The following is a 72089-nucleotide window of genomic DNA, read 5'->3' as shown; positions in this document are numbered from 1 at the left end:
TCTAGTCCCTTTGCTCACATGCTGTTTCACATCATCACATTACCTGAAACTTGACGTTCTATAGTTCAATGAGGAGACTTTAAAGTGTTCAGAGGCATTGACCGATTGTTCAGTGGGCAGATTGCACATGATTTGATTTCACATACACATGCCATCATTGTAAAGCCTATTTGGCTATTTTTCGGCAGTGTGCACATTATTTCAAGCCTTGTAAAGACTCTTTTCTACTCTCGGTATCATTTGCCACAAGCCTTGTAATAGATTTGATTATATATTGCAGTCTTATCTTCACTGACAGTTTAGATTTGCAATTGATTCAGAAAGTGATTTCACAGACACTTTTGAGTACATTTCTTGCACCATGTCTATGACTAGCAACCTCAATTTGGAGGCAACAAGAACCTCTTGTCAGTAGGTCAAATGATGGAACATAAGTACCGAGTCATCTTCAAAGGAGATGAATGCATTATCAGAGACACAAATCCAAAAGATTTCAACTAGTAGGAAAAGGTGTCAAGGAGGGATGCTTGTATAGAATGCTAGCTATAGTACCGGATTTACATGCCATGTCAGCTCAACCGCAACACATGCCACTATCTGCAAAATGGCACAAGAGATATGGTCATGTCAATTTAAAGAGCTTGCTAGATCTCAAGGATCAAAATATGGATATCGAGATTCCTAAGCTATAATTTCTTAAAAAAGTTTGCGAAGTATGCTACTTCAGCAAACAAAAGCGAACCAACTTTGGTAGAAGCACTTCTCGAGCACAAGGTATTCTTGATTTGATACATACAGATGTATAGGGTTATGCCCATACCCGTAGCATCAAAGGTTCTCTTTACTACTTGACTTTCATCGACGACTACAATAGATATTGTTGGGTCTACTTTCTGAAAGAGAAATCTAAATTTTTTCCTAGATTTCAAGAATTCAAAGACATGGTAGAAAACCAGATAGGTAGAAAGATTAAAGCCATGAGATCAGATGTCTTTAGCATTCATGAACTTTTACAAAACAGTCACAACATTTGAAGACAATTCACATGTGCAGATACTCCTCAGTAGAATGCAAGAACTAAAAGGAAGAATGGTACTTTAGCAGACATTGCTAGAGCAATGCTTAGTGAGAAGCATCTTCTGAATCAGTATTGGGTAGATGCAATAGCCACTGCAAACTACTTGCTTAATTGGCTTCCTACCAAACAATTTCACCATATGACACCTCATGAAGAATTCACTGGACACAAGCCACGCATTGGGCATCTCTGCATATTTGGTTGCATAGCATATGCCTACATACATGATGATCATCATACGAAATTGGATGCAAAGTCATGCAAATGCATCATGGTTGGCTATAGTGAAGAAAGCAAAGCATTCAAATTGTATGATCCCATCAACTACAAGGTCATTATCTTTGGAGATGTAATCTTTGATGAGGAATCAGAATGGAAAACCTCAACCACACAGGAGATAGATGCACCGATTTCATAGTCATCTACAAAAAAGGCTGATGAAGAAGAGAAAGAATTGCCAAAAACACCCCGAGAAGAACCACAGCAACTCAAACGATCTACTACAGAAAGTAGACCTCCAACCAGATTGACATATGCTCAGAAAGGCAAAGCAATTTAGGTTGAAACCACCAACTATGCTCTTATGAAAACCATCATGGCTACAGAAGAGCCAGTGCACTTTGAAGATGCAGTTGACAAGCCAGAATGGCAAACTGCTATGAATGAAGAAATGGATGCTTTGCACAAGAATAATACTTGGGAATTATGTGACCTTCCACCATGAAAGAAGGCCATAGCAAACAAATGGGTATACAAAGTGAAGTACAATCCAGATGGAAGTATTCAATGATACAAAGCGAGACTAGTTTCAAAAGGATTTGCACAGCAATATGGTTAAGATTATGATAAGACTTATGCTCCAGTAGCAAAGATGGATTCCATACAGTTCTTGATATCACTAATGACACTTAGCAGATGAAATGTGTACCAGCTCGATCTCAGGAATGTATTTCTGAATGGTTACGTAGACGAAGGAAAGGAGAATCAGGTTTGCCATCTCAAGAAAAGTCTCTATGGTTTGAAGCACCCAGAAGTTGGTACAGCAGAATCGATAAGTATTTTGCTGATCTAGGATACATGAAGTCCAATGCAGATCATACTCTCTACTACAAAGTTCAAGGGAAAGACATTACTATTGCACTTTTGTATGTAGATGATCTGATTGTGACAGGAAGCAAGGATAGCTTCATCAAGAAATTGAAACAAGACTTAACTGCTGCAGAGTTCAACATGAACGATCTTGGACTTATGCAATATTGTCTTGGAATTGAGTTCTGAAGAGATTAAGATAGCACCTTTATGAGTCAGCTCAAATATGTTGACAGTCTTCTGAAGAAGTTTCATAGGGTAGATTGCAAGATTGCAGCCACTCCCATGGAACAGAGTTTGAAACTTACAAAAGATTCAGAAAGCCTATAGTCAATGATAGGTACTACAGGTAGTTCATTCGATCTCTTATATATCTAACTATCACACAGCTAGATATTTGTTATGCAATAAGCTCACTAGCACAGTTTATGGCACATCCAAAATAGTCTCACTAGAATGCAGCCAAAAGAGTCTTGAGATACATCAGAGGTACAAGATAGTTTGGAATAGAATACAGAGAAAGTCATCCAAGGTTGCATGGATACTGTGACAGTACTATGCCAGAGATCATGAGACCAAGAGATCCACACAGGGATATGCATTTTTCCTTGGTCAAGGTGCTATATCATGGTTGTTAAACAACCAACTATCTCTTTGTCTTTAACTGAGGCAGAATATAGAGCATTCACAATAGGTGCATGTGAGGATATATGGCTCAGAACACTATTGTCAAAAACAGATTACTTTGATGAATCAAAGCCAACAACAATATACTGTGATAATCAATCAGCTCAAGCATTGGCCAAGAATCCAATATATCACTCCAGGACAAAGCACATTGATGTTAGAGAGCACTTCATCAGAGAAAGAGTGTTACTTGGTGACATCACACTACATCTTTGTGATAGCAAAGGGAATGTTGCAGACATCTTTACCAAACCACTTGGTAAAGAGCTTTTTGAGAAACACCGACAAGCTCTTGGTTTGACCCAGAGGAAGGACATTCCCATTAAAGGGGTGTGATGGAATGTAATGCTCATTCCTTCTTCGATTCCCTAGAATCATCATCTTGGGGGAAGGCCTACTTCATGATGTTGATCTTGAGGGAAGGTGTTGAGAGACCACGCTTAACATCATGTGATTAGATGTGCATAGCACTAACACATATAGAGTGCTATAAAGGAAAGGGTTAGATGCCCTAACCCTAACCCTAAATGGGTTTGTATATATTCTACATTTTCAACTAAATCTAGTGTAAAGTTAGTTATTTGTGGTGTGCTCTCTAGCTGTGCCCTCTCTCCTCATCTCCACTCTTCTCCTCTCCCCTCTTCATATTTTGTCAATTCCTTCTACCGAGATGACATGACCTAGAAGTTACCTGCTCCACACTGTGAATGCACATTTCATGGGATTCAAACTGAAAGACACTTCTCCACAACACTAGAAACACTTCCGCAGATGCTCCAAGTCCTTAGTGAATGTCCCAAACAAACTGAGGTCATCGTCAAAAAGATCCACATGAACTTCATCAAATAGGGGCCAAAATTTCCTGCATGGCTTGTTGAAAAGTGGAGGGAGCGTTTCGAAGTCCAAACCACATGACTGTGCACACATATACTCCCCACGATGTTATGAATGCTGTCTTTGGATGATCTTCTAGGGCCATCCGGATTTGGTTGTACCCATTGTACCTGTCCAAAAATGAGTACACCTCATGACCCACCACTTCATCAAGCAGTGAGTCCATGTAAGGCAGAGGGAAGGGATCCGGTACAGTTGTCGCATTTAGCTTGCAGTAGTCCACACAAATCCGTAGCTTTTTATTTTTCTTGGGCACAATAACAATTAGTGAGATCCACTTTGGATTCTCAATTGGTGCTATGAATCCCACCCTCAAGAGGCACTCCAACTCCTCCTGCACTTCTTTAGCCACATGCAAATTCATTCGATACCTCTGTGTCTTGGTCAGAGATGCACCTGGCTTCAAGTTCACCCAATGTTGATAGAACTTTGGACCCAAGCCCTTCATATCGGCATAGTCCCAAGTGAACACGTTGGAGAAGTCAGTCCGCAGTGCCACCATCACGGTTTGGAATTATGCTACCCGAAGAGTGTTGATTTTCACCAATTTTGATGTGCCATTTTCCCCCAAAAAGATTGTGTCAAGTGCATCTTCCTACACCCTTGTGATTTGACTCATCTGTTGCTCGAATTCCCGCTCCTACTACAGAAGATCCCATAGATCCATGTTGGTTGCCGCTTGTGCTATTCGGCCACCTCATCCGAGACTGCACTGATGGAGCCCGCAAAATTAATCTGGTGAAGATATGCTCCATAATTTCTTCCACATTGACCATCCATGAATAGCGGTTGGCTTTAAGGAACGTCTCTTTTTCCTCATCATCCAGGCCATCTACCACATTCACACTTTCTACCAGTATCGGTCACATTGCATCTGCTGCCAAGGGTGCTGCTATGCCCATTGTAACTTGCACCTTCTTCTTGCCTCTTCGCACAATGGAGATGACATTGTGCTCCCAATTTTGTTTGGCCTTCGCTTGGCACAGCTAGGGCCTACCCAAGAGCACACTGTATTCTGGTGTCGGAGCCTCCATAGTTAGCACCACAAAGGAGACTACGAATGAAATACTGGCCACCTCCAAGACTATCACTCATAAGATCCCTAGTGGTGGCCAATTGATCCACCATGTGGACTAGGAACAGTGACGGTTCCCATGACATCCATCCCATCTTGTGGCATGTCTTCACGGTGACGATGTTGACTCTAGAACCTTGGTCCACTAGAACTTTCTCAAAAGTCCAGCCTTGTGCTTTTTCCGTAATCACAAGAATCCATAGATCCATGAGAGGGACTACCGACACCACCGGAGAAGAATCAGCTTGGCATATAACAACCTCAATCTAGAGGCAGCTCTATTGAGTTAGACAACTCCAATTATGGCACATGGAAATATCGGATGGAGACCATTCTTGTACTTCAAGGAAAATGAGAGTATGTCGATGGATCTACACCTAGACCATTGGACAATCTAGCCAGTAGTAGCTCTACTCCACTTGTTGTCATAGCACCAACGTGGGATCTATAGTACGATCTCCAATTACATGACAGTTTCCACACCTATAGAGCAGATTTTGCCATTGCCCAAGGACAGGCAAAATGGGACAAGAAAGACAAGTATGCATATAATCTGATCAAGCAGAATGTACAAGATGTCATGCTAGGATAGCTCAACACCGTCAAGACATCAAAAGAAGCATGGAATATGTTCGCAACTCTCTACGAGTCCAAGAACACTTCCAAGAATAAGAAATGGTGTGTGATCTGCTTGACCAACGCCCCCAACACAACGGGCTGCCACTATAATGGTCGTGGCCAACAAGCAATTGGTCCACCGTCACAATGGCCAGCTTCTCTAGTGAGCAGGATCCGAGCACATCCTACATGCAAGAGGAACATCCCCAATCGTTGTTCCAATGTGGCGGTGGCGAAGGAGGTCGCGGTGGCGGACGCGATGGTGGCAGTCGTGGCCAAAATCGATCGAAAACATGTTTGTTATGCTTGGGAGAAGGCCATTGGCGGAATGAATGCCTAGATGCTCAAGAATGGGATCGGCACAACGAGCAAAAATTTGGTGGGAAAGATGTCGAGTATCTCCATGGCGCACATTGTGGAGGATGACCCATTAGGGACCTGTCGGTATGCCTGAAAATTAATATAATCACCCTTGCAAGTACAAAGCTACAGGTGCCTACCACAAACAAAGGCAGCAAGATGTTGAATTGGCCAGTACAGGAGCACATGCGACAATAGGTCCGAGATTTGGTGGTGGAGGAGGCACCCTTGATGAAGTCAGCCGAGCTCGAAAAGGTGCCCAAAGGATCACGCAAGGTGCAGTTTGTGGAGTCAATTGTTCAACCTGGAGCCAGAGATTGCACAAGGGAAGTTCAAACTTCATTTACTAGGAAACGATCCAAAGGTTGTCGAAGTAGCTCCACTGTTGGTGGCTAATCAAGCCAGGAAGCTGCCAACTTCTCTACAAAGGGAGCCAGGAATGGAATGCATTCTGGAAGCACCGATCCAGATTTTTCTGGATAGATTGCTCAACTTGGTACTCGGATTCCATCGTCAATTTTTGCACTCCCTCCATAAGGAGTCGAAGCCGGAAGAGGTGGATTTGTGCCAAGCTGATTCTTCTCCAGTACCGGTAGTTCCTCTCACGGATATGAGAATTTTGGTGATAACAGTAAAGCACAAGGCCGGACATTCAAACAAGTTCTAGTGGAGGGAGGTTTGGGAGTCGACATAGTCACCTTGAAGACATGCCAGAAAATGGGGTGGATGTCATGGGAACCGGCGCCATCTTAGTCTACATGGTGGATCAATGCCGAGTTAGACCACTCGGAATCATACGAGTAATAGTCTTGGAGGTGGCTGGCATTTCATTCGTGGTCTCATTTGTGGTGCTAAATATGGAAGCCCCGACACCGGAATAGAGTGTACTCTTGGGTAGGCCCTAGCTGCAGCGGCAAGCAAAGGTCAAGTAGAACTAGGAGCATAATGTCATCTCCATGCGAAGAGGCAAGAAGAAGGTGTGGGTCACAATGGGAGTGGCAGCACCCTTGGCAGATGCGATGCGACCAGTGTTAGTAGAGCCTATGAACATGGCACATGGTGGTCTAGAGGATGATGAGGAAGAAGCATTCCTCAAAGCTAACCTAGAGTTGGTCCTGATATTCACAGTTGATGTGGAAGGCATTACGGAGCATCACCTGCATCAGAATCTTTTTACAAGTTCCATCAGCATAGTCTAAGAGGAGGTGGTTGAGCTGCAACAAGTGACAACCAACATGGATTTGTGGGATCTCCTGCAATAGGAGCGGGAATTTGAAGAACAAATGATGCGAATCACACGAGTGCAAGAAGATGCATTGGATATGGTTTTTTTGGGGGATGATGGAACATGACCAATCAAAATTAGCACTTTGCTGACAGCCGAATTCCAAAGCGAACTGATAGCACTACTAAAGGATTTCTTTGATGTGTTCACTTGGGACTATGCTGACATGAAGGGATTGGATCTAAAATTTTACCAACATCGGGTCAATTCGAAGCCGAATGCGACTTTGACAAAGACACGGTGGTATCGCATGAATCCGCATGTGGCTGAACAAGTGCGAGAGGAGATGGAGCACTTACTGAGGGTGGGATTTATAGCACTGACAGAGTGGATCTCACCTATTTTCATTGTGCCAAAGAAAAATAAAAAGTTACAAATGTGGCCATGGTACGAGATCCCTTTTCTCTACCATACATGGATTCCATGCTGGATGAAGTGGTGGGTCACAAGGTATACTCATTTATGGATGGGTATAGTGGATACAATCACATCAGGATGGCTCTAAAAGACAAACCAAAGACAGCCTTCATCACATCATGGGGAGTCTATGTGTGTACAGTCATGTGGTTCAGATTGCGGAATGCTCCCTCCACTTTTCAAAGAGCAATGCAGGAAATTTTCGGCTCATACTTGATGGAGTTCATGTGGATCTTTCTAGGTGGCCTCAGCACGTTTGGAACCTTCACCGAGCACCTGGAGCATTTGTGAAAGTGTCTCCAATGATCTAGGGAGGTGTCCTTTATTTTGAACCCCATGAAATGTGCATTTGCGGTACGTAGAGGGCAACTCCTAGGTCACGCCATCTCGACAGAGGGAATTGCAATGGATCCAAACAAGGTGGCCATGATCATGCAAGCGCCTGCACCAACAATGCCTAAAGAGTGCTTGCGGTTCTTGGGGTAGATCCGATGGCATGGCAGACATTTGTGGTTCCTAGCTCATATGGCAATTCCCTTGAATGCACTCCCTCATGTGGAATCGAAGGCATTTTTGTGGACCACAGAGTGCGACAAAGCATACCGGCAACTCAAAATCCAACTCTCACGAGCATTGGTGTTGATGTCTCCCAATTAGAAGAAGAATTTTGATGTGTTTATTGATGCTTTGGATAGGGCTATTGGCAATGTCTTGATGCAGGAAGATGTGGACAAATGGTATCGCCTAGTCTACTATGCAAGACAATGAATTTCAACTGCTGAAAAGAATTATTCCATCATGAAAAGAGAAGGACTAGGAATGATTTATTCATTCAAAAAATTCCAACATTACCTATTGGGCCGACCTATTGTGTTTCATGTTGACCATTCTGCATTGCTGTCCTTAGTTCAATAGCAAAATCTTACGGGTCGATTGGCACGCCGAGTGTTGTTGTTGCAAGAATATGACTTTGATGTCATTCATTGGCCTGGCTCGCAACATTCGGTAGCAGACTACTTATCTCGATTGGAGTTTGGGAAGCTGCCAACGGGAATGGAAGATGAGTTCCTTGATGTAGAGTTGGTGGCTATCTTTCGGGTGGATCCAATCAATGTGGAGCTTGTCGGAAGGCCCGTGGTCATGGCATGATGAGATGCTCTCATTCCTAACTACAAGAATAATACCCAAGTACCTAAATCTCAAGACAAGTCAATCTTTTGAAGCAGTGTTGGACCAACTGTATCAACGGCATCTGACGGAGGCCTTGGTACAATGTGTCCAGCCTCATGAGCCGAAGGCAATAATGTTGAATGAAGGCCCATTGTAGGGTTTCGGGTAGTCATTTTGCGGGGTGAAAACTGCAAATGAAATTTTACAAGCAGGCCTATGGTGGCCAATCATGTAGAAGAATGCTAGGTGGTTTACAAAGAATTGCGATCTCTATTAACGGTTGGGTCAACCCACAGGTCGCGATCTGTTATCTATGTGCCAACATGGACTTAGGTAGTACAGAATGTGAGTGTAGAGTAGCGGCAAAGCTCCGCTTGTACTTGCATAAGGCTAAGAATAATCTCTTAGGAATCCTCAACAAGCAAGTTCTACTTGCGATTCCTACATGCGAGTTCTACATGCAACTCCTACATGTGATTCCTACATGCATGTTCTAGTTGCAACTTCTACTTGCAACTCCTACATGCAAGTCCTACATGTGATTCCTACATGCATGTTCTACATGCGAGTGCTACAAGCAACTCCTACATGCAACATGCAACCTGCAAGTTCTACATGCAACTCCAAAATGGAACATGCAACTCCTACATGCAACTTCTATATGCAAGTTCTACATGTAGAGAGAGAATGTCTTACAATTCCTACATGCAAAGAGAGAAGCTCTCCAACTTGTATAAATACCCCATAATTATATGAAGCTCACACTCTTTGGAACATTGTGTTGAGTTCTACTTTGGTATTCCAAGCAATTGTCTCAAGTGTTCATGCTTCCTTGCACTCCACGTCCAAAAGCATATCCTAACCTTGCAACTCCTCCTCCCCTCTCCTCCAACCTTGCAACCCATCCTCTCCCTCTCCTCCTCCCCCTCCTCCTCCTCCTCCTCCCTCCTCCTCCCTTCTCCTCCTCCTCCTCCCTTCTCCTCCTCCTCCTCCTCCTCCTCCCTTCTCCCCTCTCTTCTTTCCCCCCATGCTCTTACACCTTCTTCCTCTCCCACTCCTATGCTCCCCCTAACCCTTAGTTTCTCAACCCTTAACCTTCATGAACTACGAGGGAGACGAGTTCTCCACCATGTACTCTACCTTGAACCTTGGATCCTCCTTCTTGTTGAGAGTTCACGCTCAACATCATGTGATCATGTGTGCATAGCACCATCACGTGATCATATGTGCATAGAACTAAGCTTATAGAGTGCTATAAAGGAAAGGGTTAGATCCCCTAACCCTAACCCTAAAAGGGTTTTTATATATTCTATTTTTTCAACTAAATCTAGTGTACAGTTAGTCATTTGTGGTGTGCTCTCTAGCTGTGCCCTCTCTCCTCATCTCCACTCTTCTCCTGTCCCCTCTTCATATTTTGTCATGGTATCAGAGCTTCCTTGCCTTCTGCTGAGGCATTGCGATCCTTGAGAGTGTGAGAGAGATTGTGAGATTGAGAGTTCTCTTGAGTGTTCTCCGTGAGAGTCCACTTCTGGTGAGAGATCTTCATTTGTCCATTTGAAAGAAATTTTTTTCATTCCATTCTTCCATCTCAAAAGATTCTGAGTTGAGAGATTTCATTGTGTGTGAGAGAGAGATCTTCTGCTGTGAATTCAAGATAAAAAGAGAGTGTCATTGAGAGAGAGCTTGAGAGCATTTTCTTTTTCTAGATTTGTCTCAGAGAGAAAGTTTTCTTCTACAAGGAATCCCTCTCTTCTCTTTGTGTTAGAGGGACTCCAAGTCACCACCTCTACACCACTCAGGAAGCCCGCAAGTCCAAGACGACCCTTGCAACGAATTAGCTCCACAATCAACACCCACGGTGACAAATGACCATTACCCGATGGCTTCATTAGTGACTAGACCAAGTCTTCACCATGCAGCAAGGTGGCTCAACCAACTCGCCATCGACCTACCTCCTTGAAGGACTCCTTTAGCGAAGCCGACGTTTACTTCCAAACGCACAGTTGATGCATCCAACCTCCAACGACTGCTACATCCAAAGCCTCCCGCCAGCCATCAGCACTGCAACACCAAGCACTAGCTCGTTGACATACTCTCTGGCCATCTCCAAAGCTTCGCCTATGTTCTGCATTGACAGCCCCATGACCTCTCCAACATGCTTCGACGACTACTTCAAGTCTCTTCACTGGCCGACCCTGTAGCCAGCTTCTGCCTGTAGACCTCCAGTAGGCTTACTCGGCTTACTCAAAGCAGTGAGAGCGACTATAGCCAATGAGCTGCTCACACAAGCACTCCTCCCGCATGCCAGTGCTCCTTTAACTCAGAACAATGCCATAACAAGGCTCTCAGCCTTCTTCAATAGCAACTACAACTGGGCAACAAGATTTCGGTTCTCCAAGCGACACGTGGTAGATAGCCACTCGAAACGTGGCACCTTTCCAGGCTCTTATCCTCCATGTGGCATCTTATCTTGCCATGTCAGCAATAGTTGACTATGGTTGGGTGTATTTGACCTAGAGTCAACAAAGGATAGGGTTGGTCAAGTTAACCCTTGGTTGGGTCACCACGTAGTAAATTATGACATGTGGCAGACCTTATCTACCACATCATCGCCCTCGCTCAGCGTGCCATATTAGCTGACATGTCATTGAGGCCACATCACCTGTGCCACATTAGCAATCCATGTCATCAGTGACACATCATCCAAGCCACATCATCAATGCCACATCATCAAACCATGTCATTTGGCCATGTCATCAAGCCACATCATCATTGCCATGTCACCTCTACGACCTCAGCAGTGCCACCTCAGTAGTGCCACCTCAGCTATCCAGTCAGCATTGACCCCTGCCAGGCACACACAGTGCTCCATAGGCACTTCATGTGACCACTTCTGCCACCTCAGCACAGGCTTCATTGGCACACCTCTTGCTAGGCACAATGCCACATCATCATTGCATGTGACTCATAGTGACACATCATCATTGAGCACCATTTGCACTCCTTTTGCCCCTCCACCTAGATCAAGTCGTATCTCTTGATCCAGGAAGAATTTGAGGGCGCTCCAAAAAGGAAAGTCGCTCATTTTTTTGTGCTCTACGCGCTTGTCACATCATGCACACATTTCAGCACAAGTTACACTCACATTTGAGCCTCATCGACAAAACCACTTCCTTCACGCACATTTGCCTCTACATGGATGCATCTGACCCAGCACTTAAAAAGAACAAAAGAAAAGGAATTATTTGATGTTCTTTCATCGATCGATGGTTGGTCTAGATCTAGATCAGAGTAGACTAGATCGCCATAGAGGGGACGCTTTGAATTTCCCCAAGTTGCCAATCTAAGCCATGCTCGAAATTCTCGACTAGTACCTACTCAAAGTTAGTGCATACGCTCACATACGGTTTCACATCATTACATTACCTGAAACCTTACGTTCATCAGTTCAGTGAGTAGACTTTAAAGTTCAGAGGCATTGCAGATTCATTCAGTGGGCAGATATCATTTGATTTCACACACACATGCCACCATTGTAAAGTCTATTCGGCTATCTCACGGCATCATGCACATCATTTCAGCCTTGTAAAGCCTCTTGGCTATTCCCGGCATCATTGCCACAAGCCTTGTAATACATATCAGATTTTATATACTGCAGTTCTATCTTCACCGATGGTACAAAGATTTCACTTGGCATATTTAGTGTATTTGCAATTGATTCATATAGAGATCTTCAGACACTTTTGGGTACATTTCTTGCACCATGTCGACTAGCATCCTCAATCTAGAGGCATCTGCTAAGTTAGACAACTCCAATTATGGTACATGGAAATACCGAATGGAGACCATTCTTGTGCTTTAGGACAAATGGGACTATGTCGATGGGTCTACACCTAGACCATTGGCCGATAATAGCTCTACTCCATCTGTTGTCATAGCACCAGCAACGGGATGTACATCTACACAAACAGTTTCCGCACCAGTAGCAGATCCTACCATTGCCCGAGCTCAAGCAGAATGGGATAAGAAAGACAAGTATGCCTATCACCTGATCAAGCAAAATGTGCAAGATGTCATGCTAGGATAGCTCAACACAGTCAAGACATCAAAAGAAGCATGGGATATGTTCGCAGCTCTCTACGAGTCCAAGAGCACATCCAAGATTCTCACCCTGAGAAACTAGATCAACCAGAGTTTCCACAACAGCAGTGAAACTGGTCATGCTTATGTACTCCGCATAAAAGACTACAACAATCAACTTGCAGCAATAGGAGAGACTATGAACCCCGCAGAAATGGTTCAAGTCATTCTAAATGGACTAGCAGAGGGATACGAGAATCTAGTCTAGAGTATTGCCATCCAACATCAAATTCCAACACTGGAAGAACTTCAGTCGGTCCTACTTGGTGAAGAACTCAGTTTTCAAGCAATTCAAGCACGTAAAGGTCATTCTAATGATCAGGCATTCACAGCTTCAGACAGAAGCAAAGGCAAAGGCAGAGGCAGAGGTAGATCATACCAAAAAAGTGGTCATCATCAACAAAATCAAAGTCAGCATCAACATCAGCATCAGCATCATCCTCAACAGCATCTGAATCAGCAAAGAGGAAATCATTCGAACCGAGGAAGATTCCAAGGATGAGGGAATGCATCCACCAATGTGGCAAACATCCAGTGCAACTACTATCACAAGTTTGGACACTATGAAAGAGATTGCCACAAGAAGCAGTACGACCAAGGTAGTCAATCTAGCAGTAATCGTGGTGGACATTCGAGTCACAGTCATTTTGCAAATGAACATGGAAATATGTTTCTTGCAAGCGAGGAATTGCATGAGGCTGATACAGTGTACCTAGACACTGATTTCAATCCCAAAGAGGATTACAGCTATCAAGTCGACCAAGTGGAACAGGATCCTTAGTACATCGACAGCGGTGCATCATCTCGTATGACAAATCATCAGGAATGGTTCATAGAAATGAAGCCATTAGAAGGTCAGAAAAATGTCATCTACACAGCAGATAATACACCGAATCTAGTTCAAGGGACAGGTATTATCCCTATGAACAATTTTACTGGTACTAAAGGATTGGTCAAAGATGTGCTCTATGTTCCGAAGCTCAGCAAGAACCTTTTGTCAATAGGTCAAATGACGGAACACAATTACAAAGTCATCTTCGACGGTGATGAATGCACCATCAGAGAGAAATCCAAAAGATGTCAGCTAGTAGCAAAAGCTATCAAGGAAGGACACTTATACAGAATGCTAGCTACAGTACCAGATAAGCATGCCATGTCAGCTCAACTGCAATAGATGCCACTATCTATAAAATGGCACAAGAGATATGGTCATGTCAACTTCAAGTACTTGTTAGATCTCAGGAATCAGAATATGGCAATTGGGATTCTGAAGCTACAGTTTTTTGGAAAGGTTTGTGAAGCATGCTGCTTCGGCAAACAAAAGCGAACCAACTTTGTCAGAAGTACCTCTCATGCATGAGGTATTCTTGATTTGATACATACAGATGTATGGAGTTATGCCTAGGCCCGCAGCATCAATGGTTCACTTTATTACTTGACTTTCATTGATGACTACAGCAGATATTGTTGGGTCTACTTTTTGAAAGAGAAATCTGAAGTGTTTTCTAGATTTCAAGAATTCAAAGCCATGGTAGAAAACCAGACAGGAAGAAAGATTAGGGTCATGAGATCAGACAGAGGAGGTGAATACATGTCTTTAGCATTCATAAACTTTTGCAAAAATCACGGCATTCGAAGACAATTCACCTGTGCAAATACTCCTCAGTAGAATGCAAGAGCTAAAAGGAAGAATGGGACTTTAGCAAACACTGCTAGAGCAATGCTTAGTGAAAAGCATCTTCCAAATCAGTATTGGGAAAAAGCAATAGCTACAGCAAACTACTTGCTTAATCGACTTCCTACCAAACCGATACACGGTATGACTCCTTCTGAAGCATTCAGTGGACATAAGCCACACATTGGGCATCTCCGCATATTTGGTTGCATAGCATATGCCCACATACATGATGATCATCGCAGGAAATTGGATGCGAAGTCACGCAAATGCATCATGGTTGGCTACAGTGAAGAAAGCAAAGCATACAAATTGTATGATCCCATCAACCGCAAAGTCATTATCTCCAGAGATGTAATCTTTGATGAGGAATCAGAATGGAAAACCTCACCTATACAGGAGATAGAAGCATCAACTTCACAGTCATCTATAGAACAGGTTGATGAAGAAGAGCAAGAATTGCCAGCAACACCCTAAGTAGAGCCATAGCAGCTCAGACAATCTACCAGGGAAAGCAGACCTCTAGCAAATTTACATATGCTTAAAAAGGCAAAGCAATTCAGGTGGAAAACACCAACTATGCTCTTATGACTACCATCATGGCTACAGAAGAGCCAGTGTACTTTGAAGATGCAGTAGACAAGCCAAAATGGCAAACTGCTATGAATGAAGAAATGGATGCTTTGTATAAAAATAACACTTGGGAATTATGCAACCTTCCACCAGGAAAGAAGGCCATAGCAAATAAATGGGTATACAAAGTGAAGTACAATCGAAATGGCAACATTCAGAGATACAAAGCCAGACTAGTTGCAAAAGGATTTGCACAACAATATGGTCATAACTATGATGAGACATGCTCCAATAGCAAAGATGGATTCCATACGGTTCTTGATATCACTAACAACACTCAGCAAATGGAATGTGTATCAGCTCGATGTCAAGAATGCATTTCTCAATGGTTATCTAGACGAGGAAGTCTACATGCAACAACCAACAGGTTATGTTGAATCACGAAAGGAGAATAAGGTTTGCCATCTCAAGAAAAGTCTGTACAGCTTAAAACAAGCACCCAGAAGTTGATTGACAAGTATTTTGCTGATCTAGGATACATGAAGTCCAATGCATATCATACAAACTTCAAGGGGAAGACATTACTATTGCACTTTTGTACATAGATGATCTGATTGTGACAAGAAGCAAGGATAGCTTCATCAAAAAATTGAAACAAGACTTATCTGCAGAGTTTGACATGAAAGATCTTGGACTTATACACTATTGTCTTGGAATTGAGTTCTAGAGAGATTCAGATAGCACATTCATGAGAGCTCAAGTATGTTGACAGTCTCCTAAAGAAGTTTCATATGGCAGATTGCAAGATTGCAGCCACTCCCATGGAACAAAGTTTGAAACTTACTAAAGATTCAGAAAAGCCTACAGTCAATGATAGATACTATAGGCAGCTCATCGGATCTCTTATATATCTGACAATCACACGGCTAGATATTTGTTATGCAATAAGCTCACTAGCACAGTTTATGGCACATCCAAAACAGTCTCACTAGAATGCAGCCAAAATAGTCTTGAGATACATCAGAGATACAAGACAGTTTGGGATACAAGAGTCTAGAATACAGAGAAAGTCATCCATAGTTGCATGGATACTGTGACAGTGACTATGCCGAAGATCATGAGACCAGGAGATCAAGACAGGGATATGCATTTTTCCTTGGTCAAGTTGCTATATCATGGTTGTCAAACAAATAGCCAACTGTTTCTTTGTCTTCCACTGAAGAAAAATATAGAGCACTCACTACAGATGCATGTGAGGCTATATGGCTCAGAAGACTATTGTTAGAAATAGATTACTTTGATGAGTCAAAGCCAACAACAATATACTGTGATAATCAATCGGCTCAAGCATTGGCCAAAAATCCAGTATATCACTCCAGGACAGAGCACATTGATGTCAGAGAGCACTTCATCAGAGAAAGAGTGTTACTTGGTGACATCACACTGCACCATTGTGATAGCAAAGAAAATGTTGCAGACATCTTTACCAAACCACTCGGTAAAGAGCTATTCGAGAAATCCTGACCAGCTCTTGGTTTGACGCAGAGAAAGGACATTCCCATTAAAGGGGTGTGATGGAATGTAATGCTCAGTCCTTCTTTGATTCCCCAGAATCATCATCTTGAGGGAAGGCCTACTTCATGATGTTGATCTTGAGGGAAGGTGTTGAGAGTTCACGCTTAACATCATGTGATCATGTGTGCATAGCACCATCACGTGATCATATGTGCATAGCACTAACCTTATAGAGTGCTATAAAGGAAAGGGTTAGATCCCCTAACCCTAACCCTAAAAGGGTTTGTATATATTCTATTTTTTCAACTAAATCTAGTGTAGAGTTAGTCATTTGTGGTGTGCTCTCTAGCTGTGCCCTCTCTCCTCATCTCCACTCTTCTCCTCTCCCCTCTTCATTGTTTGTCACTTCTAACCCTTGAACCTCTTCTAAGCTCCGAAACCTCTCTCCAAATCATGAACCTCCCTCTACGCCTTAAACTCCTCCTAAAGCCTTCAACCCCCAATGAAGGCAAAAGCTTCATTACCTCAACCATGATGATGCACGTTCCTTTCACACATGCATGCACTATGTTTGCTTACCACACTTAAGCCTATGTCTCTCACCAAAATACAACTCAAGGTCCTAAGCTACAATTATACTACAAACAACAACACACCGATATATCTGTAGCAAAAAGCCTCGGAACTTGCATATTGAGAATACCTTTCTCTTCTTGCAGAAGCGGTGGGAAAGAGCCAACATTTGGTGGTGCTGTCAGGGAGACTAGCATGTCAAGTAATGGGTAAACATACACAGGTATATGTAAAAACAAACAAACTACTACCAACTTTCACGAACATAACACTCAAGGGCAAGGAGAGTAAAATTTTTTCCAACTTTAGCCAAACATATCAACCCCAAGCATCAACCTTGGGTTACTACCTTAAGAAATTTTCTTTATTTCTTAAAAAGAAGCCACTTGATAAAAAAATCAGGCTAGGTATGAGACATGAATGCATAGAGCTTGCAATTTCGATCATTTCAACTTTTTACAGAAGAGCGATCTGAGCTAACCATGAAAAGTTACGGCTCAAGAAGTGTTTAGGGTTTAACCCTAAACCTACACCCATTTCCTATAAAAACCCACTCCACCCCCTTATTCTCCTTCTTTCACATCTTCCTCCATCCTCTTCCCCATTCCGAGCCCTACGCAAGACACTCCTCCCTCTCCATCGATTACCATCCTACTCCCATCGTCATAAGGTGAGTTATTTTGAGCCCTTCTTGCAACAATAACCTAGCCATCCACCCGATTCGCCCTCAACAATCCCGTTACATCGAGAAAGACTTGGAGAGCGTTTAGGTGACCATCTCTTCCTCCTTTTGGATTTTCGTCAAAGTTCTATGTCCGTCAAGTTTCCTTCATCCCCCCCCTCCCCCTCCCCCCCCCTCCCCCCCCACCCCTCCCTCTCCACCCCCTCCACCACCCCTCCCCTCCCACCCCCACCCCCTCCACCCCCCTCTCCACCACCCCCTCCACCCCCACCCCCCTCCATCCCTACCCCCACCCCCACCACCGCCCTCTCCACCAACCTTCCATCTCCCCCCCCCCCTCCATTCCACCCCCCCTGCCCCCCCTCCATTCCACACCCCCACCCCCACCCCCTCCATTCCCACCCAACCCCCCCCCTTCCCCCTTCATTTCCCCCCCCTTCCCCCCCTCTCCACCCCCCACCCCGCCTCTCCCCCCTCCATTCCACCCCCCCCTTTCCCCCCCCCCCCCTCGTCCCCCCCCCCCCCCGTCTCTCTCTCTCTCTCTCTCTCTCTCTCTCTCTCTCTCTCTCTCACTTTCTCTCTCTTCCCCCCCCTCTCTCTCTCTCTCTCTCTCTCTCTCTCTCTCTCTCTCTCTTCCCCCCCTTCTCCCCCTAGCCGTCCGCTCCTCTTCCTAGTCTACTCCTAAGGGGCTTTAGCCCCTACCTAATAACTAAGGGATTTAGTCCTTAATAAGGGCCTAATCCCTTGCTTATTGCAAGGTAATGTCGCCAGTGGCAGCTCGCATAGAGCTACCAGCCTCGCCTCGCCACCCCTGCCTCCTATCAAGGCCTCCTCCGCCAGCCATGCCTTGCCTGCAACGCCTCCTATTAAGGCCTCCTCTGCCAACCACGCCTCGCCAATGATGCCTCCTCTGACTAATGCTGCAACTCCTCCTCGCCTCCTCCTCCTCTGCCAACCCCGCCTCCTCCTACTCCGCCCTCCCTCTTATCATCCTCCCTCTCCTCCCTCTCATCCTCCATCTCCTCCTTCCCCTCCACTCCACACTCCCCTCCCCCCGTTCACAACAAACACCCCCTCCAATGCCTCTGTCACCGCTGTCCGCCACCTCCACACAAAAAAACAAAGCTAACCTAACCCTATTTAGGTTAGTTTTAACCTAGGCTAGGCTAGATTTAACCTAAGTTAGTTAGGTTAACTCTAGGTTAGTTAGTTATAGTTAGGTTAGTTTAACTGATACTTAGACTAACTGGATAGTTAAGTTAGTTTGATTCAACTAATTGTGGTTAGTTTAGCTCACTATAATCAGTTTGAACCCTAGTTAGGTTAGGTTAGACTAATTGTTAGACATCTAACTAGACAATTAGTTTAGTTAGATTAACTAGGCCAATTAGGTCAACTGAGCTAGGTCAGATACTAATTGTTAGACATCTAACTAGACAATTAGTTTAGTTAGATTAACTAAGCCAATTAGGTCAACTGAGCTAGGTTAGATACTACCTCTCAATTAGACTTAAAGTCCATTCATACCAAACCTTAAGACCAAGACCCCCCTGCCAAAAAAAGATCCATTTTCCCTATTCTTTAACCCCTCGTAACTCATCCGTTTGAGATCCAAATTGGACCGTGTTTGAACCACAATTTCACACACGGAAACATCACATTATGAGGCATTTTTATAACCCATTTCACCCCATTTTGGCATCCCTAGCACTCGCTAATTTGCACCCTCGTGTGGGCCTCATTTTGCACTAATTCGCTCATATCTATATGTCATGACCTCTGATTGACAATCCATTTGCACCGGCACATTTCCTTACACGTGTGGGACAATCCTAGGCACATTATTAACATGACGGTTCCTACAATACTAACACCGCTAACCCTCCTAACACAACTACAACACCTGCACTTGCAAAAGAGACACCCTTTGTAACTCTCCCCAATCTGCATGTAGCTACACTCTAGCCAATGCCTCTGACTCCAACGCTTTCCAAATCCACATATAACTCCGCTACAACCACCGCCTCCAATAGTCCTCTACCCCAATTCCCCCCCCTGAAATTCAAGAAATCCCTTTGACTCCTCCATGTCACAACATGGCCGAACACCATCGTCGCGATGACGTTGATGGGGATATTGAACTCGACATGGAGGGTAACAATATCATTAATCATAGACCCATGCCCCGATGCAAAGTACCTCACGGCCTACAATTTGTGCCTAGAGCATACGTTACCCCACAGTTCCCAACGTAAGAAGTTTTGGAAGTATAAGCCACATGTGCGGATGAAGCTCGATAAACAGCCTTCAGAAAAAGAAAGTCAAAAAGAGCCTAACAAATTGGTTAATGAAACTATGCCACCCAGTACACATGGCACATGTCAAGCTAGTTCAACACCATCAGAGGCTGATCTTTGAGAAGTGCCAAATTACACAAGTGGTAGTGTCCCCATAGCAATGCCAAGACCACTAAGAGAATTTGAAGTTCAAGAAACCAACCGCATTGGAGAAACTCCAGTGACCAGTCTATGAGGGTTTAGCAAAAGCATGCACAATAAACCTCGCCCTTGAAGGGGAGGAAGAAAAACTAGTTTTCATTGGGAAACAGCTTCGACAGGAAGATGAAACCAAACTCAAAGCACTCCTAATGGAATACTGTGACTGCCTAACATGGTCATACAAAGAGATGAAAGAATTTTACCAGACGTGGCAGTACACACGATACCTATAAGGGAAGGTGCCCACTCTAAGGTATGTGGACTTTATTGCACAAATCCTAAGTATGGCACCATGGTTTATGTGACGAGGTGGAAAAACTCCTAGATGCCAAATTCATCTATGAGATAGAGCACACTGATTGGCTTTAACCCATCTTCATTATGCCTAAATGCAATAAGAAGCTCAAAATATGCATAAACTTAAACAATGTGAATGCCGCCACAAATAGGGATCACTATCCCCGACCTTTAACAAAAATAGTGTTGGAAAAGGTGGCAGGTTTTAAAATATATAGCTTCTTGGATGGCTTCAGTTGCTATGACCAAGTGCAAATTGCTCCTAAATACCAATTAAAAATAGCATTTGCTACAAAATGGGGTATTTTTGCATATAGAGTCGTGCCATTCAACCTTTGTTATGCCCCTGCCCCATTCCAATGAGTCCTGTTCATAGCTTTCAAGTCATTTCTAAATAAGATTTTACAGGTGTTCTTGGATGACTAACATAGTTCTTCAACCTCCTCCATGTGATGGTCACCCACGGAGTTGTTTTGGGACACATCATTTCTCAACATGCGATTAGTACTGACATGGACAAAATAAAAAACATCATGGAATTGCCTCCTCCTACAAATTCCAAAGGTGTACAGGTTTTTATGGGACATGCCGACTACTATAGAATATTTATATTATGGTATGCCATGATAGCCAGACCACTTTACAAATTATTTATGGAATTCTTATGGAGTGTGACCAAGCCTTTGAGCTTTTAAAGTGGCACCTAATCACAACTCCCATCCTTATATCTCCCAATTGGGATATTGATTTTCATGTTCATACTAATGGATCCAAGTATGCAATTGGGAGTGTGCTTTGTCAACTTGGTGAGCATAAGAAAGACTACCCATTCTACTTTGCCAATTGACAACTCAATGATGCAAAGATCAACTATACCACCACAAAGACAGAAGCCCTAGCAATTGTGTATAGTGTTAAGAAATTTCGACATTATCTACTAGAAAATGATTTTGTCTTCTACACTGACCATCAAGCATTGCTTTATCTTATGAACCGTCTGTGTACAATAGGAAGAATAATTAGATGGCTCCTCTTGCTTCAAGAATTCAACTTCAAAATAGTGGTTCGCAAAGGTGCCCAACACTACATTGCCGATCACATGTCTCGTGTTAAGTTGGGAGAGCGCATACAAGCTTTGGGATACTGCTACTAGGGTGGACGTGAAGCCGGTTGCGAGACCTAATTTAGCTAATGCAAGACAATAGATAGTACCAACTACAAATCAGATTCTCACGTGGACAACAAGAAATGCAGGTGCATTGTGTCCTATTGTCTGCAGTGTCAGTGATTCTGTCATGGCGTTAATTCAACATGTCACCACAACAGAGGAGGCATGGACGGTCTTGAAAAATCAGTACGAGACCACGAATCACACGCGGATTCAGAATCTGGAGACTCAACTCATGAACAAGAAACTGTTTAAGTCTAAAACGGCAGAGAAGTTCATGACCAAGGTGAAGAATCTGCGCAATCAGATGACTGTGATTAGCATCACCATAACCAGTGAGAATCTAGTACGAAGGTGCATACGGATTCTCCCACCAAAGTACGATGGTCTTGTTACGGCACTGAATACACAGAATAGAAATACACCCCTCAACTTTGAGGATTTCAACACGATGCTTCTGGAGGAGGAAATGTGTCAAAAGATGAGGACTGGAGAAGATTCGGCTTTCTCGGCTGGATCAAAGAAAGGTAAGGGTAAGGACTCTGGTAACCCATATTCTTCTGATGATAAAAAGAGAAAGAAGAAGATCAAGTGCTTCTATTGCAAGAAGGTAGGGCAAGCGCAGAATGAGTGCTGGAAGAAGATTGCAGATGAGAAGAAGGGAGTAAAGAAAGAGTCCAACAACAGCGCACAGGCAGTACCAGTAGAGCTATTTGTAGCAATTGAGGAGAATTGCACGGAGGCAATTCATGTACCTGGAGATGAACGTTGGATTATTGACAGTGGTGCATCGCGCCACATGACAAGTCGAAAGGATTCATATACCTCTCTACATCCTATAGGGAATGACATCCTGGTAGCAGTCGGCAATGATGCAAAATGTCCAGAAAAAGGAAAAGATATGATTGCTCTCAAGTCAAATGGAGTTGTAAAACAGTTGTCCGATGTTCTTTATGTGCCAGATATCAAGAGGAACTTGTTGTCCATTTCTGCGATCACGGATTGGGACCTCAAAGTTCACTTCGATAAGAATGGTGCATAGATTTTGGATCTTCAAGGGAAGGTCATTGGTAAAGGTACACAGCACAACAACATCTACAAACTCTTAGCTTTCTGTGCTCGAGCCAATGTGAGCAACACTAAGCTATGGCATGAGAGGTTTGGTCATCTCAACCTTAGTTCTTTAAAGGAGATGCATAAAAGTGGAATGATTGTAGACCTACCAAAAATTACAGATCTGCCCGATGTATCTAAAGATTGCATGATGGGCAAGCAGCATCGGCAGCCCTTTCCTAAAGAGGCCAGTAGGGCAAAGGCTCCTCTAGAGCTCGTTCACATGGACCTTTGCAGAAAGATGGAGACAGAAGCTTTGGGTAGTTCCTACTACTTCATGATGTTGATCGACGACTACAGTAGAAGGATATGGATATACTTCCTGAAGACTAAAGATGAGGCTTTTAGTAAGTTCAAAGAATGGCATATAATGGTCGAGAAAGAAATAGGGAGGAAGGTGAAGAAGTTGAGATCAGATAGAGGTGGTGAGTTCACATCAAGTGAATTCGAAAGTTACTACAAAAGTCACGGGATCAAGAGGCAGAAACCCCTGCCACATACATCACAGCAAAATGGAGTAGCAGAGCACAAGATGCACGTCATCTGCAAAATGGGCAGGAGTATGATGGAAGGGAAAGATTTGCCAAAGTCTTTCTGGGCTGAAGCATGTAACACGGTATTTTACATTCTGAATTGTAGCTACACGAAGGCTATGAATAGGATGACTCCACTATAAGCCTTTTCTAGTAAGAAACCTTCTGCTGCACATTTCAGAGTTTTTGGATGTGATTTTTTTGTGCATGTCCCTGATGCTAATAGGACCAAATGGGAATCGAAGAGCCAAAAGTGTATTTTATTGGGCTACGGTGAAGAGGCGAAGGGTTACCGTCTCTATAATCCTGTTACCAAGAAGGTAATAGTAAGTCACGATGTGGTCTTTTCAAAATAGCCACATCAATTGGAGGAGGATGCTTCCTTCCTAGACAACCAGGACTAGGATATCCATCCAGTACAACCACCAACAGCAGACCGAACTCCCCCAACGGTGCTTGGGAGGATTCAAGATAAAGAAGAGGAAGAACAGCCTGCAGAACCACAATGGCAATGGCCATTCCCGAAGTGGGTAAAGTAGCCTTTGGACGATAGAGAACCTCCAGCCATTAACCATCCGAACACTGCCAGTCCAAGAGATTAGAGGAGCAAAGAAGGGTGCATGAACACTTGGTCAACTACGCTTTGATGACAGAGGTGATCTGTGTTGAAGAACCCAAGTGTCTTGAAGAAGCACGGGGTGATAATAGGTGGATGGAGGCTATGCAGTCGGAATATGGCTCCATAATGAAGAACAACACTTGGGACCTTGTGGATCGACCACCAAAATGCAAGGTAATCGGCACCAAGTGGGTGTATAAGACCAAGTACAAGTCCGATGACACGTTCGACGGCACATTGGATATATACAAGGCTCGGCTCATGGCAAAGGGATTTGCACAGGTACATGGTTTTGATTATCAAGATACTTTTGTTCCCACAGCTCGACACAATTCGCAGTATTTTGGCTTTAGCAGCACAGGAAAGTTGGCGCGTGTTTCGGATGGATGTAAAATTTGCCTTTCTAAATGGCGATCTCAAGGAGGAGGTATACGTGGAACAACCACCAGGTTTTGTGATCCCCGGTTCAGAAGGTAAAGTTTGTAAACTGAAGAAGGCACTTTACAAGCTGAAACAAGCTCCACGAGCATGGTACCAGCAGATTGATGCCTACTTTCTGCAAAACAGGTTTAGGAGGAGCCCATCTGATGCAAATTTGTATATCTACAGAGAAGGAGGCAGGTGTATGATCGTGGTCCTTTATGTGGATGACCTTGTCATAACAGGGAACCATGAAGAGAAGATCTCGCAGACAAAGCAGTTGCTAGGAAGAGAGTTTGAAATGATAGTCGGACTGATGCATTTCTATTTGGGGATTGAAGTTTGGCAAGAGCCAAAACAAATCTTCATTTCATAGCTGAAGTATGTTGGAGAGATACTGAAGGCATTTGGCATGGCTGAGTGCAAGACAGTTGGCACTCCTATGGAGGTTGACGTGAAGCTCTCAAATGAGGATTCATTACCACTGGTGGACGAAGTGAAGTACAGAAGGCTTGTGGGTAGTTTTATTTACTTGTGCAAAACACGGCCGAACATCAGTTTTGCAACTGGTATACTAAGCAGGTTTTCCAATAAGCCCCGAGAGAGCCATTAGAAGGCAGGGATGTGGGTGCTGAAATACATCAAAGGCACACTTAATTATGGCATCAACTATACCAAGGGCAACATCTTGACGGATTCTGTGAATCAGATTGGGCAGGAGACGTGGACAGTAGGAGATCAGTGATAGGTTACTGTTTCTCACTTGGATCTGGAGTTGTGTCATGGGTTAGCAAGAAGCAACCTACAGTTGCTCTTTCTTCTACCGAGCCTAAGTACAAATCATCATGTTTTGCTTCTTGTGAGGCAGTGTGGTTAAGGAGGATTTTAGGGGACATGGGTGCAGTGCAGAACAAGCCTAGGTAGTTATCATGTGACAATCAGAGTTGCATGGCAATTGCCAAGAACCCAGTGTACCACGCTCACACAAAACACATTGAGATTCAATATCACTTTGTACGCGAGCTCATCATGGATGGAGAGGTAGACTTGGTGTACTGTCCGACTACGAAGAATGCTGCAGACATCTTCATGAAGGCTATTGGAAGAGACTTGCTGGAGAGGCATCTTCATCAACTTGGCATTGGGCCGAAAAAGTAGTTCACTTACGGGTGGACATTGAGGGGGGGTGTTAGATATCAATGCTCCACTCTCGTGTAACTATGCAGGAACCAAATAACTCTAATGTAAGCCCCCCATATGAGGAGAAGGCATTTGAGTAGCTCGGTTATCCGGTAGGTCCTGGCTTGGACACCAGATGGGGGCCATGTGTGGCCTGATGGTTGGACAACTTCAGATATACTTGGCACACTGCCAACTAGGCTACATGCAAGTGCAAGAAGGCATCCCATGACTGACCACACTGAGGGTAGACGGAGCATTTCCCGAGGTAGCCCACTCTTGGGCTACTGGCCCCTGTTTGGGACCCCAGATGATCTCGGATGGCTCTAGGCCGAACGGAGACCATAGGTTAGTTGTTCTCTTCTGCGCCATGGTTCTAACGTGTGGTCAGTGGCCTATTTCGGCACCGACCTCTAGTCGGCTAGGACCGACCTCCCAATTGGGTCTAACTGACTACGACTGGTGGCTATATAAGAGCAAGCCTGTGAAGCCCATTATCATCACTGGCTACAACAACCCTGATTCCTTCGCATCCAGTGTCCTCTACTGTTTCCAGCACCCCATCGAAGCTTCTCACACAGCAGCGCACAGCTGGGAGGCAGTGCCATCTATTGTATCAGTTTTACAATAATCAAATTTTTGATTCTCCATACTATCTGCTTCTCTCTCTTGCATACAGATCCTGTTATCTGTTGAGCACAGACGTTGTATTGTTTTCTTACAGGAAGGTGACTTGGTCTTGTTATACAATGCCAAAGTACACAAGGGGAAACTGAAATATCTAGGTCGACCCTACCGAGTAAGAAAGATGAATCCCATAGGAGATATGTTGCTAGAAACATTGGATGGAGTCCAATTCAACACAACAATAAACAGGAGCCGACTAAAGTGCTACCACTTCAACGTGCAAGCCATCCTCGACAAAAACAAAGATTTGGAAAACCCAAATCTTCCTTAGTTAGGATTAGATTGTATCACAAGCACTCACTTGCATATGTACGTCTTCGCACATATAGGTAGCATCAATTGATTTCAACCTAGGGCTTAGAAGTGATGCCTGAGTTCTAGCTGCTCTATGAAATCCCAACAACAACAAAAAGCATATAATTAGTCCCTACCTATCTACTAGGTCACATGCACTCACATGCTTTCACTTAGACACATAGACGATTGCATGAATAATGGTGCCACACACTTTCATTCCACACTCTCAAAGCATGTATAAAAATAAGATCTCTCACAAACACACACAAAGGTCATACCTGCATGCCAACTAATCTAATGATCAATGGTACACCACATGCACATGGATGTAGGTTCAGAAAAAATGCTGCCACTAAAGAGGATGCGCCGAAAGAGCCCACTGCCTCAACCACGAGACCCCCTCCAAAGTTTGCAACCATCTACATCCTCTCAACCACGGTGACCTCATGCATTTGTGGTCTAGAACAATAGCTCTGAGGAGGATTCAGTGCATGACCAAGAGGAACAAATGCCACCCCAGTCACCACCGGCCTACACAACCATTGACAGGGCCTAGTCATTGGAACTTGTGTGGCTACCTACATGACTTATGCTCTTTCCAAGGCAACAACATATTACTTAGAGCAAAGGGGTCTAGGCACTTTGTATGAGAGCCTAAAATCCTTGGAGGATAGTTCTACAATGACCACATACATCAGGGGCTTTCTCCATTCTTACCACTCCAACAATGCACAAGTTGGCAAGTATGGTACCATCACTGTACATCAAAGCCCACTCAACATTATCCGTGATAGTACAGTCATTCAAAGGGCCTTCTCACTCCCAACACAAGCTGCTATATAGCCTACACGTCCTGTCGATGCTAAATTTCTTGAAGTATGGCCTCTCCTTGCCAAGGGCACATTGTTCCATAGGGATGGCATATTACTTCGCACCATCCTTAACCCTCACCTCAAGGAAGCAGCACAATTCCTATCCACAATCCTAGGGGTTGACTACGGTAAGAATAGATCCCTTCCACTCCACACATTTGTTTTGCTAAGTAGGAAACTAAAGCAAGATTGGATCCAGCACTTCGTTAATTTCTTCACAAAAAAACTAGATGGTTCATCAAGCCAAAAATGTAAAATTATTGGCTATAATCATCAAAAAAGATCTATAGGAACCAGAAATGACTCTACCCTAGTCACCAAAATCAATTGAGGAGTTGGACATTCCCTTCTCACCAGTATGGGAGCCATCACCAACTTTTCCTGCTATCACATTGGCAAATGCAGATACCTCAAAAGAAATGCCTATTCTGGAGGTCGAAATTGAGGAATTGCCCCACGAGATGCTATAGCTCGGTGCACAACTGCAACTAATATATCTCCAACAATAGCATCAACCATAGCTTGAGGCAAGATTAGCACCAGAGCCTGAGGCAAGATCGACACCAGAGCCTGAGGCTACATCAGCACCAACACTGCGATGCCATGCCAATCCATGAGCCACAAGGGGAGCTAGTGCCATATCAATAGTATGACTATTGTACCCAAGTGAATGAAATACCATTGGAACAACCCCCCACAAGTACTAGAGAATCATCAGGATGGCTACATGGGCACCACTTGTATCAGCAATATCACCAATCCTCATCACCGTGTGTCATTCTCCAACATCAAGCTAGCCAAATGATCCAAATGTCTGAACTATTCACTAGCTTGGCCAAGGAAGAATATGCAAGAGAATTGGACAGACAAACTACAATAGAAATCGAAGACCAATTCCAGGCAATCGCCATAGAGGTCAAGGCACTTCAGGCACAAATAGATGAGAAGGAGGTAGAAGAAGTGCACATGAACAAGCTCTCCAAGCTCAAGAGAAGGCAATGAGGGATGTAACCTCCATCCACCAAAGCCAAACATAGCTGACAGCAGTAGTACAAGCAATGGCAATCCTACAAACCTACTATAACTCCTTGACCTCCACACATGCTTAGCAGACGGAGGCAATGGCACAAGCTTGACTCACTCTAATTCACAAAGAAGAAGAGCTCCAGGATTTCAAAGACAAGCTTGAAGACATGAAATAGTCTTTGGCAGTACGTGCCTTCAGCATTGACGAGCTTACAAGGGAATGTAGAATCTTAAAGGACCAACTTGCTACCACTAAAGAGGCCAGCACTTCACAAGCACAAGTCTTGGACCAATGGTCCAATACCACTAAAGACATTCCTCAATAGGTGAAGGTCACCTTGCAAATGAGAAAGCTTAAGGAGGCATATACGTCCATCTACCATAAATACAAAGAAAAAATGGATGAGATGCAATCCCAAAAGATAATCCTCTCCAAGCTTGAACTCCAATTGCTAGTGCACAACAACAAGGAAATGGATGACAATACCAATGAGGCCCCACTACAATGCACAATGGTGGTGTACCAAGAGCTTGTGGCTGCTCTACAAGCAGAAGATCACCTCAATGCACGAGTGCTTATAAAATGGAAGCAACTCCAAATCAGGATCATCGTTCCATAGGGACCAAAACTATATGCATAAGTTGCCAAGACTTGTCCGAAGATGAGAAAAATATATTATGCCTATCTACACATGTTGGGTATATAGCACTCAGGACGGATGCTTTCATTGCATATGTATGCCTCATGGGTAGTCCTCCCCTCAGTGTTATTGCTGGTTTATTGCCATTGCTCTACAAAGCCATCACTATTATTTGCAGGGCCTGACATAACTGACATCCCACCCATGTAGCTAATGATCCCATTGCACCAGCAAAAAGAAGTGTCAGAAGATGACAGGGCATATCTCACATCCAACTTCCCATATCTAACCACTCTCTCTGCCAACCTCATAACCTCACTTACCCTTGCTGCTACCACCCTCTTAACCTTCCCTGAGCTTCATCCTGCCATCTATTCCCTCCATCGTTTCTTTGCTCATGCCTCTCACCATTTTCAACTAACCCAATAGTCACAAACTTATGAGCTCCTCACACCTAGCTTCTTCCCTTCCCTTGCTAATTCTACTCTCGAGAATTACCAAGCTGCTCAAACCATTTGCCCAGTTCCTCCCCCCCTCCCCTTTGCTCCCCCTTCCACAACTAATACTCTTCCATATTTATCCCCCATGTCCCCAGATTCTCTCCCTGCCCCTTCATCACCTCCGACACTACTTGTGCTACAATCAACAGAAAATGACACACTATTTAATTTTGAATATCAGGATCTGGATAATCCAAGTCATACTCCCATGCCCAGTTCCAATGATGGGTATGATTTTGATGAGATACCACTTCCCAGAAACCCCATCAAGGAATTTTGAAGCAAATATCCTGATATGAAAACTCGAGGTGGATGGACCCGACAACCTCCCTACCAATCTTCGTTAGTGTCAAATTAGTGAAGATTGGATAAGCAAGTTGGATGCACAACCTGATTGTGCTGCTATCCTAAGCTCTTTGATGTAATATTCTTGAAAGATTACTTACATGCACCTCCATGTCTCAGAATCCATCCCAAGTTCTATGTAATTCCACGACGTTAAAGATGTGAAGCCAACATACACACTTTGGATGAAGATCGCACCATTAATTGGCCAATGATCAAACCATAGTCTGGTGTAGAATGGAATATCCAAGGCACAATGATCCAAGCACTTTAGCACCATGAGCAAATAATGTGTGGCAACATTGATTGCTTCCTTTGCCTAAGTGCTATCTTCTGCAAAACATTGGAATACATTCTAGAGGTCCCATGTCACCATTTGCCTCCACTCATTTTCAATCCCAATGAATGGGTCGATGCTCAGATTACAAGCCGACTCTATCAAAGAGTCTTCTTAGAAGCATGCCACGTATCTCTATTCGAACAAATGGTGGATACAGGCTACCTGGAAAATGAGCAAAAATTGTATGGTGCCAAGGCTTTATAGTAGGATCAACCAGCACAACCCGATTTCCACAGCCACTGGGTTACACGCATGGCAATCCAACTACATGCTCACAATAAGCCATAACCTGAGGATGGGTAGTAAAATGGATTCGGGAGTATGTTGTCTCTGTGCCAACATGGACCTCAGTAGTACAAAATGTGTGTGTAGAGTAGCGGCAAAGCTCCACTTGTACTTGCATAAGGCTAGGAATAATCTCTATTAGGAATCCTCAACATGCAAGTTCTACTTGCGATTCCTACATGTGAGTTCTACATGCAACTCCTACATGTGATTCCTACATGCATGTTCTACTTGCAACTTCTACTTGCAACTCCTACATGCAAGTCCTACATGTGATTCTCACATGCATGTTCTACATGCGAGTTCTACTTACAACTCCTACATGCAACTCCTACATGTGATTCCTACATGCATGTTCTACTTATAACTTCTACTTGCAACTCCTACATGCAAGTCCTACATGTGATTCCTGCATGCATGTTCTACATGCGAGTTCTACTTGCAACTCCTACATGCAACATGCAACATGTGAGTTCTACATGCAACTCCTACATGCAACTTCTATATGCAAGTTCTACATGTAGAGAGAGAATGTCTTACAATTCCTATATGTAGAGAGAGAAGCTCTCCAACTTGTATAAATACCCCATAATAGAATGAAGCCCACACTCTTTGGGGCATTGTGTTGAGTTCTACTTTGGTATTCCAAGCAATTGTCTCAAGTGTCCATGCTTCCTTGCACTCCACGTCCAAAGCATGTCCTAACCTTGCAACTCCTCCCCTCTCCTCCAACTTGCAACCCATCCTCTCCCTCTCCTCCTCCCCCCTCCTCCTCCTCTTCCCTCCTCCTCCTCCTTCTCCCTTTTCCTCCTCCCTTCTCCTCCTCCTCCTCCCTTCTCCTCCTCCTCCTCCCTCCTCCTCCCTCCTCCTTCCTTCTCCCCTCTCTTCTTTCCCCCCATGCTCTTACACCTTCTTCCTCTCCCACTCTTATGCTCCCTCCCCTAAACCCTTAGTTCCTCAACCCTTAACCTCCATGAGCTACAAGGGAGACAAGTTCTTCACCATGTACTCTACCCTTAGCCTTGGATCCTCCTTCTAACCCTTGAGTCTCTTCTAAACTCTGGAACCTCTCTCTAAACCCTGAACCTCCCTCTAACCCTTAAACTACTCCTAAACCCTTCAACCCCCAATGAAGGTGAAAGCCTTCATTACCTCAACCATGACAATGCACATTCCTTTCACATATGCATGCACTATGTTTGCTTACCACACTTAAGCCTACGTCTCTCACCGGAATATGACTTGAGGTCCTAAGCTACACTTATACTACAAACGACAACACACCAATATATATATAGGTGACAAAAAGCCTCGGAACCCTGCATACTGAGAATACCCTACTCTTCCTGTGGAAGCCATGGGAAAGAGCCGATCGGATGCCTCTCAACCCCATCTTACCACTGGAGCCATTTCAGAAATGGAGTCTAGACTTCATGGGTCCATTCAGGCCAGTTGCTCCTACTGCTACTGCTGCCCGTACATGGAATTGTTATACGCTGGTGGCAACCAATTACTATACCAAATCAGTGGAGGCCTGGTCTTTAACACCCCAAATTTTGTCGCAAAGTGCCTCTACCGAGATGTGTTCACTCGGTTTGGTTGCCCAAGCAAGCTAGTCAGCGACAAGGGTACCCACTTTGTCAACAAAGTCATTAAGCGGATGAATTCTTTCTATATGGTGATTCACAAGAAGTCTTCTCCCTACTATCTGCCGCAAGCTAATGGGTTGGCTGAATTGACAAATTATACGTTCAAGCAGATTATTTCGCTGTTAGTGAATGAGAGCACCGCACGGATTGGGATGAAAAGTTGTTGGCAGCATTATGGGCTTACTGCACATCCTTCAAGGTGGCAATGGGGTTGACTCCTTTCAAGTTGGCATTTGGGCTAGAAGCAATTACACCAATCGAGCATATAGTGCCTAGTTTGTATATTGCGATGGAGGAAAGGCTTCTTTTACAGGAGTCCATGGTTTTCCAGTTGGATATACTTGATCATTGGATGATATGTGGATGGAGATCTACTATCTAACTCTCGAGGTTCAAGCAAGTCGAAAAAGGCGGGTGGATTTGGCTTCAATTGAAGTCATTTGAACGCAGGTAATTGGTGCTATTATTCAACAGTCATCTAAGGAGGATGACGGGGAAGCTAAAGCTGTGATGGTCGGGACCATTCTAGATATTTCATGACTGCGAGTCTACATCATTCTACGTTGCAAACTTGCAAGGGTGCATTATTCCACATCCAGTTAATGGTTTTTGGCTACGTCTATATCATCATGACGGGAATCTTGAGTGTCCCTTTTTTATATCTAATGAGGCACAGATTTCTTGGGTTGAGGTGGAGGCAGGGCGGAGCAATCATAAGAGGACATGTGGTAGGATGGTAAGATGCATGATGACAACAGTCTTCTGTGAGGTCCTATCCCAGCTGCCATGCAACACCATGTCATCGTCAAGGAGGGGTATTGGCAATCTATATTGCAATCTTTGGTCATTTTTTTGCATGTACCTATTGCGTGCTAGTATTCCCCATCACACTCTCAGTTCTCTTTGCCTCCTTTGTCTTCTTGCCTTTGCTTGCAGTCAGATCTCTTTGCTTCCCTCTACTTCACATAGCTATGGTGATGGCACACGCACAATTCCACCCTTTCATTCCATTGGTCTAGATTAATTCTCAGTCCATCCATGCACATCTAAAAAGGCTATGAATCCAGAGTTTCAGCAGCATAGATTGGCAAAGGGTGAGCATTCACCTAGCAGCATTAGCACTTTGCCAGCAACTTGCACTTGGATCGGTTGTGGAGTTTTTAGGCAAGCATCAGGAGCTTACCACCCAATTGATTTATCAGCAGTTGTTTTTGCCAATGGATGGAGGGCTTTTTGTGCAACCAATGTGTTCAGCTGAAGCGATGATGGCTGAGTTTGGCAATCCTACTCGAGGTGAGTACAAGCTCAGTGCATGTAAAGATGTTAAAATTTGGGATCTTTATCATCATTGGATTCTGGAGTCTGTTTGCTTGCAAGCAAGGACCTACACAATTAGTCCCACGTCTCAAGGGATGATCGGTAGTAGAACAATGACCAATGCCTTGGGAACGTGTTTTGAAGGAGCACATCCATGCAGAGGCATAGAGGGTGGCAATGGTAGTGGATAAGAAGCAAGCTATTTATTCAAAGATTGGTCAGATTTTGGAGATTCTATTTCCTTTGTAGCTTGATTCTACTTCTCCTCGATGCAATATGGAATTGATTCTCACTCTTGAGCCCAAAGGACCTATGTAGGATGAGGCTGAAGGCTCGTCCGGTCAAGAGCCTAAGAAAAAAAGATGACAAGGCCCTCGGATCATGCAAGGAGTGGTTTCTTCTCTTGCTCCCCTTACTCCTTCCCATGCATTCATGCCATTAGCAGGAGTGAAGGAGAGTTTATCTCACTCAACACAGCTCTGTGTGATGCACCCACCTCTCCCACCAATCAATGCAGAGCGGGTGACTATGTCCATAGTGCCTATGTCAACCAAGATGGGTGTTTTCAAGAAAGTCCTTTGGTTGGTGGGTCACTTACTGAGAGATGGCTGGAGCACTTTCAATGGGCATCAGCCACCACAGCGACAACCTCCATTGTGGTGGTAGCAGTGACGGAGGCAGTTTGAGTGTCAGTAGCAGGCAAAAGAAGCTCTTGCGGTGGTCTCTAAGCTTGGGGTGGTCTCTCCGACACCCTCGGTTGGATTCTCATTACGATTGCAACCAACGCATGTTCAGCTTCAGTTCTATGTGTAGCTGCTAGCTTGACTTGTGACATAGTCTTTTGTGAGGATTGATTCCTCCAGAGTTGCGGGCTTGGAGTCTGAAGTTCTTTAGTTGTTGCACAGCGAGAATGAAGCCCTGTGGAATCAAAATGCACAGTTGCAACAAATGGGAGAGCAGGTTGCGGTCCTAGAAGCACAAGTTCAGGTCGGTGAAGCACATTCAGAGGATACCCAGTAGTTGCATTCGGAGTATGTTTCTGGCATTCAGGAGGAATTTTTATGCCGACGTACTACCGATGGGTTGGCTGAGTACTTGCAGGATTTTTCTAGCATAGTCAGTGTCAATATGGAGCAGATGGGTTTGCTCCTTGATGCTCTCCAAGCGAGTGTGCATGCGGAGTGGGATAGGCAGTTTGCACACTAGCACGACACAATGGTTTCACAAACATGTCTGGTTGTAGTTCTGCATCAATGTCGACCCAAGAAGATTGATGGTGATGCGAGTGTGACACAAACAATTTTTGCACCTATAGCAGATATTTCCATTTCCCAAGCTCAAGTAGAATGGGATAAGAAAGACAAGTACGCCTATCATCTGGTCAAGCAGAATGTGCCAGATGTCATGCTAGGACAACTCAACACAGTCAATACATTGAAAGAAGCATGGGATATGTTCGCAGCTCTCTATGAGTCCAAGAACACTTCTAGGATGCTCACACTTAGAAACTAGATGAACTAGAGTTTCCACAATAGCAGCGAAACTGGTCAAGCTTATGTACTCTGGATAAAAGACTACAACAATCAACTCGCAGGAGCAGGAGAGAATATGAACCCATAAAAATGGTTCAAGTAATCCTGATTGGACTAGGAGAGGGATACAAGAATCTAGTCCATAGTATTGCCATCCAACGGCAAATTCTGACTTCAGTCAATCCTACTTGGTGAAGAACTCGCAACTCAGGCCATCCAAGCACGTAAAGGTCATTCTAATGATCAGACATTCACAGCTTCAAACAGAAGCAGAGGCAGAGATAGAGGCAGAGGTAGATCATTCTAGAAAAGTGGTCATGATCAGCAACAAAATCAGCAAAGTCAGCATCAACATCTAAAGAGGAAATCATTCCAATCGAGTAAGATTCCAAGAACAAGGGAATGCATCCACAATGTGTCAAACATTCAGTGCAACTACTGTCACAAGTTTGGACACTTTGAAAGAGATTGCTGCAAGAAGCAGTATGACCAAGGCAGTCAATCCAATCGAGGGAATTTTTGAGACAAAGGAAATCATCATGGTGGACGTTCTAGGCACAGTCATTTTGCAAATGGACATGGGAATATGTTTCTTGCAAATGAGGAAATGTAGCAAACTGATATAGTGTGCCTAGACACCGATTACAATCCCAAAGAGGATTTCAGCTCTACTATCAAGTCGACCAAGTGGAATAGGATCCTTGGTATATCAACAGCAGTGCATCATCTCACATGACAAATCATTGGGAATGGTTCACAGAGATGAAACCACTAGAAGGTCAAAAAAATGTCATCTACACAGCAGACAATACACTGAATCCAGTTCAAGGGACAAGTGTTATCCCTATGAACAATTTCACTGGTACGAAAGGATTGGTGAAAGATGTGCTCTATGTTTTGAAGCTTAGCAACAACCTCTTGTCAGTAGGTCAAATGACGGAACACAACTACAGAGTCATCTTCGATGGAGATGAATGCACTATCAAAGACAACTCCAAAAGATGTCAACTAGTAGCAACAGGTGTCAAGGAAGGATGATTATACAGAATGCTAGCTACAGTACTAGATAAGCATGCCATGTCAACTCAACCGCAATAGATGCCACTATCTGGCTAAATGGCACAAGAGATATGGTCATGTCAATTTCAAGTACTTGTTAGATCTCAGGAATCAGAATATGGCAACTGGGCTTCCCAACCTACAGTTTCTTGGAAAAGTTTGTGAAGCATGCTTCGGCAAACAAAAGCGATCCAATTTTAGCAGAAGTACCTCGTGTGCATGAGGTATTCTTGATTTGATACATACAGATGTATGGGGTTATGCCCAAACCCGCAGCATCAATGGTTCACTTTACTACTTGACTTTCATCGACAACTATAGCAGATATTGTTGGGATTACTTTCTGAAAGAGAAATTTGAATTATTTTTGAGATATCAAGAATTCAAAGCCATGGTAGAAAACCAGACAGGCAGAAAGATCAAAGTCATGAGATTAGACAGAGGAGGTGAATACATGTCTTCAGCATTTATGAACTTTTGCAAAAATCACGGCATTTGAAGACAATTGACATGTGCAGATACTTCTCAGCAGAATGCAAGAGCTGAAAGGAAGAATGGGACTTTAGCAAACAGTGCTAGAGCAATGCTTAGTGAGAAGCATCTTCAAAATCAATATTGGGCAGAAGCCACACATTGGGCATCTCCACATATTTGGTTGCATAGCATATGCCCACATACATAATGATCATTGCAAGAAATTGGATGTGAAGTCATACAAATGCATCATGGTTGGCTATAGTGAAGAAATCAAAGCATACAAGTTGTATGGTCCCATCAACCACAAGGTCATTATCTCCAAAGATGTAATCTTTGATAAGGAATCAAAATGGAAAACCTCACCTATACAGGAGATGGAAGCATCGACTTCATAGTCATCTACAGAACAAGTTGATGAAGAAGAGTAAGAATTGCCAGCAACACCCCAAGCAGAGCCAGAGCAGCTCAAACGGTCTACTAGGGAAAGCAAACCACCAGCCAAATTGACATATGCTCAGAAAGGCAAAGCAATTCAGGTTGAAACCACAAACTATGCTCTTATGACTACCATCATGGCTACAAAAGAGCCAATGTACTTCAAAGATGCAGTAGATAAGCCAAAATGGCAAACTACTATGAATGAAGAAATGGATGTTTTGTATAAGAATAATACTTGGGAATTATGCGACCTTCCACATGGAAAAGAAGGCCATAGCAAACAAATGGGTCTACAAAGTGAAGTACAATCCAGATGGAGAAATTCAAAGATACAAAGCCAGACTAGTTGCAAAAGGATTTGCACAGCAATATGGTCAGGACTATGATGAGACTTATGCTCTAGTAGCAAAGATGGATTCCATACAGTTCTTGATATCAATAGCGACACTCAGCAGATGGAATGTGTATCAGCTCGATGTCAAGAATGCATTTCTCAATGGTTATCTAGATGAGGAAGTCTACATGCAACAACCAGCAGGTTATGTTGAACCAGGAAAGGAGAATAAGGTTTGCCATCTCAAGAAAAGTCTTTACGGCTTAAAGCAAGCACCTAGAAGTTGGTACAGTAAAATTGACAAGTATTTTACTGATCTGGGATACATGAAATCCAATGCAAATCATACACTCTACTACAAAGTTCAAGGGGGAGACGTTACTATTGCACTTTTGTACATAGATGATCTGATTGTGACAAGAAGCAAGGATAGCTTCATCAAAAAACTAAAACAAGACTTATCTGCAGAGTTCGACATGAAAGATCTTGGACTTATGCACTATTGTCTTGGAATTGAGTTTTGGAGAGATTCAAGTAGCACATTTATGAATCAACTCAAGTATGTTGACAGTAACCTGAAGAAGTTTCATATGGCAGATTGCAAGATTGCACCCACTCCCATGGAATAGAGTTTGAAACTTACTAAAGATTCAGAAAAGCCTACAATCAATGACAAGTACTACAGGCAGCTCATCGGATCTCTTATATATCTGACTATCCCTCGACCAGATATTTGTTGCAGTAAGCTCACTAGCACAGTTTATGGCGAATCCAAAACTGTCTCACTGGAATGCAGCCAAAAGAGTCTTGAGATACATCAGAGGTACAAGACAGTTTGGGATAGAATACAAAGGAAGTCATCCATGGTTGCATGTATACTGTGATAGTGACTATGCCGGAGATCATGAGACCAAGAGATCGACACAAGGATATGCACTTTTCCTTGGTCAAGGTGCTATATCATGGTTGTCAAACAAACAGCCAAGTGTGTCTTTGTCTTCGACTGAAGCAGAATATAGAGCACTCACTACAGGTGCATGTGAGGCTATATGGCTCAGAAGACTATTGTCAAAAACAGATTACTTTGATGAGTCAAAGCTAACAACAATATACTATGTTAATCAATCGACTCAAGCATTGGCCAAGAATCTAGTATATCACTCCAGGACAAAGCACATTGATGTCAGAGAGCACTTCATCAGAGAAAGAGTGTTACTTGGTGACATCACACTGTAGCATTGTGATAGCAAAGAGAATGTTGCAGACATCTTTACCAAACCACTCGATAAAGAGCTATTCGAGAAACACTGAGTAGCTCTTGGTTTGACGTAGAGGAAGGACATTCCCATTAAAGGGGTGTGATGGAACATAATGCTCAATCCTTCTTCGATTCCCCAAAATCATCATCTTGAGGGAAGGCCTACTTCATGATGTTGATCTTGAGGGAAGGTGTTGAGAGTTCACGCTCAACATCATGTGATCACGTGTGCATAGCACCATCATGTGATCATATGTGCATAGCACTAACCCAATAGAGTGCTATAAAGGAAAGGGTTAGATCGCATAACCCTAACCCCAAATGGGTTTGTATATATTCTACATTTTCAGCTAAATCTAGTGTAGAGTTAGTCATTTGTGGTATGCTCTCTAGCTGTGCCCTCTCTTCTCATCTCCAGTCTTCTCCTCTCCCCTCTTCATATTTTGTGAGTACATACATCTTGATCCCATGCTAAGGGAATTTCACACTGGTTTGGATAGGTGAAGTGAGTATCCCCGTCTGGACGAATGTTCCTTTCACACTTGAGGCAGAAAAAAGTAAAGGTAAAGCCACAATGTTTTTCATAGTGGTCGTAGTCATGGGTGGCCGGGTGACATTTTGCACCGTAGATGGGATTGCACTTTTCGAGAGACAAGTGGGATCGTGCCACTATGACAGTAGCAAGACGCCCACTCTGGCAATTCATAGTCGTCTGGAGGAGTGTGGATGGATGCAGAGGTTAAAGCCACCGTTTTTTCTTTATGGTAGGCAGAGTGGTAGCGACGCATTGAGATGCTACAACATAGAAGGGATGGCATGTTTCGAGAGGGGACTCGGGATCCCATCATAGGTGAACTTGTGGGCGTGTGGAGGGGGATGTGAAAGGTGCCTGGGATGGGCGATTGAAACAACAAGATAACTACAAGGGAGAGATGTGAGCAATAGATCGTAGTAGGAGTAGGAGTAGTTTAAGAAGGTTGGTTATATATGGAAGAAGGGGGGTTCAAATTGGAGCATTTTGTGGGTGGCATTATGTTTGAAGGATATCCTCGTGAGAGCAGCAGCAGAGAGACAAACTCAGAGGTATTTTGAATTGGTGGCTATGGCGCACACGAGCCACACTACTCAGCATGGCGATGCCGGCATCCAATTGTTCGTCGTCATCCCCCTCTCCTCCGAGCCCCTCAGGTTCCTCCATCGATCCTTCTAGGGTTACCCCCTCGTTTCTGCATAATTTCATCTCCTTCATCCTCGTTCATTTCCTTGATTTTGCTGCAGTTTCGACCTTGGCCACGAATTCGATCGTCGCTGGTCCAAGCTCTGGCCCCCAATCGACGATGTCGCCCCCCAGCTTACCAGGAGAAGCCGACGCCGCAAAGGACTCCCACCCGAGTCCGCTCTAGTGCAGCTGCAAGCTGCTCACGGCGGTGCATCGGACGTTCGCTTGCTGGATGATCACAACAGAAGCGCCGTCGATCGGGCTTTGCAAGCAGCTGCACCCTCCTCCCCCCTCGCCAGGTACACGCAGAACCAGCATCTTTCTGAGTATGCGCAAACCTTGGATTGGGAGGCCCAGGCGGAGGCGGAGAAAGGCACGAAGCCGCGCTTCAAATTGATGTCGGAATTGTATCGATGAAGTAAGCCCCAAAATTCGCAAATGTGTCGTGAGAATTCAAAGGCGGGTTGCAGAAAGCCTTTTCCGAAACGGAATCAATGTACATAAGATCATTTTTGAAATCGCATCTCTTGCCGTTTTGCCCTAAGCTTTTCAAACGTGGGTTTTCAAGCCCATTTCGTCAGTCCACGATCTAGTTCCCTTCGCCGGTTTGGCATTTTGTCAGGTGTAAAAATGGGATGTGCGTGCGACGACTTCGAATTGTAACGACGAAGTGAGACCCAAATTCGCAGTTACGAATTCACGGAACTGATTCTCCGCATTTTTTGCCGTACGCGTTGCGTGAAAGCCAGAGGGAGCTCGATCTCGTTAGTCGTATCGTATTTGTGGGGTTGCTGCGCTAGATGAGAGGACCTGCAATCAAGAAATCCTTACGCTATCCGCAACTTCACTGTGTTGATGACGATCAAAGTACAGCCCCATGAAGACGTTAGATTTGGACAAGTTCTTCTCGGACAAGACTTCATCTCTAAGGATTCATAGGGAAATGCCCAGTTTGCTGCCCTGTCAATGTTGTTTCTTTGTTATGTGACAATCCATTTCCCAATCTAGTTTCTCCCTTCTGTATTTCTTTTGAGTGTGTATGAGCACATGCTTAGTGGTGCACAAGTTGAGATGCTCCGGGATGTGGCATTTGGAATAACCTCACATAGAATTGGTACATTAAGGAGTGAACAATAGCTATTGCCTAGATCATACCCATATGTCCCATAAGAGGTGCGCGTGCGCGCACGTGTGTGTGTGTGTGTGTGTGTGAGAGAGAGAGAGAGAGAGAGAGATTTTTTGGTGATGCAAAACTACTATTTTGCTATGCCACTTCTATAGCTTTAAAAAGATTTGGTAGTGAGATGCATGTGTGGTTTTGGACTTAAATGTTTTAATCTTCTTTCCAAAATTGGTATCAAGATTCTAAAATAAAATTCTATCTCACACTTTTGTTTGCATTTTTCTCTCCATGTTGCACTAAGCCATTAGACAGCTTCAACTCGTTAGTCCTATTGTGTTTACTCATGTGGTTTGGTTCCTTTGCTAGTTGTTTTATGTAATGATTAGCCTTGCAACAATAAGATAAAGCTCTCTCAAAAATAAAAATGATCTATCGACTTACAAAACCTATACATACATGCAATTTACCACTTCACTCTGTTTGTGAGAATCAAAATACGGCTGTCAAGAAGAAATTCAGCTTTCTCATGAAGAGTTATTGGGTGCTTATGTAGATGGCTTGGCTAACAACCAATAGGAGATCTTACCTCAAATAATTATAACCTTAGCTAGCTTTTATCAAAGATCCACGCTACCACCCAACAACATTTAAATTAGACAAGGTATTGATATATTGGGTCTAAAGAGATTCAATTATCATGGTCATTCATATGTGAATGTAATGACACCATATGGAAGAGCTAGAAGTAGGAATCTTAATTACCAAATAAGGAATCTTAATTACTTCTTAAGGTGAAGAGCTTAAAGATATATACGGATCCACCCTACATATTTGGACCGCCCAACAACAATATATTATCTATGACTAGAAGTCATCTATTTCATCTCTTGAATTTCACTCCAACATGCAATAGATGAATTCCAGGAGATAGAGAGAAAATAATCTCTAAATGTGTGATTGACGCAAGAAAGCAAAATAGTGTTTCTCACTTGTTTTTGTTTTGAAACATCCCATTGAAAATTCATAGCCTAATTGGGTGATATTATCAACCCAAAATCCTTTGCTTTCAACTGAGGCAAATGTTCAAAGGGATTAGTGCATTTTAAATTTAGATTCATAAATATCCATGATATTTGATCATAAAAGGTCTATACATTGCACTTAAATTGGTATTTCCTTCAAAGTTCTATTCTTTTACATAGTCTCACTACAAAATGGCATCATGCATATGTGGTCGATTAGGACTTGGCTACGTTCCATGGTCAAATTGTTAGATTTTGAAAGGTCACTGGATAAAAAATTTAAGCCACCCAAACAAAGAATGCTTAGGAAGCACAAGAGGGAAAGAAACAATTATAAGAGTGTCCCACAATCTTGAAGTGTAGCCACGGTCTTGGGAAGAAATTTGAGAAAGAATAATCCCCTTTATATAAATGGAACTTCTTTTGAAGCACCTCATGAATTAAGATGCATAATACTGCAACTAGGTCTCTTGTACATGTTGCATTATGGATACATCTTCATTACGAATTGCAAGTTGTACATACTATCAACTATAGAGTTTCATCAAGAATCATGGGAGGAATATATTCTTCTACATGGAATTTGAAACATGGAGCAAATATTTCGTTATTTAACGTTTCTATACAATGATTTTTTCTTGATATTAGTATCCATAAAATGATAAACTTTAGAGGGCTAAGTGCCTTGGTGCACCAAAAAACATTTACTCTAAGGTGTAGGTTCAAAAGAATAGCTATTTCAATCAAAGCAATTCACATAAATTTATATAATTATATGTATTCATTTCAAAATTTAAAAAATATGGGGATAATATGAGAAAATAAAGCTAGGATCCATATACTCCTTGGATGTATGCTTTAGAAGTAACTTTCCAGTCATGAATCCCCTAAAGAAGATGCTCTACGAAAACATAATAAGGAGAACCCCTTGACAGATATAGAGGGTAAAAACGAGCATGAGAGGAGCAAGATAATCAATTTGAGAATGATAAGAGAGAGAGAGAGAGAGAGAAAGAGAGAGAGAGAGAGAAGAGAGAGAGAGAGAGAGTGAGTGAGTGAGAGAGAGAGAGAGAGAGAGAGAGAGAGAGAGAACTATAAGCAAGTGAAGGTTCCTCTCACAAGGTCCATATCTATTACACGACATTGTGGAGTGAAATGCAAAAGATCTTCTTACTAGTTAAGACAATGAGTGTTCCAAAATCACCAAAACAAAAGTGAGCGAGGCACGATACTCCTTATAACCTTGAAAAAGCATGATATCTCACCAGAGTCTAAAGGGATAACAATTGAAGTTGTAGTGCATTCTCATGAGATTGAAATGTAAGGAATGATACCAGTGGTATAGCAATATTTCCTATATTTGATAACCAAAAGTTTCAAGAAACTTTTAAAATACATTGATTATGTTGCATTAAGTTGCTTGATTTTTTTTTAAAAAAATAAAGAAGACAAAATATGATCCACACCAACCCTAATTGTTAGCAGCAAGACCTCACTTTCACACCTGCAATGTGTGGGAGTTGGATCACATGGAAGTGAGAAATGCACAATAAGAGAATCTTTATATTATCTGACAAGATATGTGCAGTGAAGAAGAACTTCTCAAGAAAGTGAGCTTGATGGTGATGAAGGCCAGTGAAGAAGTGATACATTTGACTTTATGTTAGCACCCTGGCATCATTAGAGCAATATGTGTGGTCAATGATAAGACAACTATAGTTTGATTTCCATACTAGGATAGAAACTCTCTAAATCGATGATGGTTAGCTGGTTAGCTGCCATGGACATGATAGATGTTGACCATCATAAGTTAGTCATCATGATAAACTAGGCATGCACTTAAGGGATGCTTGGAGTGAATATTGAGAATATTTAGTCCCACATGATTTTTAGGCAAGTAGAGACAATCCACGAAAAGAAACCTATGAGCTTTGTGGTGATAGCCGTACCACCAAAAGTCTCCATGATATCAGACATATAGTCATGCTTGTTAAACATCATCAATGGCAAATAGAATTGGATACAGGCAACCGGTATGGATTGACGGTATGGATTGAGCAATGAGATCACCAGTGTGTCAAAAAGCCAACCCCTCGTCGAAGGGTCCTAGAAGTGTGCCTGGAAGCACTGCCTCTTTAGTCGTTGAGCCAAGACATCCCGTCCTCATGTCTATTATACTTGCATCATGAATCATCATGAAATTTGGTGTGAGTCTACTGTATCTGCATTGTGAAACTTGGTCTATTGAACACTACCCCCAAATATGTGCAAGACTACACTATCTCCACTATCTCATCTTGATACGTGAAGCTATGACTACCCGTGAGGTGTTGAAGATCATAATCTTAGTTTTTCCAAGGTTAACTATCAAGTCTCTCTCTTTGCAAAACACCTCTAGGGCCTGTAGATGTTTTTGTAATCCCTTTGCTGAGGATAATTATGTCATCTATGTATAACAGTATCTATACCATCAGGTCAACCAAAAGTGAACTCTCTCCACCTAGGCAATCTTTAAAGGATGTGATCTCATCAAATATAAATCCCAAAGAGTGTTGGTGAGAGGGGGTAGCCTTGCTTCACTCCGATAGTGCTCTCAACCCAATTTGATAGACCTTCTGGGGCATGTACTCTCCCTTTGATGGACTCATATAAACTCATAACCCCCAGATCATGTAGGAGGTGCAACTCTTGTAACCTCTTGATCAGGCTGGAACATAGGACATATCAAATGCCTTATGAAAGTCTACAAAGCAAGTGTAGACTTTTTGGTGCCTCAACTTTGCCTCCTCAATGATAGCCCTCAAGGTGAAGATATGGTCCAATGTGGAGTGTTGTCTCGAAAAACTTGCCTGCTACCCAAGAGCCTATTGCTCGTGACCCTTTGTGTGGCTGCTGGTCTCCCTCTCTATTATTGACCCATATATCTTAGCCAAAGTGTGGTAAATCATAAGAGTGCGGTAGTTCCTAGTGTCCATGGGATCACTTGCCTTGTGTATTGGTACTATGGTGGTAGTGCTCCAGGTCAGAAGCCATGGCATATGGCATGGTTGGATAGCTGTGCTAGAACCGGGGTCAAAACCTCCTGTCCATGTGCAAACTGCTCAGTGCACAGTCCCTCATGATCTCATGATCTCATGATCTCTGGTTATGTAGCCCGTACATTTTTTGTCTCGTAAACAAGTGACATGTGGTGGGTCTAAGCATAGAGGACATATCAAGTGGTGCCTGCCCCAGGACATCATAGAGGGAGCATGAATATGTATGCCAAACTAAACACTTATTTCATTAATTTTGGACTTGTCAATGTACAAATTCATTTTTACATATACTTTTGGACTAGTTTTCAGATAAAATTTAAGAAAAACCCAATCTTCAAAGCACATATAAAAACATAAAAACAAGCATTTTTTTATATATTTTTTAAGGACATGAAACTAAAATTATAAAATTTAACGCAATCTAGATAAGTTACATGAAAAAATAAGATTAGGTTGTTGTAAACTCTCTTAATATTTAATGGTGTTAATAAACACCTTCAAAAGTTAAGCCTGAGATAAGTTACACAAAAAAGAGTGGTCCATTAATTGTAAACTCACTTTATATTTATAATAGTGTTTAGGAAACACTTTCAAAAGTTACAAGTGGAAGTAGCAAACTCTCACAATATTTATAATTTAGGTGTTTAAAAACACCAAAAGTTACAATAAGACTCTCATTGGAAGGCAAATTACACCAAAAGTTACAATAAGACTCTCAGTGGAAGGCAAATTTATTTTCAAGACTACAGCCATTCAATTTGATGAATTTTCTATTTTCAAGTCCTTAGCCTAAATTCAACCCATTCAAGAGCTGAGCTCATCTCATCCTCATCGATGTAGTTAAAATTATAGAAGAGAAGTAAGGATTGATGAATTTTCTCTTGCATAACACTTTGTTTATTCCGAATGGCTTGCGCTTCCTCGGGGGAAAATCTTCCATAACGAGCCACACGCGAAGATATCTCACTTTGAAAGTCTATCAACTCTCTCCTATATGACTGCAATTTATCTATTTCAGTAGTAGCCATACTTATTTTTCTTTCCTCTTCCTTCTCTAGGCCCTTCTGACAAGCAAAGTCATCCTTCTCGTACTGGGTTAATGGAGCTGGATTTTGCTTTCTCTCCTCTCTCTTTCCTTGGTTCTCGGCAATCCATTCTTTGAGGCTGCTAATGGCTTGCTCGACAGAATCGATTACCTTAAAAAGATCCATAATGGCTGCAAGATGAAAGGAGTATGCTTGAGAAGAGGAGGTAAGGCTGCGGGCAAGATGGAAGGAGCAAGCTTGAGGAGAGGAGTAAGGTAAGAAGAGTAAAGTGGAAGAAGTGTGGAGAGGAGTAAGGTAAGAAGAGTAAAGTGGAAGAAGTTTTTGCTGCGGGTGAGATATAGAAGATGAACGAGGTGAGGAAGGTAACGAGAGTGAGGAAAGATATAAAAGACTAACGAGGTGAGGAAGGTAACGAGAGTGAGGAAGAGAGTGAGGAAAGATATAGAAGACGAACGAGGTGAGGAAGGTAACGAGAGTGAGGAAGGTAACTAGAGGAGATAAGGCAAGATGAAAGGAGTATGCTTGAGAAGAGGAGGCAAGGCTGCGGGCAAGATGGAAGGAGCAAGCTTGAGGAGAGGAAGGAGCAAGCTTGAGGAGAGGAGTAAGGTAAGAAGAGCAAAGTGGAAGAAGTGTCTGCTGCGGGTGAGATATAGAAGATGAACGACTACTAGCGGGCAAGATGGAAGGAGCAAGCTTGAGGAGAGGAAGGAGCAAGCTTGAGGAGAGGAGCGGGTGAGATATAGAAGATGAACGACTACTAGGGAAGATCGTAATGCGAGACATTATAAAATAAAATGATGGGATGCAAGACCGTAATGGGAGACATTTGAGACATATAAGATAGTGATAGTACATTGAAATCTATAAAGTAAAATGATGGAACACAGGAATGATATAATTAATAGAATCTCATCATGAAGAGCAAAGTGCAAGAAGTGTCTGCTGCGGGTGAGATATAGAAGATGAACGACTACTAGGGAATTTATAGAACTACAGATGCAAGACCGTAATGCGAGATGACTAGATGCAAGATTGTAATGCGAGACATTATAAAATAAAATGATGGGATGCAAGACCATAATGGGAGTCATTTGAGACATATAAGATAGTGATAGTACATTGAAATCTATAAAGTAAAATGATGGAACACAAGAATGATATAATTAATAGAATCTCATCATGAGATACTTGCTGTACATAATAAATGATAGATTTTGAGTACATTGAAATCTATAAAATAAAGTGATGGAACATAAGAATGAATTAGACTTTCAAAAAAGTAAAACCTAATGTATTGTACATAATAAATTAGACTTTCAAAAAAGTAAAACCTAATGTATTGTAATGAAAAAATATCATAAAATATCCTAATGTATTGCAACATTTAACATAAGTTTTAAAAACACTATCATTAATCGATACAAACAAGATAAAAATCTTCAAGGACTCATGTTTCTTTCTACATGTTTTACAACTGAATAGAGTCTGATGAGTTCTCTTGAGGCTGTGATTCTCTAAGAGTACATTGAGTCTCTACTTGTGTGGATGGTGTACATTGAGATTCTACTTCTGGTGCAATCGGGATAGACTTAATCTCTTCCTCCTTTACAAGATGTGATGTTGTAGATGCACATTGAGTCTCCACTTCTTGTGTAGGAAGAATGCATTGAGTCTCTAATTCAAGTGGTTCTTCATTGAGTCCATCATGTTGTTTCCCAATGATAGCAGTTAGATAGTGAACAGTCTTAGCCACAAAATCTTGTAGCTCGAGCTTGGTATATGCTTCTATGGAGACATGTTCAAAAATGTCATTGAGATACAACATGAAGTTGTACGCAATTCTCCACCCACTACTAAACATGTCCTTTTGGTCCACTGCGAGGCGTGTCTGGAAATTTGGTTGGTCTTGATGCTCCCTGATTTTCATAATCGCAGAAACTAACTTGTTTGCAGACCTGTCCATCATGACATATGACAAAGTAAATTTGTGTAGTAAATAGTAACTTGATGCATGTTCATAATGATATGATAAAAGAACACTTACTTGAACACCCCGTGAAAGTCTGTAATTGAGTTGACAAACCAACAATGGTTGTCATCAAGGTCCCATACTATAAGGCTCCAATGTGAACTACATCACCAATAAAGAGCGATAAGATTTATCACAATATTAAGTATTAATTGACACAATATTGTAAATAAGAGAGTAAAAGAAAGATTGACACCATACTTACTTCTCATAGTATGGCATAAAGACAAGTAGTATGCCATCCAAGTCTAAAGGTTGTAGAATTGAACAAACATCATCTACTGTCTTCTTGGTATCACTAAGTACAGCTGAAAGAAGAGAATCGAGCATACAGACGCGATTCTGTACTGATCTAGGAAAATGAGATATAACCGTACTGCAGCAATAAATAAACAAATGTTAGAAGCAGATTGAATCAAATGATTGAAGTATCAAGTCAAGAGATGTTCATATCAAACCTGAGGATGGCCATCATGACTTTGTCATTAGCCTCTTTCAAAGGGTCGGAGAGGATTGTAACTTCCTCGCTACCAAAAGTCAAAACACGAGGTTGCTTGCTAATGATGACCTTAACCTCAGAAGAGCTCCCCATTTCGTCCAATACAGCGGTTACATCAGGACAACTTATGGGCGTAGCAACCAATGTTTCCTCTGGATGCTCCACCACGTTATCAATAAATGTCTTAATGATAGATGACATAAATGCCTGCAGATGCAAGTCTGTATATGTGGACAATGAGGTTTCACCGCCTCTCAAATCAAAAATTTGAGCAAGGAGCAAGAAGCAGTTATATCCAACTCTCCACCCACAACTGTGGTCATCATTCTGCTTCGCTGCAGGGCATGTTACATACTCTATTTGATCTTCCAAGTCACCCTCCATTTGCATAAGTGCATCTATAGCACTTACCAACTTTCGAGCAGATCTACACATCAAAATAGAAAACATAAATGAATGTGTGTATTGCATAGGATGCATCTCATTGACATAATTATGACACAAGTAGGTTATACTTACTCTGACACACTGCCATGGATAGATGCTATTGAATTGACAAAGAAGCATTGCTTGGCTAAGATGTCCACAATTACCAAGCTCCAATGCAAGCTGCATTATCAATTAAGAATAATTATTATTCGATATAATCCTCCACAATGTAAGAGATAAGCTAGGTAGGGATTGATACTCACTCTTCGTGATATGCGGTAAAGATAACTCGCGCCGCAGTCAAATCAATAGGTTGCAACCACTTAAAAATGTCATCTATGGTCTTCTCCTTATTGCTAAGTACACTAGAAACAAGAGGATCGACCATATATGCACATCTTTGTATATATAGCGGAAGCTGTTGTAAAACCATACTGCAATAAAAAGAAAAGAATATTAGTTCATTTGATCCAATGGAAATACAAAAGCATAAAGTCAGTAAAAAGTTTGTGTCAAACCTGAGGATGGCTATTATAACCTTGTCATTGACCTCTTTCTTGAAGTTTATGAGGATTGAAATATCCTCTTCATCGAATATAAAAGTAAGAGGTTGTTCTCGAACTTGAAACCTAACTTGAAATGACTTCTCCATTTGCTGCAATGTATGATTATTTTCTAGAGTCATCCGATGGATAGCCAGAGCAGCTTTGCTTTCTTGAGATGAGCTTTCATGATTCTCTGCTCCAACTATGTCCTCCTCATCCTCCTCCTCTCCCTTCTCCTATAAAAGGATAAAATAATTATGAGATTCAAAATTTTAAATTAATTATAAATTTAAAAAGACCTTTAAATGAATAAAGAAAATTAAACATAAGTCTTCATACCTCTACATATCTTCGTGGTCTTTTTATGTAACCTTCAGAGGCAAGGTCAGTGTCATATCCATCTTCCTCTGCTTCCTTGCTATTGCTGGTATCCTCACTATTATATCCAGAGCTTTGATCATTTTCATCATCTTTCTTGCTCTCATCGTACATGATCTGCTCTATGTCATCCTCTTCATGTGAGATCGGACCTTTCTTATCAAACTTTATTGTGAGAGAAGCCACGGTATCAAGGTATTCCAAGCAAGCAGGGCTCTCAATAATATTTACATTGTGTCCTTTTCTGATAAGAGCTTCGAACAGATGTCCCATTCGGCACAATGTGACTTCCCATCCAGGCGGTAGCAAAAATTCCATCATACTAATTAAAAGATCAGCACTTTTTGCTGGCCTTTCATAGTGATTTGCATTGCGATGGAGGGGACTTGGAGCTTCATGCTCTTCCAGCAGTAGTTGCAATCTCTTTGCATTCCCTCTTATATTGTTTTGTAAGGAGTGATCATTATAAGGGCTCTTCATGCACAAGAAAAAGGTTTCCAGACTCTGTATCTTGAGACCGCATTCTCTCTTGTCCCTTTTTCTTGAGTATATCCCATTGTAAATCTTGAGCTCATTGCCATATTGTTTTTCTAGGGTAGCAGACATTTGTTCCTTGTCATCTTTATCAGCAAATATGACTATATTACATTGTCCCACTCTACCAATGGTGGTATGTAATATTCTGTCAAGGAGTGGACGGATGTCATCCGCTGATATTTCATAGACAAAGAAAAGCTGAGGTCTCTCCCAAGCAGTGTCGTCGGACAAAAAATCACTCAATGAAACTCCCTTGCACTCAACACTCTTTCCAGACTCTGAAATGATTTCATGTATGAAATAAAAGCCCTTGTTCAAAGTCTTTTCTTTTCTGAGAGTGTGGTTATTGATGACTTTTTGTGCATATGCATACACATTTTCCGGAATGTCATTTCTCATAGAGGGAGTAATTTCAGATCCATCATCTTCTACCTTCACCCATTTATGCGCCCAAGCCTTCTGTTTAGCTGACGGTAAAGCTGATGCCATCTGCCTCACAATGTTATGATCAATTTTACATTGGCTGATTGGAATATTTTTTTCTCCCAATAAATATTCAATTGCACTCTTTACTGCATCACGCTTCACCTGTTGGATGATGTTATCTTCCATGCAATGATCTTTATCCTTTTTGCCAAAAAACCATTCTTTTGACATTAATTTCTCTGCAGCAAGACTTGCGTATTTATCTGGTAGGTTTCTTAAAGGCCTCCACATCCGAGCTGTCATCTCTTTTTTCTCAATCTTCTTTGCCTTCTCTTTAATCAATGATGGAGCCTCATATGTAACATCTCCTTTCTCACATGCAAGACACACGTCTTTGATCTGATGAAAAACTTCATCACTACGGAAAAGTATGCTTGTGTAGTCTTGATACCTATCCCTTACTGTCTTGAAGCTTGTAATCACCTCAGCTCTTTCCTGCTTTCCCCTTGGTACAATGGCACTCAAGCATGTGTAGAAGTCAACAAGATTATCCGCTTCCACTTTAGTTGCAGTTCTTTTGAGAGTGGTCAAAGGAGAATTAAAAGTTTTCCATATGGTCCTAGCTTTGAGCAACATCTCTGAAGTGGAGGTGATTTTTCGTAGTGCATAAATGTCATGATTAAGTCTTTCCGACTCAATCAAATATTTCTTCTCGTTCTTGAAGATACAGATGCATGCAGAATAGTAGTGAAATTGAGGCACACTCGCGAAAGTTTGATAAGTAATTTCTCCTTTCTTGTATGCATCTCTAGAGCGCTCATTACAAGCATAGGCATAGTGCTGACCATCTATTGCCTCAAATGTACAATGAGCTAAGAAATTTCTCTTGGCATCCCTTATATGTCGTTCTGGATCATTCACTGAACTCTGTCCTTCTTGAAGTGAGGGAACTTGTTTTCCGAGGAACTTAGTGAATTGCATCTCAAAATCTATAGGCTGAGAGAAATTGATGGATTGACTATAATCTCCCATGACTGGCCAAAATGTTCTTGGACGGAGTACCAAATTAGAAACAACTGGTTTTTTTCCATCAATCAAAGCCTGAAAAATCTTTTCAGCATAGGCTGTATCTAAGGTCCTGCTGTTGGTGAAGACACTTGCTTTGACCACTGATGAAGCATGTATAACTTGAGTCTTCTGGCCCCATATATATCCTGGATCCTCATCTGTCACAGCCTCATTCAAGCGAAGATTTAGGTTCTTCATTGATAACATTTCTGCTTCTAGATCTGACTCCATTTCAAGACCCTCCGCATCCTCTTCATGTTCTTCCTCTTCTCTTCTTTGCCCTTTCTTTGTATATGAACGACCTCTTTTTCCAGTTATAGGACTTGGAACTGTAGCTCGTGAAGTACTTGCCTTTTGCATTTGACGTCGAGGTTTATTTTTTAGGGGCTCAATGTGAACTGCTTTAGATCGCCCTACTTCTTCTTCTATTGCCTCAACTTCAGGTATACTTAAGGGCTTCACTTGTTCTGTTATTCCATCAACTTCATGAGTTACACCATCTAAGTGAGTAATACCATGAACAAGAGATGTGTGTGCATGTCCTGTCTTATCTGATGCATGTCGTGTCTCACTCAATTCAATTTCTGTCTGAGATGCATGTGCATGTCCGGTCTCCACCAATTCAATTCCTGTCTCAGATGTAGATCCCTTGTAAGCATCCACGTGTACAAGACCCTCATCCATTGCTACAATGTGTTCTGTCTCATCCACTCCACTTCCTCTCTCATTTGTATTACCATGAACCAAATCTACATGGCGTGTCTCATCACTTCCTTTCTCATGTGTGGATTCTTGCACCTTAGGTCCCTCCAATGAAGTTGAACCTTGTTGGATGACACCCTGAAAGTATTCAAGGATAATCTTTGACTGCATTTTTCTTGCTTCCTCAATGGGAAATTCCTCCCACACATGTTGAAGGATCTCCAATGCAGGAACCAATTCAGGAAATCTAGGTGCTTTTGGCGGCGGCATCACAAAGTGCATTGCATCTTTCTTAGAAAGAAGAAACGATCTGTTGCTCATTCTTGACTTTGTGTAAATCATCATTGTAGTGCTGTCTTTTTCAATTTTTATTCCTACTAAGGTGCCCCCTTGAATCAAATTGCTCTTGGAGAAAGATACATTTGATGCGCACTCATCTTTCTCCAACTCTCTCTTTGTCATCACTAGAATGAGATTTCCTTTACTTAAGACCAAGAACCATGCTTTCTTTGTTGTGTCAACAACTGTCCAGTTTGTGAAGTCCTTTGGGGCATAAATTCTTCCATTGTATTTCAGTGACATACCATTGACAAATGCTGTAGCCTCAAGATCCATCCTGTATTCAAGCACAACACAAATTTTAAGTACTTTGACAAACTACAATTACTTTGAAAAATCAAAAGTACAATGAGTCCCATTAATACACCTCCAGTTTGTATTCTTCCTAATCATATAAGTATCAATTTCATGCTTTGGGAATAGCCTAAAAGGCTTTACAAGGCTTAGAGCATAAATGCTTTGGGAATAGCCTAAAAGGCTTTACAAGGCTTAGAGCATAAATGTGAAAAAAAATAAGGATTTACAATGATCTCTGAATACAAATTTGAAGTTTGTCATATATAAGTACAAAATGCTCTGTCAACTCCCGCAACTGATATAAGTGTAAAATGCTCTGTCAACTTCCACAACTGTAATCTGTCATGTCCACTGATACAACTTTCAATCATCTTGAAAGTTTAAAAACCTTAATCGTTGCTTAAATGGTAGGGTTGTTGTGTCTGTGAAACCGAATGTGAATGTGAACGAATGGACTGACTCCGATTAGGAACTAGTCGGGAAATTTTGAGCATGGCTTTGATTGGTTTTTTTGGAGTTCTCTCCTCTAAGGACAAACTAATCTATGCTAATCTAGACTACACCAACCGTCGAAGCGAAGAAAAGCAAGAAATAATTTCTTTTCCATTGTTCTTTTTAATATCCTTAGGTTGCGAATTAAAAGCAAAAAATAATCTTTCCATTATTCTTTTTAATACACTAAGGTTGTGAGTTTAAAAAAGATAAAATTTATATTTTATCTTTTTTAAACTCACACCCCTTTCTCTCTCTCTCTCCCCCCCTTCTCTCCCCCCCTTCTCTCTCGCTGCCGCCCTCATCCTCCCACCCCACCTTCCCCATTCTCACTCCCACGCCCACGTCCATTCTTTCACCTTCCCCATTCCCACTCCCTCTCCCACTCCCATCCTCCCACCACTTTCTCTCTCTCTCCCCCCCCATTCTCTCTCGCTGCCGCGGCAGCGACCCCCCCTTCTCTCTCTCTCTCTTCTCCTTCTCATATTAAAAAAGATAAAATTTATATTTTCAAAAACTAATTTACTTACAACTCATAAGAATTGAACATTCACATTATCCTCCCACCCCTTTCTCTCTCTCTCCCCCCCCATTCTCTCTCGCTGCCGCGGCAGCGACCCCCCCTTCTCTCTCTCTCTCTTCTCCTTCTCATTTTAAAAAAGATAAAATTTATATTTAATTTACTTACAACTCATAAGAATTGAACATTCACATTAATAAGAAGTTAAAATCTTAATAAATTTGAATTTATATAATAAAAACTATAAAGTAGTTTAACTTAAAGTTTATGAAAAAATAACGTAAAATAAAGAAAACAAGACTTAAAATTAAAAATTTAATATTTACCTAGAAGAATATATTAATTCTCCCTAAAAAGAAATAAATTAAAGTAATAATAACGAATATTCTCCCTAAAAAGAAATAAATTAAAGTAATAATAACGAATGTAAGTTAAACTACTTTTAAAATTTTAATTTAAAATGTAATAAAATTAAAATTATACTCTTTATATTCCAAAACAAAATGCATTATAGTCTAAATTAAACTAGTAAATTAAAAATGAAAGTGAAACTCATTTTAAATTCAAAAACAAAGAAAAATTTAAAATTGAAGTTTCTACAAGTTTTGCTTTTAGCATACATTTGTCTTTTCACATCCAGGGGTTTGTCTTTTGAAACACAAGGTTGTCTTTTATCACAATTTTCACATCCACGCGTTTGTCTTTTGAAACACAAGGTTGTCTTTTATCACAATTTTCACATCCACGCGTTTGTCTTTTGAAACACAAGGTTGTCTTTTATCACAATTTTCAAGTTTTCACACGTTTGTCTTTTCAAACACAAGGATTCAAGTGAGAAATTTTGAAATTCTAGTTTCCACACGTTTCTCTTTTCAAACACCAAGGTTTGTCTTTTCAAACACAAGGATTCATAGTTTAAAAAAAGGCGGGAAATTTTGAAATTCTAGTTTCCACACGTTTCTTTTTCAAACACCAAGGTTTATAGTTTTGTTTGTTTAAGTTTCGACTAAATCACACACCAATCTTCTCTAATATGCCTCATTGATCGTAGCTCCCAAATTCTTCCATCAAAACATCTCTCCTTTATCTCTTCTTGATCGTCGCCCACTCATTTTTTCTCCTCATTGGTAAGATTTTTTATCTCGATCGTACTCTCTTGTGCCCTTCCTCTCTAAATTTTCATCAAACACCAAGGTTTATAGTTTTGTTTGTTTAAGTTTAGACTAAATCACATACCAATCTCCTCTCATATGCCTCATTGATCGTAGCTTCTTCATCTTGTCTAGATCGTCGCCCACTCATTTCTCCTTTTCATTGGTAAGATTTTCTATCTCGATCTCTTCATCTTGTCTCGATCGTCGCCCACTCATTTCTCCTCTTCATTGGTAAGATTTTCTATCTCGATCGTACTTTCTCGTGTCCTCCCTCTCTAAATTTTCATCTCTCTCACTCTTCTCTCTCTCTCTTTCCTCTCCGCTCTAGTCTACGTTTCCTCTCATCTTAGTCTGCTCTCTCCCCTCCTCTTCATTTCCCCTCTCTCTCTCTCTCTTCCTTTCTCCTCACCTTTTTCCTCTCTCTCACTTGCGCTCCCCACTCTCCTCTCCACTCTCTCTCACTTGCCGCGATCTCCCCCCCCATCCCCTCTCTCTCTCTCCTCCCCCTCTCTCTCTCTCTCTCTCCACCCCTCCCTCTCTTTCGCTGCCGCGGCAGCGGCCCCTCCCCTCCTCTCTCTCTCTCTCCCTCCCCCCCTCTCTCGCATCTCCCCCCTACTCTCTCTCCCCCCCCTCCTCTCTCGCTGCCGCGGCAGCGGCTCCCCCTCTCACTTCCCTCTCCCCACCCCTTCCCTCTCCCCCTCTCCCCCTCTCTCTCTCCCTCCCCTCTCTCTCGCTACCCCCTTCTCTCTCTCCCCCCCCCTCCCTCTCTCGCTGCCGCGGCAGCGGCCGCGGCCCCCCCCCTTCTCTCTCTCTCTCCCTCCACTCTCTCGCTCCCTCCGCCCCCTCCCCCCTTCCCTCTCCCCCCCCTCCCCCTATCTCGCTGCCGCGGCAACGGCCGCGGCCCCTCCCCCTTCTCTCTCTCTCCCCCTTCCCTCTCTCTCGCTGCCCCCGGCCCCTCCCCCCTTCCCTCTCCCCCCCCTCCCCCTCTCTCGCTGCCGCGGCCGCCCCCCCTTCCCTCCCCCCCCCCTCTCCCTCTCTCGCTGCCGCGGCAGCGGCCGCGGCCCCCCCCTTTCCCTCTCCCCCCTCTCTCGCTCCCCCCTTCCCTCACCCCCCCTCCCCCTCTCTCGCTGCCGCGGCAGCGGCCGCGGCCCCCCCCCTTCCCTCTCCCCCCTCTCTCGCTCCCCCCTTCCCTCTCCCCCCCCTCCCCCTATCTCGCTCCCTCCGCCCCCTCCCCCCTTCCCTCTCCCCCCCCTCCCCCTATCTCGCTGCCGCGGCAGCGGCCACGGCCCCTCCCCCTTCTCTCTCTCTCCCCCTTCCCTCTCTCTCGCTGCCCCCGGCCCCTCCCCCCTTCCCTCTCCCCCCCCTCCCCCTCTCTCGCTGCCGCGGCCGCCCCCCCTTCCCTATCCCCCCTCTCCCTCTCTCGCTGCCGTGGCAGCGGCCGCGGCCCCCCCCTTTCCCTCTCCCCCCTCTCTCGCTCCCCCCTTCCCTCACCCCCCCCTCCCCCTCTCTCGCTGCCGCGGCAGCGGCCGCGGCCCCCCCCCCCCCTTCCCTCTCCCCCCTCTCTCGCTCCCCCCTTCCCTCTCCCCCCCCTCCCCCTCTCTCGCTGCCGCGGCAGCGGCCGCGGCCCCCCCCCCTTTCTCTCTCTCCTCGCCTCCCTTTTCCCCCCCTCCCTTCTCTCTCCCCTCCCCTCCCTCTCTCGCTGCCGCTGCCGCGGCAGCGGCCCCCCCCCCCTCTCTCTCTCTTCCCCCCCCTTCCCTCTCTCCTCCCCTCCCTTTCCCCCCCCCCTTCTCTCCCCCTCCCGTCCCTCTCTCGCTGCCGTGGCAGCGGCCCCCCCCTCTCTCTCTCTTCCCGCCCCTTCCCTCTCGCTGCTCCCTCTCCCCCCCCTCCCCTCTCTCACTGCCGCGGCAGCGGCCGCGGCCCCCCCCCCTTTCTCTCTCTCCTCGCCTCCCTTTCCCCCCCCTCCTTCTCTCCCCTCCCCTCCCTCTCTCGCTGCCGCGGCCCTCCCCCTCTCTCTCTCTTCCCCCCCCTTCCCTCTCTCCTCCCCTCCCTTTCCCCCCCCCCCCCCTTCTCTCTCCCCTCCCCTCCCTCTCTCGCTGCCGCTGCCGCGGCAGCGGCCCCCCCCCCTTCTCTCTCTCTTCCCCCCCCCTTCCCTCTCGCTGCCCCCTCTCTCCCCCCTTCCCTCTCGCCCCCCTCCCCCTCTCTCGCTGCCGCTGCCGCGGCAGCGGCCCCCTCCCCTCCCTCTCCACCCTCGCCTCCCCTCCCTCTTCCCCCTCTCTATCCCCGCCCCCCCTCCCTCTCTCGCCGCCCCCCCTCCCTCTCCCCTCCCCTCCCTCCCCCCCTCGCGGCAGCGGCCTCCCCCTCCCCTCTCTCTCTCCCCCCCCTCGCTGCTTCTCCCCTCTCTCCCCTCTCTTTCCCCCTTCCCCCTTCTCTCCCCCCTCCCTTTCTCTCCCCTCTCTTTCCCCCCCCTTCTCTCGTCTCTCTCCCTCTCTCTTTCTTTCTCTCTTTTGCTGTCGAGGCAGCAAGACTGTCTCTCTTCTTTTCTCTCTCTAAAAATCTATCCTTCAAAATTTTCAAAGAATACAAATTTTAAAAACAGTACCTGGAAAAAAGTTGAAATCGATGCTTGTGCTTGCTTGTGCTTGCTTTTGCTCTTCCTCCTCTTTTTGCTTCTCCTCTTGCTCTTCCTTGTTGAAATGAGAGAAACAATGAGAGAAGGAGAGTATATATAAGAAAAACTAGGGTTTTGAGTGCTTCTCTCTCATTGGTCCTTCTATAACATTATCTCCTCTCCCATTGGCCTCTCTATTAGATTATCTTCTCTCTCTCTCCCACCCACTCCCATCCTCCCACACCACTCTCACTCCCATCCTCCCACCCCACCTCCCCCATTATCACTCCCACGCCCACGCCCATTCTTTCACCTTCCCCATTTCCACTCCCTCTCCCACTCCCATCCTCCCACCCCACCCCTCCCACTCCCACCCTCACTCCACCCCCACCTCCCCCATTCCCACTCCCACTCCCACTCCCACTCCCACTCCCATTCTCCCACCCACTCACATCCTCCCACCTACACGTCTCACTCCCACTCCCATCCTCCCACCCCCACCCCTCCCCCCCCATTCCCACTCCCACTCCCATTCTCCCACCCTTATCCTCCCACCTCACCCCTCCCACTCCCATCCTCCCACTCCCATTTTCCCACCCCCCCACCTCCCCCATTCCCACTCCCACTCCCATTTTCCCACCCCCCCCACCTCCCCCACTCCCACTCCCTCCCCCATCCTCCCACCCCACCCCTCCCACTTCCACCCCCACCTCCCCATTCCCACTCCCATCCTCCCACCTCACCCCTCCCACTTCCACCCCCACCTCCCCCATTCCCACTCCCTCTCCCACTCCCATCCTCCCACTCCCACTCCCCACCCCACCCCTTCCACTCCCACTCCCATCCTCCCATCCTCCCACCCTCACCCCACCCCCACCTCCCCCATTCCCACTCCCACTCCCACTCCCACTCCCATTCTCCCACCCCCACCTCCCCCATTCCCACTCCCTCTCCCACTCCCACTCCCACTCTCCCACCCCCACCCCCACCGCCCCCATTCCCACTCCCTCTCCCACTCTCCCTTTCTCCCACTACCACCCTCCCACACTCCCTTTCTCCACTTTCCCACTCTCCCTTTCTCCCACTACCACCCTCCCAACTATCAATTCCACTATTACTTATAAATTCTAATTAAAACTATTACTTAAATAAATGATATTACTTGAAAACACTCATAGGATTTAAGGTTTAGGATTTCGTGGTTTGGGTTTAGGATTTGGGGTCTGGTGAGTTAGGGTTTAGGGTTTAGGGTTCAAGGTTTGAGGGTTAGGGTTAGGGGGTTAGGGTTTAGAGTTTGGTGGTTTAGGGTTTAGGGTTTAGGGGTTAGGGTTTAGGATTTAGGGTTTGGGGGTTAGGGTTTAGGGTTTGGGGTTTAGGGTTTAGGGTTTGGGGTTTAGGGTTTGGGAGTTAGGGTTTAGGGTTTGGGAGTTAGGGTTTAGGGTTTAGGGTTCAGGGTTTGGGGTTTAGGGTTTGGGTTTTGGGAGTTAGGGTTTAGGGTTTAGGGTTTAGGGTTTAGGGTTTGGGAGTTAGGGTTTAGGGTTTAGGGTTTGGGGGTTAGGGTTTGGGGTTTGGGGGTTAGGGTTAAGGGCTTAGGGTTTAGGAGTTAGGGTTTAGAGTTTAGGGTTTGGGGGTTAGGATTAAGGGTTTAGGGTTTAAGGTTTCGGGTTTGGGAGTTAGGGTTTGGGGTTTGGGGTTTGGGAGTTAGGGTTTAGGGTTTAGGGTTTAGGGTTTAGGGTTTGGGAGTTAGGGTTTAGGGTTTAGGGTTTAGGAGTTAGGGTTTAGGGTTTGGGGTTTAGGGTTTAGGGTTTGGGAGTTAGGGTTTGGGGTTTGGGGGTTAGGGTTTAGGGTTTGGGGTTTGGGGGTTAGGGTTTAGGGTTTAGGGTTTAGGGTTTAGGGTTGTTATTGGTTAGGATTTAGGGTTGTTTTGGTTTACGGTTTAGGGTTTAGGGTTTATGGTTGTTATTGGTTAGTGTCTAATTAAATTTTCAAACACGTTCTGGATTTTTAAATCATTAATAAAGTAGATTATTGAGAAGAGACTAATGTTCTTTATAATGGTTGTTACAGCTTGTTTGCAGAGGAAACTCACAAAGGAGATGGCTACAAAATTTATTCCGGGGATGGAGGTGATTTTATGTTGCAAAAGAGAAGTAGTTGCATTTGCTACAATCCATGAAAGTGATCGAAATTCTATTTGTCACTTTAGAAGACTTGGCGAAGATAAGGTAGCGGTTATCGTATCAAGGATTCTTAGTGCACATGTTGAGCTAAAGCATAAGTGTGGGGATATGGAAATCCTTGGAGATGTTATGCCCTATAATACTTCCAACAAAGCATTTATTGCATGGGACAGAGATGAGACTTATCCAACACATGTCATCAGGAATACAAAGTGCATATCTTTGGATTTTAGAGTGGGAGATATTTTACAAATGTTATCATTTACAAATAAGTATGTAGCAGAAGATCAAGTCTTGGGATTTGAACAAGTTGAACACTGGACATTTGCGCAGATGAGAATTCAAAAAGTTACTGATGATGGTATGGATGATAACTCAATGTCATTGGATGGTCCCTACTATGAGGTAGGTAAGGATTTGAGATGGAGCATGCAATTTTTAAAGATTGGAAAGACTCGGCATGTGGTTTTTAATGATAAACATAATGTATACTACAACATCAAAGAATTGAAAGAATATGCCAATGTACCAAGCTCTATTCCTTCAGAGATGGATGATTCCAATGCACTCAACTATAGCACTGACGTCTTATCAGAAGTCGATGAGTTCATTGGTACCGAGAAAGAAAAATATTTCACAAGTGATGCCTTATCCGGGGTGGATGAGTTCATGCACATTGAGAACTTGGGCAAAGATGTGAAAAGTGTTATATCTTCAAGCATGGATGGCTTCATGGATACTGATAAAGTTCTTGGTGTCAAAGCAGGTAACTATGGAATTATGGAAATCATGCACGATAGTATAATGAGTGATGTTCTCTCTGGAGTAGAGGAGTTTCAAGACTATGGAGTTATGAAATCCATAGAAAGTGCATCAATGAGCGATGTTCTCTCAGGAATAGATGAGTTTGAAGATCATTCTGGACAGTCTATCACCACTGACTATGGAGTTATGAAATCCATAGAAAGTGCATCAATGAGTGATGTTCTCTCAGGAATAGATGAGTTTGAAGATCATTCGGGACACTCTAATGCCATTGTGACAAGTGGTTCTACGATTGTATCAAAAGTAGGGATGAGATCAACAAAGGACTATTCGGTGTTTGACTTTGATTGTGAACTTGTAAATGTTACAAATGGTTTGACGAATGTATCAAAAGCAAGGATGACATCAACAAAGGAATATTCAGTATTTGACTGTCAGAGTGATAAGATCAAGGATGCAACATCTCATGAAAACAACGTGACAAATAAATCTTACAAGGAGAACTACACAAATCCAAATAAGAATGAACAGAAGGTCCCAAAACGGACATACAGATGCATGAAAAGACAACGAGTGCAGGCAGATCCAGAAAAGCAACCAAAGAGAATAAGAGTAATGAATGAAGATGTTATGCTAAAAGCAATGCGATCTACATGCTGTAAGCATACATGTATGCGATCCATTAACTTACATGACATCAAGGGTTGTAGAGAACATGTATGGCAAAGGAAAGGAAGCAGAAGAAATGAATACCTACTCACGAGATTGTCTTGCTTTCTTGTAAATGATAAGAGAAGGCGAAGTTCAGGACATCAAATAAGGCCTCTTATAAATGGAAAAAGTATATGCAATAATGCATATCGCATTATTACAGGATTATCACATGGCACATATTGGAATTTGGCTAATAAAGCAAAGTATGGAGTTAAATTTAACATTCATGGAAACATAGGAAGGCCCAAAACAAGAGCCTCAACGGTTGCGGCAACAGCAATTTTGAAAGATTACATTTATGAAAATGCTTTACCACAACCCCACCTATCAGAAATGCATCTTCCGATAGGTTTGACCAAAAAAGAAGTATTTAACTCTATTGGAGAAACACAGAGGCAAAGAGGGCATGCACCGGCATCTTTTCATACTTTGTATACTCTTTGGAAAAAAAGCTTTGGACATGTTAAAATCCCAAAGAGGCAAAAAATGTCAAAGTGCAACGACTGTGATGATCTAAAGCGAGCACTTGAGAGTGCAACATCTCCAGAACAAAAAGAAGCTTACAAAAGAAAGAGAGAATTTCATCATGGACTTGTTCGACATTCTAGAATAAAATATGCATTTTGGAAGGAGCAAGCTATTTCTCACCCAAATGAGTACATGTGCATTATTGTAGATGGTATGGATCAAAATACAACAACATTACCTCGATTCGTTAACACTCCACCTAAGCTACAAGGCAAATACTTTTTAAAGACACATCTATGTGGAGTGTTAGTGCACGGATTTAAGTTTTTTGCAGACATATGGATTGATTCCTTGCATCTACACGATAGCAATCAAGTTGTAACATCCGTTATGAAGGCAATTCACAATGTACATGCAGAAAAAGGTCGCCTACCAGCAACTTTGAGAATACAAGCAGACAATTGTGGACGAGAGAATAAGAATGTACTCTTCTTTGCATTTTGCTCAATGCTAATCGCTCATAGAATCTTCAATGAGATTGAAGTTGGGTTTTTGTTGGTTGGGCACACACATGAGGATATCGATTAGGTATTTAGCACAGTTTCAAGAGAACTAAAACACAAGGACATGGAGACAATGGATGACTTGATAAGAAAATGCGGGAGGCAAGTTGGTGGCCGTAAGGAAGGAACAATATGCTCAATGGTTGAGAGGATGTATGATTGGAAGAGCTTTATTCTACCTTTCATACAAAAAGGTGGTGATGCCCTGATTGGTCATAGCGCTCCACACTATTTTCGATTTTTCTTAAAGGATGAAAAACCAGTGATGCAATGGCAACACTATTCTCTTGATACAAAATGGGAACCTGAAGAACCTTACTCTCTCTTAACTTCAATCCCGAGCAAAGAAATGCATCCAACATGGGCTCCTATAAAAGAATTCAGCGAGAAATCCAAAGGTGAAATAGAAGGCTTAAAAGCTTTTATTGCATACAAAGAGGAAATGCTCCGGAGATTTCCTGATTGGAAGCCCTCTTGGAAGGAACACACTACTGTTGTAATTAGCAAGACCTACCAATTGATAAAGGACCTTGCAAAAATGCGAGAAGATGATATTAAGGCAGAACGGCCTTTATTTTGGCCAAATGTTGGTAATGACTTGCGTCCAGCATGTGGTCTCTTTGAAAATGAGTTTGAATCGTTGCTCCCACGTCCATATTGTGGACCCAAGAAGAGAGAGTTTATGCCACAAATAGACATAGATGTCCATTGTTTTGTTGCAGTTCGACCATCGGATGATGAACATGAGAACGTGAAGTTTTGGGTTGCAAAAGTAGTTGACGTGAGCATGGATGACTGGGGGAGAGCTACAACATTTACAGCGGTATGGTATGAGCCAAGGGGCAGGAAGGAGAACCAAGATAACAGTACATTGTATAGTAGTTGTTTGAAAAAGGAATGGGTCCCAAACCATGAAGCAATTTCAAGACTTTCCACAGAGACAGTCATAGTTATCCTGGAAATCAAGGTCAAAGAAAACAAAGAAGCACATGGGGTATGATGTAGAAGACAAAATAAAATTACCGCAACCAATTATTACGCACATTACAGAGTTCACAAAGATGCTCGCCCGGGAGGAAGTAGAAGGAGATAGCGCAAATGAAGAATGCCCATGATAACACCATTCAAATATCGAGAAAGAGTGAAGGTGGTGGTGGTTGTCAGATGAGAGTGAATGAAGATGGCACCCAAGCGACAAGTGACGACAGAAAGGACATTCTGAACAAGCAAATGTTTGGATCGCTCATTTCTGTGATCATGATAGAAAAGGACATTCAAACAAGCAAATGTTTGGATCGCCCATTTGTACTAAACTCATTGTAAAGGAAAAATTAAATTATTGAAAAGGCCACAGGAGATCCTTTGTACAAAGACTCATCCAGAGCAATATTTGTTGTAAAACTTATGACATGATAATGTAAAATTGCAAGCATAGCTATTGCTACTTTTTGGAGTACAAAAGAGGCTTCCATCATGTCTCATGTGTATATAAACCTTTTAATTTCTTGAATATTCAAGAGTGTTATAGTTTTCTGCATTGAAAGTAAAAAGAGTCTTACAGGTCTCTTATGTATACATTTTTAAAATGTTGTGAATCCTCAATAGCATGGTTTTTCATGGATTTAAACTAATAACTCGGATTTTTTATTTTAAGAATATGATTCTTATAAACAAGAAATAGAAATTTAGGATTTAATAGTAGTTTTTGCATTATTTGTACAACATTGTAGAGAGATATTTTGAAATGTCTTATGTGAAAATGATAGTGCCAGAAAGTAAACTTTTGATTCTCGAATGACAGTTTCATAAAGTAAACTTTTCAGTTGGGAAGGATTTTAAGGAATAGTCCAAAAGTAGACATATGAGTCCAAAATTAATGAAATAAGTGTTACTACTGGATCTATGATGGGGATGGGCGGCTTTCCCTCCGACATGAGCCCCAAGCCGGTACTAGGATATCCTCTATGAAAGGAAATGATCGTGCAAAAGGAAACGATCAACTCATGCATCATGGGTATGAGAAAATACCTCTTCTTACTATTGGGGACTCCTCTCAAGGGGTCCAAATATTATGTGTTGTGCGAAGTCGGTTGGTTGGTTGCATGATCAAGAGGTGGTCACTAGAAGCTCATTGGACCATGCATGTGCCTAAAGCTTAGACAATACATAAAGTACATGTGGACATCCCTTGGTTGATAGCAAGCATCTTCTAGAGGATTACGAGTTTGAGAGTGGCACCCGACTTCTCTCCGTTGCTTAGTATATCAAGCATGGAGGTGATTAGATCCTTCCTTTTGTTGAGGCCACGAGCCAAAGAGGTGTGAGCCATAGCTAGTCTTAGAGTCATGCAGCTGCATAGGGTTCATAGTCGAGTCATCTTTCAATACTTGTAATTCCAAAAAACCTGTAGGGTTGAGGCTTATATTGTCAGAGAATAATAGAAGGTATTGTTTTCGTGTCCATTGCAAATTGCCTATGTATTCGTGTTATTGAGTTTATTGATTCAATTTTGGCATCACTTATGCCTCGGCATGAGATCCGTTGTGCCTCTAGTGAAATAAAATGACACCCAATGCTCGCTCATGTGTGAGGTGGTCTCTTACCTCTCTACACTCATTGTCAAACCAGGGGTTTTGGGGCATCTTCCCATCTGGGACATGTGCAGGTTGAGTTGTGGGAAAGAATATGGTGGCAACATCTTGTATCACTGAGTCAAGGGTATCTGAGGCATGGATGAGGTCCATATCATCTCCAAGTAAGACTAGAAGCTCTGAGGCTAGGTGGCTCACATGCACCAGGCCAAGAACATGATCAAAATGGATCTAAATGTGAGTGGGTGGCCACAGGTCCTCCTCATGGTTGGCATGGCAGCTGAGATACAAAAAGAAAGGTATGAGTGGTTGGCACCGAGAGGAGGAGGCATAGTAAAGTCGCATATCCGTGAGGCAAAGTCTAGTAGGCCCAACAAGTAGTCCACTATGCTTCTCCCTCTGCCATGTGGAAAACAAGTGCACCCCCAAGATGATGGCCATCTTTGAATATTGCTATATATGATCAAGTCATGGATAGCCCCAAACTTGAGTAGATGCCTCTTGTATGCTGTCATTGGTGCATCTGCATCTACTACCAAGTGCCTCACAATTCCTAGCTTTGTTGCATCCATCTCTAATACTATGATGGAATTATCTTCGAAACCTAGCAGGCCAACCTGTCTATTTCAAGTACGTGCATTGAAGTTACCAAGGAAGAGAGTGTTCCCCTGTCTAGAGAGCTTTGTGATGTCATCATGAATAGTCTCATATGGGCTGTGCCCATCAGTGTGGTGACTTCTCGTGTGTAGGATGATGTGTGTGGGGAAAGTAGCTCACTGCAATGAAAATTGGATGTGTATCATGTAGCTGAACTCGCACCCACATATGTCGTGCATGCTCCTCTCTCTCCAGTTCATAGATGTGAGTGGTCCCAGGTGTGCTCTATAAAGGACAACCACACCCCTCGCATTTGAGCTAGATCCAAGACACATTGGGATCGAGGAAGAGGAGATAGATGATATGCAAGCAACTTGAATCACTGAGAGAGGGATCTTAGCCTACTTCAGCTAGTCTCTAATTTGTATTTGATTTTTTTGCTTGAGCTATTGAGCTCTATAGATCAGTTTAGCATTTTAGCACTCAGTAAGAGCTCTAGTGCATCCTTTGCTCCATCCCACTGAATCTTGTATGAGTTTTGTTTTTCCCTTTTTGGTGTACTTTGTACTTTGTCTCATAGGCCTGTGAGGCCTCTCGCTGTGGATGTTAATACATCTTTCTTTCCATATTTCTCTCTCTCTCTCTCTCTGTCTTTATCTCTCTCTCTTTGTCTCTCTCTATCTCTCTGTTTGTCTGTCTGTCTATCTGTGTGTCTGTCTGTCTCTCTCAATGACAAAAGACAAGCCTCAATGACCAAATGCAAGCCATGGGGTAAAAGCTTATAGCAACTAAGAGACATGTAAGGAGAACCGAAAGGGGCACACAAGCCAATGGAAGAACTAAAAATATGAGAATGAGAAGATCACAGCAAGGAGATGGCAGCCTTAAAGACAACCATCCAAGGAAAACATGCTGAATTTGCACAGCAAATCACCAAAGGGAACACAGATATATTGGAATGGAAGAATGTGGCTAAGAAATGTGCAGCAGCCCCCAAGAAAGAGAGAATTTTTGATGCTCTAAAGTAAGAAAAGAGAATGAGTAGCAAGGCTTTGAAAGTCTTGGTTAGGGGCCTAACAATGGGAGATACCCCTATGTCAGATGCCAAAAACCTTGTTCACCAAGATGGGAAGACGAAACTCCGAACAACAAGGGACAGGTCTACCCTCATGAGCATGAGGGAAACCTTGAAAGGGACAAGAATATACTTGGATGATGACCTCACATTACTACAGCAGAAGCATCAAAGAGAGGGAATGGTGCATGTTATGGTAGCAAGAGATGCAAGTAAATGGGCCGCCTATGGAGATGGAAAGGTGATTATTAGAGAGAAAGCAAAAATGGGTGAAAGGGAAGAAAAAAAAGAAGGGGAGATGGATAGCACATGACGGTGTCAGTAGGAGGGGCTAACAATAGTAGTGTGGAATTGCAATGGTACCCTTTGGTCTAATCCTGGAGGTTTATTGGAGACATATGTAAGAAAACAATACAATGTCTGTGCTCAACAGATAACAGGATCTCGTATGCAAGAGAGAAAAGAAGGTAGTATGGAGAATAAAAATTTGATTACTGTAAAACTGATACAATAGATGGTGCTGCCTCCCAGCCGTGCGTTCCTGTGAGAGAAGTTTCGATGGCATGTTGGAAACAGTAGAGGACGGAGGCTGGATGCTAAGGAATCAGGGTTTCTATAGCCAGTGATGATGATGGGCTTCACAGGCTTGCTCTTATTTAGCCACCAGTCAGTTAGACACAATTGGGTGACTGACCTAGTCCACCCAAAATGGCCGACTAGGGGTCGGTCTCGAAATAGGCCACTGACCACTCGGTAAAACCGTGGTGCAAAATAGAGCCACGAACCCATGGTTACTGTTTGGCCCAGAGCCATTCGAGATCATCTAGGGCTCCAAATGGGCCTCAGAACCCAAGAGTGGGCTACCTTGGGAAATGCTCCATCTACCCTCAGTGCGGTCAATCATGGGATGCCTTCCTGCACTTGCATATAGCCTAGTTGGATTGTACCAATTCTATCTAAAGCCATCCAGCCATCAGGCCACCACACATGGCCCCCATCTGGTGTCCAAACCAGGACCTATCGGATAACTGAGCTACTCAAATGCCTTCTCCTCATATGGGGGGCTTACAAGTAGAGTTAGCTTGTTCCCGCATAGTTAAATGAGAGTGGAGCATTGATATCTAACACCCCCCTCAATGTCCACCCGCAAATGAACTTACTTTTTTAGCCCAATGCCAAGTCGATGAAGATGGCTCTCTAGCAAGTCTCTGCCAAGAGCCTTCGTGAAGATGTCCGCAACATTCTCTATAGTCGGACAATACACCAAGTCGACCTTTCCATCCATGATGAGCTCGCGTACAAAGTGATATTGAATCTCAATGTGTTTTGTGCGAGCGTGGAACACAGAGTTCTTTGCAATCGCCATTCAACTTTGATTGTCACATGATAATTGCGTAGGCTTATTCTGCACTGCAACCATGTCCCCTAAAATCCTCCTCAACCACACTACCACACAAGAAGCAAAACATGCTGATTTGTACTCAGCCTCTGTAGAAGAAAGAGCAACTATGGGTTGCTTCTTACTGAGCCATGACATAGCTCAAGATCCAAGTGAGAAACAATAACCTGTCACTGATCTCCTGCTGTCCACGTCTCCTGCCCAATCCGAGTCATAGAATCTGGTCAAGATGTTGCCCTTGGTATAGGTGATGCCATAATCAAGTGTGCCCTTGATGTATTTCAGCGCCTGCATCCCTGCCCTCCAATGGTTCTCCCGGGGCTTTATTGGAAAACCTGCTTAGTACACCAATCGCAAAGCTGATGTTCGGTCGCGTGTTGCACAAGTAAATTAAGCTGCCCACAAGCCTTTAATACTTCGCTTCGTCCACCAGTGGTGATGAATCCTCGTTTGAGAGCTTCACGTCAACCTCCATAGGGGTGCCAACTGTCTTGCACTCAGCCATGCCAAATGCCTTCAGTATCTCTCCAACATAATTTGGTTGTGAGATGAAGATCTGTTTTGGCTCTTCCCAAACTTCAATCCTTAAACAAAAATGCATCTGTCCGAGGTCTGTCATTTCAAACTCTCTTCCTAGCAAATGCTTTGTCTGCAAGATCCTCTCTTCATGGTTCCTTGTTATGACAAGGTCATCCACATAAAGGACCATGACCATACACCTGCCTCCTTCTCTGTAGTTATACAAATTTGCATCAGATGGGCTCCTCTTGAACCCGTTTTGTAGAAAGTAGGCATCAATCCATTGGTACCACGCTCGTGGGGCCTGTTTCAGCCCGTAAAGTGCCTTCTTCAGTTTACAGACTTTACCTTCTGAACCAGGGATCACAAAACCTGGTGGTTGTTCCACGTATGCCTCCTCCTTGAGATCTCCATTCAGAAAGATAGATTTTACATCCATCTGAAACACGGGCCAACTAGGCTTGTGCTACTAAAGCCAAAACACTGCAAATTGTGGTTAGTTGAGATGTGGGAGCAAAAGTATCCTGATAATCAAAACCATGTACCTGTGCAAACCCTTTTGCCACGAGTCTAGCCTTGTACTTATCCAATGTGCCGTCGAACTTGTACTTGGTCTTGTACACCCACTTGGTTCTGATTACCTTGCATTTTGGTGGTCGATCCACAAGGTCCTAAGTGTTGTTCTTCATTATGGGGCCATACTCCGACTGCATAGCCTCCATCCACTTATCATCACCCTGTGCCTCTTCAAGACACTTGGGTTCTTTAGCACAGATCACCTCTGTCATCAGAGCGTAGTTGACCAAGTGTTCCTGCGCCCTTCTTTGCTCCTCTAATCTCTTGGACCGGCGGTGTTCGGATGGTTCCTCCTCAATGGCTGGAGGTTCTCTGCTGTCCAAAGGATGCTTTACCCACTTCGGGAGTGGCCGTTGCCGTTGTGGTTCCATAGGCTCTTCTTCCTCTTCTTTATCTTGAATCCTCCCAAGCACCATTGGGGGAGTTCGGTCTGCTGTTGGTGGTTGTACCGGATGGATATCCTGGTCCTGGTTGTTTGGGAAGGAAGCATCCTCCTCCAATTGATGCGGCTGTTCTGAGAAGACCACATCACGACTTACTATTACCTTCTTGGTAATAGGGTTATAGAGACGGTAACCCTTCGCCTCTTCACTGTAGCCCAATAAAATACACTTATGGCTCTTCGGTTCCCATTTGGTCCTATTAGCATCAGGGACATGCACAAAACAGTCACATCCAAAAACTCTGAAATGTGCAGCTGAAGGTTTCTTTCGAGAAAAGGCCTGCAGTGGAGTCATCCCGTTCAGAGCCTTTGTGTAGCTACGATTTAGAATGTAAACTGCCGTGTTACATGCTTCAGCCTAGAAAGACTTTGGCAAATCTTTCCCTTTCATCATAATCCTGCCCATTTCGTAGAGGATGCACATCTTGTGCTCTACTACTCCATTTTGCTGTGATGTATGTGGCGGGGATTTCTGCCTCTTGATCTCATGACTTTTGCAGTAACTTTCGAATTCACTTGATGTGAACTCTCCATCTCTGTCTGATCTCAACTTCTTCACCTTCCTCCCCATTTCTTTATCGCCCATTACATGCCATTCTTTGAACTTACTAAAAGCCTCATCTTTAGTCTTCAGGAAGTATATCCATATCCTTCTACTGTAGTCGTCGATCAGCATCATGAAGTAGTAGGAACCATCCAAATCTTTCGTCTCCATCTTTTCATAGAGGTCCATGTGAACGAGCTCTAGAGGAGCCTTTGCCCTGCTAGCCTCTTTAGGAAAGGGCTGCTGATGCTGCTTGCCCATCATGCAAGCTTCACATACATCGGGCAGATCTATAATTTATGGTAGGTCTGCAATCATTCCACTTTTATGCATCTCCTTTAAAGAACTAAGGTTTAGATGACCAAACCTCTCATGCCATAGCTTATTGTTCTTCACATCGGCTCGAGAACTGAAAGCTGAGAGTTCTAGATGTTGTTGTGCCATGTACCTTTACCAACGACCTTCCCTTGAAGATCCAAAATCTGTGCACCATTCTTATCGAATTGAACTTTGAGGTCCCGCTCCATGATTGTAGAAACAGACAACAAGTTCTGCTTGATATCTGGCACATAAAGAACATCGGACAACTGTTTTACAACTCCATCTGACTTGAGAGCAATCGTACCTTTTCCTTTTGCTGGACATTTTGCATCATTGCCGACTGCTACCAGGAGGTCATTCCCTACCGGATGTAGAGAGGTATACCAATCCTTCCAACTGGTCATGTTCCGTGATGCACCACTGTCAATAATCCAAGGTTCATCTGCAGGTACATGAACTGCCTCCGTGCAAATCTCCTCAATTGCTATGAACAGCTCTACTGGTACTGTCTGTGCGCTATTGCTGGACTTTTTCTTTGCTCTGTTCTTCTCATCTGGAATCTTCTTCCGGCACTCATTCTGCTTGTGTCGTGCCTTGTTGCAATAGAAGCACTTGATCTTTTTCTTTCTCTTTTTATCATCAGAGGAAGATGGGTTACTAGAGTCCTTATCCTTACCTTTCTTTGATCTAGCCGAGAAAGCTGAATCTTCTCCAGTCCTTGTCTTTTGATGCATCTCCTCCTCTAGAATCATGGCGCTGAAATCCTCAAAGTTGAGGGGCAGATTTCTATTCTGCATATTCAGCGTCGTAACAAGACCATCGTACTTTGGTGGGAGAATCCGTATGCCCTTCAGCTAGATTCTCGCTAGTGATGGTGATGCCAATCGCAGTCATCTAATTGCACAGATTCTTCATCCTGGTGATGAACTTCTCTTTTCTTGTTCGCGAGTTGAGTCTCCAGATTTTGAATTCGCGTCTGATTCGTGGTCTTGTACTGATTTTTCAAGACCGTCCATGCCTCCTCCGCTGTGGTGACATGTTCAATTAACGCCATGACAGAATCACTTACACTGCAGACAATAGGACATAGTGCATCTGCATTTCTTCTTGTCCACGCGAGAATCTCATCTGCAGTTGGTACTATCTGTC

The 72089-nt window shown here is 43.3% G+C and overlaps 1 protein-coding gene across 1 annotated transcript; it reads left to right on the top strand.

The window, feature by feature from the left end:
* Nucleotides 1-39690: 39690 nt before the first annotated feature.
* On the top strand, nucleotides 39691-40444 carry LOC147905733 (uncharacterized). The gene is made up of 2 exons (XM_087383456.1): nucleotides 39691-39903; nucleotides 39994-40444. Exons 1-2 carry the CDS (start codon nucleotides 39818-39820, stop codon nucleotides 40349-40351), a joined length of 444 nt encoding a protein of 147 aa, XP_087239582.1. The 5' UTR covers nucleotides 39691-39817; the 3' UTR covers nucleotides 40352-40444.
* Nucleotides 40445-72089: the final 31645 nt, after the last annotated feature.

The sequence above is a fragment of the Dipteris shenzhenensis genome, chromosome 1 (assembly GCF_047967505.1).
Source record: "Dipteris shenzhenensis isolate YYH24624 ecotype China chromosome 1, Dip_SZ_1.0, whole genome shotgun sequence".
In the NCBI taxonomy this organism is placed as follows: domain Eukaryota; kingdom Viridiplantae; phylum Streptophyta; class Polypodiopsida; order Gleicheniales; family Dipteridaceae; genus Dipteris; species Dipteris shenzhenensis.
Note: the sequence above shows the minus strand (reverse complement) of the source record. Positions and strands in the feature narration are given on the sequence as shown.

Excerpts from the sequence above, each read along its gene's own strand:
- LOC147905733 (XM_087383456.1), top strand. The coding sequence starts at position 39,818 with ATGGCGCACACGAGCCACACTACTCAGCATGGCGATGCCGGCATCCAA. Across the intron at positions 39,904-39,993 it reads CTCTCCTCCGAGCCCCTCAG|TTTCGACCTTGGCCACGAAT; the intron begins GTTCCTCCATCG and ends ATTTTGCTGCAG.